Source organism: Galeopterus variegatus, unplaced genomic scaffold, assembly GCF_000696425.1.
Source record: "Galeopterus variegatus unplaced genomic scaffold, G_variegatus-3.0.2 Scaffold21, whole genome shotgun sequence".
Classification (NCBI taxonomy): Eukaryota; Metazoa; Chordata; class Mammalia; order Dermoptera; family Cynocephalidae; genus Galeopterus; species Galeopterus variegatus.
Window position 1 is genome coordinate 1,445,548 of NW_007726132.1, and position 72,089 is coordinate 1,517,636.

At 44.7% G+C, this 72,089-nt stretch overlaps 2 protein-coding genes across 2 annotated transcripts in view; both read left to right on the plus strand.

Annotated features, from left to right (window-relative positions):
* Positions 1-8,447: 8,447 nt before the first annotated feature.
* Positions 8,448-49,457, plus strand: XG (Xg blood group). Its single transcript, XM_008568103.1, has 10 exons — positions 8,448-8,773; positions 25,335-25,376; positions 29,507-29,530; positions 32,910-32,972; positions 37,410-37,472; positions 40,298-40,366; positions 42,700-42,747; positions 44,696-44,740; positions 46,223-46,258; positions 48,873-49,457. The coding sequence occupies exons 1-10, from the start codon at positions 8,713-8,715 to the stop codon at positions 49,025-49,027; spliced, it is 606 nt and encodes a 201-aa protein (XP_008566325.1). The 5' UTR covers positions 8,448-8,712; the 3' UTR covers positions 49,028-49,457.
* Positions 49,458-68,303: 18,846 nt separating this feature from the next.
* Positions 68,304-72,089, plus strand: part of GYG2 (glycogenin 2) — a 44,266-nt gene continuing 40,480 nt past the window's right edge. Inside the window, exon 1 of the mRNA XM_008568227.1 lies at positions 68,304-68,310. Coding sequence (XP_008566449.1) covers positions 68,304-68,310 — 7 coding nt within the window. The remainder of the gene's footprint in view (positions 68,311-72,089) is intronic.

Consider the following 72,089-nt stretch of genomic DNA (forward strand, 5'->3'; position numbering starts at 1 on the left):
TGGAAGTTACGACTTCAATATATGCATTTTGGGGAGTCACTGCCCATTTCCCTTCCCCAGCCCCTGGCAACCACCATCTACTTTGTGTCTCTGGATCTGTCTATTCTGGACATTTTATAGAAAGGAAGTCCTACAGTATGTGGTCTTTTCTGTCTGGCTTCCTCCACCGAGGGTGATGTTTTTGACGTCCATCCACGTTGTGGCATGTGTCAATGCTTCATACCTTTTCATCATCAGGGATCTTTAAAGAAAAAATGCTTCTAGAAAGCATAACAACTGCTTGACAATCTTACTAAGCATGTGAGATTATACTTGCAAGTTGTCTTACGACAATTTCCCTGTACACACACACATATGTATGTTAGAACTTAATCTACCTAAGTAACTTTATAAAGATGTTATATAGTAAACAAATCCAAAACACCAAACAACATAAATCCACATAACATTTCAGGTGCCAAAATGTATATGCAGAAAACTTGAAGATTTATTTCTTCTTTTGGGTCTATTTGGCATTAATCCAGCTTCTCTGGGGATTTAGAAACTGCGCCCATATTTGGGATTTTTTCTCCTTTCTCATGCATTATTCCACTTAGAGGACTTCAAAGCTTTTTTGCAAATGTTAACTTTTTATTTTTCCCTACCGCTTTGTGATTGGTAGCTTGCAAAGGGTAATCCGTAGGTATCTATGGATAAATTAGACACAGTCACAGATCTATAAGGAAAAAAAAAAAACAAAAACATAATGACCACTGTGAAAATAGGATTACTCATCAGACTCAGATATCAGGCTATATTTCTTCTCAAGGGATATTTCAAAGGGACTGTTGTGAGTTACATAAAGTGCTTCAGAATCAATGTATGTTCTTTCTCTCTCTGGCATCTATTTTTCCTGTTTCGTAGAAGGACGTCAAAATGAAACCACAAGGAAAATTTTTTTCAAATTCATGCCCGAAAGCCAGTTTTGTAGATTTCCTTCCCGGTATTGCAGACTGAGCCTTCGAGGGAGCAGATCAGTTAATTATTTCAAATAACATCACAGACACTAGTGATTACAGTATTCATCTTTTGTGATATCCTATGCTCAGACTTCCATTTTTCATCATTCTCCACCTTTGAGTGGCCTCTGGAGCACTGGGCTTTGTGTTAGCAGAATTGCTTTTAAAGAGAATTCTTGCATTTTTTATGCAGGTCAGTATGTCAGGGAGAACTGATAGGCACTTTGGAAAGGAATTCAGCTCAGCACTAACCCTATTCAGAAGGACCATTTTTCCCCCCCTAATCTAAATCCCCTTTGGAAGGAAGAAACAGAGCAATTAAAAAAAAAAAAAAAAAAAAAAAAAGTCTGTGTGTCATTCTGTACCATTATGGGATGAACTTGATACATCCTTTCTATCCTGACAATGGTAATAATCTGGTGACAGCTCTCATTTGGGGGGCTGGGATGAAGATTCTTTCTGTGCTAAAAGAAAAATACTTTTGCTTACTCTGTGCCATTTTTCTTTGTCTCCAAGAAAGGAAGCCGTGTTAGTGTCCCATTACCACTGTAATAAATGACCACAAGCTTGGTGTCTTGAAACAACATGAATTTATCCTCTCCTAGTTCTGGAGACCAGAAGACTAAGATCCAGGTGTGGCAGGGCTGTGCTCCCTCCAGAGGCTCCAGGGGAGGATCCTTCCTGCCTCTTCCAGCCCCTGGTGGCTCCAGGCGTCTCTGGGCTTGTGGCTGCATCACTCCAGTCTCTGCCTCTGTCTTCACGTGGCTTCTCCTCTGCGTTTGTGTCTCCTCTTCTGTCTCTTATAAGGACACCTGTCGTTGGATTTAGGGCCACCCTAATCCAGGATAACATCATCTTAACTAATCATATCTACAACAAACCTGTTTCCAAGTAAAGTTACTTTCCGAGACACTGGGTGTTAGGACTCCATCATACATTTTTTTTGGGTGGGGACACAGTTAAACTCATCCCAGCTGCCACGAGTTTCCTGAGAGCAGACAGCAGTCTGAGTTAGCTTTGTTTCACCTGCAGGCTCTATGCCTTAACATGAAGAACACAAGAGTGAACTCTGGTCTTTTAAATGTGAAGAATACTCGTGAAACTAGGACACAGAGGTCTCCTTTAATCACAGCAAACTCACACTGTCCCGACCATGAGCACTCTTCTTACACAATCATCTCCTTTTGGCATCTCTCTCTCTGGTAGTGGCACCCACCTGAGACCAAAGCTGAGTACCCAATGGTCATCTCACTTCCTTCACCAGCCACCATCATACAATGTCTTCCATTTAACTCCACGAATGACTTTGGGTGCCTACATTGGGCTCACCACCAATAGGACAGCAGTTTTGAAGACACAAGCCTTGGACTCAGGATGCCTGAATGTGAATCACAGCTCCACTGTCTGCCATTGACTGAAATCTATCTGGGTCTGTAGAGAAGTGCTCTGAAGGTCTGTTTAATGGTTCAATGAGGGGCACCATGCCTGGTTCTCAGTCTTCAATTCCGTTGTTTTATTTCTTGGAAGAATATTTAAAATCTGCCTTCATGACGGTTACCCTTTACCCATCTTTGCATCCATCACCTTCTACTGGATGATGGCAGCAACCTCTAGGATCTTGCATCAAATGTATCCCCGTCTGTAACTCACCTTCAGATAGGAGGTGCTCAGTTCCCTGGATTTGGGTTTCAGGCCACTCCCTTAGGTCTCAAATGACTCTCCTAGGACTCTGGCCACTGCTCTAAATCCTGAGTTACTGTTGCCTCTTGCATCTGTTTTTTGCACCAACACAGAGAGAGCAAGACCACAGGAGACAGACATTAATTCCAGTGGCTGAGCATGCTCAGTAGAGGAGTTTATCTTTGAATGACCTTCCACTGGGGGCACTAGAGAGCACCAAATATATTTTAAGTAATTCTCGGTGTATATGTTGGAAGGTGACTACTGAGCATGGTCTAAAGAGACCAACAGAGCACATGAAAGGTTAGGTTACATAACGAGTTACATAACTGGGAAACACCCTCTTAGTTAATTATTCATTAGGTAGTATGAATATGTATAGAATAGCCAAGTATAAAAATTGATTCCGGGGAGAAGGTAGAGCTGTGCTTACCCTTGAGCCTGTGAAGTATGTATTATACTTCACTTTGCCTCTGAAATATGCATCTTTCTTTCTAAATTAAACTTGCTTTCACTTTCTACTGTGACTCTGGTCTTGAATTCTTTCCTGCAGCTGAGTCAAGAACCTGGTAGAGGACAGGGTCGAGGCCCAGCATCTGACCTCCCCAGACCCTCTCCGCCAGTAACACTGTTTCATCTTCACATAAGAATCTCAGCTTAACCCTCCCCTGTTTAAAAGAGCAACACTGCTCCCCCTGCTTGCAAAACAATGATCTTTATACAGCATGCAGTACTGGCAAATGGAGCCCCAATGTGTCATTATTTTATTCTCTAGCACATCCAGCCCAGACCTGGTACTCACACTCAGGAGAGGTCCACACCTGTTGCTTTGCTTGGTCTCAATGCCTTTCCACTATGTTTCCTACGTGCCCAAGTCAAATGTTATATGGTCCTGATTTTTAGTCCCTTAATGTGGTCTGAATGTTTGTGTCTCCTCAAAATTCAAGTGTTGAAATTCTAACCCCCAAGGTGATGGTATTAGGAGGTGGGGACTTTGGGAGGTGATAAGGTCATGAGGGTGGATCCTCATGAATGGGATTAGTGACCTTTTAAAAAGACTCCAGAGAGCTCCCTTGTCCCTTCCACTATGTGAGGACATGGCAAGAAGGTGCTATCTATGAATGAGGAAGCAGGTCCTCACCAGATACCAAATCTGCCACACCTTGATATTGGACTTCCAGCCTATAAGAACTGTGAGCAATAAAGCAGAAAAAAAATTCTGTTGTTCATAAGCCATCTTGACTATGGTATTTTGTTACAGCAGCCTGAGCTGGCTAAGACAGACAAACAATTGTGCTGAGAAAGAAACTCTTATCCACTGCAAATCAATGGATTCATTTAACAGTTCTTTAGAATTAAACTTTTTTTTAAAACTTACTTCTGGATGTTTCAGGGCCTTCAACATGCCCATGTGTATTTGGAGTCTCCAGGAGAACTTTATTCCAAGTCCATTGGAGTCTTTGCTCTTAAAGCATCTTCTTGGATTTCCATTGAACATTGTGTGGACAGTGCTGGTCTAAAGCATTTGAAAGCTTCTACAAACCCCTAGGCATCTAGGGGAAAAAGGCCCCAGGTCAGTCCTTCCGAGCATTCCATCTCTGTCCCTGGGGTTGTAATGATATAGGAGGTGCTCAGCTTTCCTAGGATCAGGTTAAAGGACACACCCCTGGCTTACAAGCTATTCCCCAAGGTCCCAAGCCCCTCCTTTGGGCCTTCCCCTAGAGGAAAGTTACTGTTGCTTATTAGACCTCTTTTCAGCACCAACACCAGGAAATTGAGACCTCAGGGGACTGGCTTGTGGAAATCCAGCGTCCGTGCATGCTCAGTAGAGAAGTGTTATTATAGTCTGGTAGCTGAATGACCTTCCAGTAGAGGTGCCAGAGAGCACAGAATATTCTTGAAGATGCCTGGTACATGTGACAGGATCTGGCCAGTGAATGTGCTCCAACTGAGCAGCTGAGCATGTGCAAAACTAATGTTACATAACTGGAAACCACCCCCTTAATTGAATATTCATTATATGGAGTAACTATAAAAGCTGAATCCCAGCAAAAGGTGGGGCAAAATTGCTCACTCTCCTGGAGCCAGCCTGCACTCTGCCTGTGGAGTGTGTATTTATTTCTTTTGGAATCAAACTTACTTTCAGGGAGAAAATGCTCAGTCTCTTGAGCCAGCCTGCACTGTGTACCGAACTTTGAATATGTATTTCTTACTTTTGTATTAAACTTGGTGTGGGCCCTGCTCAGTCTCTGCAGCTAGACTGCACACTCTCTGTGAAATCTGTATCTCTTATTCATTGCATTAAACCTGTTAGCACTTTCTACTATGACTCTGCCCTTGAATTCTTTCCTGTTGCAGAGTCAAGAACTTGGTGAGGATGGGTTGGGTGCAGGCCAACTATTGGCCCCCTGGACCCTACCTCCAACATCAGTAAAAACCCCAGGAAGGCTCATGCAGCCCTGACCAGAAGTTCCCCACTCTCACTAGTCTGGAGGTGAGACAGATAAGCAGGGAACAAGTCATCCCTCATGTTAATAAATGTGCTTATTTTTTGTAGACAGAATAATGGCCCCCAAACATGTCCGTGTCCTAATTCTCTTGTTGTACAACTGGAAAATTGTGATTGGGACTCAGCTCAGTCGGTAGAGCATGAGACTCTTAATCTCAGGGTGGTGGGTTCGAGCCCCACATTGGGCGCCAGAAATGTCCCAACCTGCGGGATATTCAATGAGGACCCTGGAGGGGGGAGTGGGAATTGGATGGGACATGAGACATGAGGAATGGAGACAAGACAGTATTCTGATCAAGTCTCGTTTATTAGCCAGAAGGTCACAGCTTATATAGCCAGCAGGAGGGAATCAGCAGATAAGGAAGTATGCAGATGTTTTCTGGGAAAAAGCACAGGGCAAATGGTTCCGGGAAATGGAACATTTCTCAGCTATCTAAAGCAAAGCAGCGGTGATCTATGCCTAGGGCTGTGCAAGCAGAAAGAAGGAGAAAATGGTGGAAAGGTCACAGCATTTATATCTTTAGTGTGAGAAGGCTATTAGCAGGGCTTCATGACCCTGGGCAGGCTATGACTGGGCTCTTTGGCCCCAGACATATAACAATATCTCCAAAGATGTCTACATCCTAATCCCCATGTGGTAGACAAAATAATGTCCCTAAAGATGCCCATGTCCTAATCCCTGGAACGTGTGAATATGTGACTTTCCATGGCAAATGTGATTAAGTTAAGGATCTTGAAATAGGGTGGTTATTCTGGATTGTCAGAGTGAAACCACGTTCATCAGGAGAGTCCTTGTAAGAGAACAGAACTAGAGTTAGGGTCAGAGAAAAAGCAATATGATGATAGAAATAGAGAGAAGCAAATTCAGAGAAAGACTTCAAGATGCCGTGTTGCTTTGAAGATGGCAGAAGGGGCCACAAGCCGAGGGGTGTGGCAGCCTCTAGGAGCTGCAAAAAGCAATGGAATAGATTGTCTCCTGGAGCTTGCAGAAGCAGCCAGCCCTGCTGACACCTTGAATGTAGCCCAGTAGGACCCATGCTGGACTTCTGACCTCCAGGACTGTAGGATAAGAAATTTGTGCTTTACGTAAGCCACTCCCTTTCTGATTGTCACAACAGCAACAAGAACTATTACAAAAGTGAAACAAAGGGAGGTCATATCCTCTTTTCCCCCTGAAGTTGGCAGCTGCTGTGTCCAGCTCTCCTGGAAGGGAATCTGCTTTTCCTGTAGGTCCTATGACCCCAGGGCCTCTGAGGCTGAGCAGGTACACGACGGGACACTAAGAACATGAAGTTTTCCTGGCCTCTGCATCTACCTAAGTTAGGATACTGTCCCTTTTCTGACCCCAGAAGCACAGCTGCTTTAAACATCTCATTTATTTGGATCAGGCTGTTTTGTCAGTGAGCTGCTGAGACAGCCCGCCCCACCCCTGAGTTCTTGAACCTCAACCAATCCTTCTATCCCTTCCTGGTTGTCAGAGGAGCCCTGGTCTTAGGAGCTCAGAATCTTGGCTTCCCTCCTGCAGACCCAGGAAAGAAGAAACAGACAGAAGCTGACTTTCCATAGTTATTCTTCCACTGTTTTATGCTTTCAATAGCTCACTCTCCTACAGAACAAAATGAGATACAAATAGCACAAAATTTGGGCTGGGTTTTCGTTCCAATATATTCCAATTTGGTTTGGGATATAGATGATGCATAAAAATAGAATGGGTGGAAGTCCATAAGTGTGGGTGCAAATCCATGCTCTATTCTGGTAGCCCACAAAGCAGCAAATTGCTCTGTTAATTGTGCAACAGAATTTAAATCCACCCTCCTCCAGTCCCTCCATGGACAAACAACAGTTTAGTAGAGAAGATATAATTTCCAGTATGTGGAGAATATCACATGCTGTCAGACTGAAGTTGACTAATTTGTCTTTTCTCTATGTCATTGAGGAACGAGACAAATATTGGCTAGAAATCCATGGCTAGAAAATTGGTCCTAGTTGGTCTCTTAGTAAGCTGGGACTGCCATAACAAAGTGTCATAGAATGGGTGACTTAAATACTAGACATTTGTCTTCTCACAGTTCTGGAAGCTGGATGTCAAAGATCAAGTCATGGCAGGGTCAGTATCTGGTGAGGACTCACTTCCTGGCTTGCAAACAGCCACCTTCTCACACATGGCTGAGAAACACAGAGACAGAGAGTGCACAAATGCTCTGGTCTCTTCCTCTTTTTATAAGGATACTAATTCTGTCATGTGAGTCTCACCTTCAAGACCTTATCTAACCCTGATTACCTCACAAAGGTCCCACCTGTGAGTATCATTGCATTGGGAGTTAGGATTTCAGCATAAGGATTTGAGTGGGACACAAACATTCAGTCCCTAATGGTTAACAATGTACATGGTACCACCTGGAGTTGGCCCCCACAATGGTCCTGGGCTCCCCACTTCCTACTTCTCACCTACACCCTATTCTCCATCCTTTCCAGCCTGCTCCCTTCTTCCTACCCATCCTTTAAGATAAGTGTGGGATCAACACCCCCTACAGAAGACTTTTCTGAAACCAAGCTGAGTTTAGAACCTCCCAGGAACCCCAAGAGCTCAGAGTGCATTCCCACATCATGTAATATGACACTACCATGTCTGGTTTCAATGGTTGTGTCTTTTCTTTGTAAGCACCTTTTTATTCTGCATCACTGCACACCTGGCACCTACCCCCTATGTGGCTCAGAAACGGTGTGCATTGAATGTTTGTTGAATGAATGCACAAACTCACCCAATATGGAAAATGCTAGGAAAGCGAAAAACCTGGAATTAACAAATTTGGGGCTTCCAACCACCTCTACTGCGGCTCAGGTGAAAGAAACAGAGAGCCAGGGGTCATCCACTTTTCTTCCACAACTGTCCCTGTCCAGACTGTTTGTTCTGCCACCTACAAAAATGAGTGAGTCTTTAAAGGCACAGAGATTGTTAGCTGCAAAAGCCAAGAATTGAACTTAGGTCTCGGCACTGATCTTTGCATTATTCCTGCACTGGGTCTGACCTTAGTATTGCCGCTGTGAGCACCAGTTGTTGAGAAGGTCCGCAGGCAGGCAGTGCCCTCCCCGGATTCCTCGCTGATGCCTTTGAAATTGCTGCAGCTGCCACACCCACAGTGAGCAGAGTTGCTGAGCCAGTGTGTCGGCTTCCAGAAGCTCAGGATGCTCGTTGGCACTTGGTGACTGCCCCAGTTTCTCCCTCCTCCTCGCCAGAGCAGATTGGCTGTGACAGCTCGGGAAGACTCGCTCCGGGGACGTTCTCGAGCATGCATGCACTTGTCCTGTGGGTTCCTGGCTGTGGAGTTTGGAATCTGAGATCAGGGCTCATTTATTTTTTGGCAAAGGAATTGTAGCTCAACTCATACTTTCCACTTGAAGACATTGTTTCTCTTCCCTCTATGCTGGGAGACCAGAAGTCAACAAGAGAAGGGTGTGGCAGCTGGATCACCCGTTCTGCTTGTCTGAAGTATCTGCTGGGGTTCTGTCGTCCTGCAGAAAACAATGGAGACCCAGTGGGGACTCCCCTGTCTCATGTTCCTGTGTTTTTTGATGCACGTCCGAGGTAAGCATTTTGCTTTGAGGGAGAGCTGGGTGGGCGTGGACTTCTCTTATGTTGCTTTAAAAGACTCCTTCCAGAGGAGTTTCTAGGAAGGAAATGGCTGTCATTTGCCATAAAAGATTAGAAAAGCGACTGGAGTGATGGATGGTTGGAAGGCAAAAAGAAAGGTAAAAATAAAGCTGATTTTGGGTGTGGGAATGAGATTCGGAAAGTCAGGATACTAGCTAATAACTCTTAGGTACTGACTGTGTTTTCTGGTTTGGATGTGTGTGTGTCTCACGCATTTACAACGTGGCCTGCTTTTACTTGATGATTTAAGCACAACTGGGCATGTGGGGAATTCAATGTGGTTTGTTTCTGATTTAAAATATTTGTTCTGACCATGTTCATATGGTAAAAAGACAGTGGAAACACACTTTCAACCTGCGGGATGGTTTATCAAAGATGGAGTTTGCCCAAAGGGCAGCATTGGTTCGGATGATTAAACATTTTCATAAATGCCGTCGTTCTTTTTTGCAAATTAAAGCTATATGAAATGTTAACTCTGAGTACTTCCATATGCGCTTGCAGCCTGTCTCTCTCTGACTCCAGGATTGGGATTTTTAGTTCATTGGGAGGATCTAGTTAAGGAACCCCTAAAGTGTAGGATTTGAACAGTAATTGAATAAGTTCCTTTGGTCATTTCTACATTGCAATTAGAGAGGGTGGAAAAGGAATCTGGGGGAACATTAAGAATGGAAGTGTTGTCTGTTAGGAGTTAAAAGATTTCATTCAGATGTTTGTATGGAGGCTTTTCTTGTTTATCCTGATTGAGGGTGTGGGTGTTCTTAACGTAGGAGTTGGATGGAGCCAGGATCTTCAGCGAGATCTTTCTATTACTCCACGTTGTCTTTAGATCATACCCAAAATGTAGACCACCGTGAAATGCATTCAGTAGCTTCTACTTGTAGGGAGATGTAGGTTCCTAAGTTGATGCGAGCTCTGAAGCAGGATGTGGGAGATTTTCAGCAGCAAGTCCAGCTCTCCGGAAAAACACTTCTGAAACTTGATGCTTCTTGCTAAGTTCATTGCAGTAAGAACCGGAGGTTAATTAGACTCCCTTAGGCAATTCAACCTCTGCAGCTTACAGCATATTCGATCCTTTAGAAATAATTAGATGTCAAATTCATTCAGCTAGGCTGTTCAGTTCATTGTAAACTTACGGGAACCTTAGTTGTTCATTTAACAAACATTCTTTACGAAATAAAAGAAGAAATAAGGAGGTGGCATTAGATGTTTACGATGTGCTAAGTTCCTCTCATGACAGCAATACGTCCTACACACTGAATTAACTAGGTTGGTTCTCACTCGGCCCTGTGCTGGTGGTGCCAGGCTTGATGTCCTTTTACAGATGGGTAAACTGAGGCAGCCATGGGTTCAGTCATTTGCCCAAGGCCACACTGTTGATTGAGTGTGATGAAAATACAGAGGCAGGATTCAGACCTGGGAAGCTGGCTCCAGCATCTGAGCTGTAGTTCACTGTCCAGAATCAAAGGGTAGATGACATGATCCCATTTTGCAGAGGAGGGATTTGCTGTCTGCAGAGTTTATGGCATTGCTGGAGGTCACGTGACTCTGGTGGCTGCCATGCTCCCCTCTTTCATCTCTCTCTGGGAAGACTCCCGTGAGCACCCTGCTTTATACTGAGTCTTGTCTCCCCAAAACCAGAACGGTCCCTTCATCAAACAGCCGGCACCCCCCCCCCCCCCATACTCCCTGGGGGAGGTTTGAGGGGAAACAGGAAAGAAATTTGGATTGGGGTGCTTCTGTGTAAATAAGATGTGCGTGCACGAGCCGAGTATGTCCCAAGTCCTGGGTAATGAGTTAAATGCATAGATAACCCCCTCATATCCCCAAGCACCACCAGCCGGAGATGGAGCAAATTCACAGGATCCCCAAAACATCCTGCGAGGCTGGTGAGATGATTTCTACAAAGCAAAGTGTTGTTATGGTTAACATAATGTATATCATTATTATAAATATTAAAACAGGATTGTAATAATAAGGTTTTATTTGTAATAAATAGGGGCTTATAATTTGGTGGCTCCATATTTCCATGGTATATAATTAGTATTCACTGTCAAATCTGGAGAAGCTAGAGTGAGCATGAGGCAGAAACAGGTCTTCTAAAAGCTGATAAAACCAGAAGTGACGAATCTGAATAGGAAATCCCAGAGGGAGGTGTACAAGGTGTGGTTCATTGAGAAAAAAGAAAATCATAAGAATCCACAATATATACTGGGTCCAACATTCACTTCTGCATCTATTCTTCATGTTTACTTATCAGGCGTGACAAAAAAAATCAAAGTGCTTTTGTATAGAGCTGATTTTCTGCAGACAGATTAACAAACATAATAGAAACAATAGTACAGTGACCCCTCCTTATCTGAGGGGGGTACCTTCCTAGACCCCCCAGTGTACACCTGAAACTGCAGATAGAACAAAACCATATGTACACTGTGTTTTTTCCTGTACCTGCATACCTATGATAAAGCTTAAATGTATAAATCAGTCACGGTAAGAGATTAACAACACTAATTAATAAAAATAGAACACTTATAACAATATACTGTAATGAAAGTCATGTAAATGTGGTCTCTCTCTCTCTCTCTTTCAGTACCTTACTGTACTATATTCACCCTTCTTCCTATGGTGTAGAGAGACAGTGGGATAGTGTGAGATTTCATCGGGATACTCGGAGCAGCACACAACTTAAAATTTATGAATTGTTTATTTCTGGAATTTCCCACTGAATATTTTCATGCCATGTTGGACTGCAGGTAACTGAAATGGCAAAAAGCAAAACCCTGGATAAGCAGGAGCTACCATAAAGTTCCTTATCATTTTGAATGGTAGCACATAATGTTTCTGAGTACTTCCTGCGGAGTAAAGATAAGTCAGGTGCCGCAAATATTATTTTTATGTGAATTGGTGCATTCAGCTGTACAGACTGTTTAGTCAGCTTCTAAGAACTGGGATATGGAGAGGTTGTGATACTTGCCTAAGGCATCATGCCAGACCATGTAGGTCTACAGGACTCTATCCCATACCAGCCTCACCCCACAGGTCTCCGTTGAACTTCTCTTGATTTCACCTCCTTCTTCATGATCCCCCCACCCCAAACGTCCTTTGATGTAACAAATTTGAGGGTGTAGAAATAGAGTTATAAATGGGTCATTTAGCCAGCCCATTGTCACCTTGCCCATCAGAAATAATGCCAGCATGGGCTGGTTGTACCTGCCCAGCAATTTCATGCAGGGATTCTTAATCTTTGATGTGCAGGTGATCATCTTGGAGAAAGCTAGTATTAAAAACACTCCCTCCTCCCCAACCCCCACATACCCCACCCCTTGAGGTCCTCATTCAGTAGGTGTGAGTGGGGCATTCAGGAGCTGAGAGACTGCATTTTAAGAAGCCCATAGGGGATGCCCAAGCTGGTGCCTTTAGCTGTACCTCATACTCTGCCCATTGAGATTTCCATTTCTGGTTCTTCATTGCTGGTTTTATCAGCTTTTAGAAGACCAGTTCAGAGCTCCCTTTGAGACATGATGATTGAACACCCAGCTATCTGGTTTATGCTGGGGCTTAGTCTCACTGATCCTTGCCACAGGGGGGCAGCTACTCTGTGGTCCCCAACTGAGATTGCATCATCCTATTTCTGTGAAGATGTCATTGGTATTTTGCTGGGGATTGCACTGAAACTGTAGACCACTTTGGGTAGTATAGACATTTACACACTGTTAATTCTTCTGATCAAAGAGCATGGAGTGTCTTTCCATCTCTTTATATCCTCTTTAATCTCTTTCAGCAGTGATTTGTAGTTCCTACTGTAGAGATCTTTTATCTCTTCGGTTAAATTGATTCCTAGGTGTTTTTCTTTTTTTTCTTTTTTGGTTACTATTGTAAATGGGTGTGCTTTCTTGATTTCTTTTTCTGCTAGTCTGTTGTTGGAGTACAAAAGTACTACTTATTTTTGCCTGTTGATTTTGTATCCTGCAACTTTACTGAGATTGTTTATCTACTCTAAGAGGTTTTTTTTTTTTTTTTTTTATAGAGTCTTTAGGCTGTTCTATATATAATATCATGTCATTTGCAAACAGGGACAATTTGACTTCATCTTTTCCAATCTGGATGCCCTTTCTTTCTCTTGCCTGATTTCTCTGGCTTGTACCTCTAATACTGTGTTAAATAGGAGTGGTGAGAGTGGGCATCTTTGTGCTGTTCCTGTTCTTAAGGGAAGAGCTTTCAGCTTGTCCCCATTCAGAATAATACTGACAGTGGATTTGTCATATGTAGCTTTTATTGTGTTGAGACACTCTCCTTCTATACCTAATTTGCTGAAAGTCTTTATCATGAAGGGATGTTGAATTTTGACAATGCTTTTCTCTGTATCTGTTGAGATAATCATATAGTTATTTTCCTCAATTTTGTTGACGTGATGTATCACATTTATTGATGTGCATCTGCTGAACAATCCTTGCACCTCTGGGATGAACCCTACTTAATAGTGGTGTGCAAGTTTTTTGATGTGTAGCTGTATTATGATTGCTAATATTTTGTTGAGGATTTTTACATCTACATTCGTCACAGATACTGGCCTGTAGTTTGCTTTTTGTTGTTGTATCTTTGTCTGGTTTTGGTAGCAGGGTGATGCTAGCTTCATTGAATGAGTGTGGGAGAATGGCCTCTGTTTCAGTTTTTTGGAAAAACAAAAGACCCTGAATAGCCAAATCAACCCTGAGCAATAAAATAAAATAAATAAAGCCAGAGGCATAACATTACCTGACTTCAAATTATATTCCAAAGCTACAGTAATCAAAACAGCATGGTACTGGCATAAAAACAGACACTTAGAACAATGGAACAGAATATAGAACCCAGAAATCAACCTACTTATTTACAGCTAACGATCTTCTTCTACAAAGTCACCAAGAACATATACTGGGGAAAAGACTGCCTCTTCAATAGTGTCAAGGAAAATGGACATCCATATGTTCTTGAATAAAACTAGACCTGCCCCTCTCACTATATACCAAAATCAACTCAAAATAGATTAAAGACTTAAAATAAGACCTGAAACTATAAAACTCCTAAAAGAAAACAGAGGGAAAGCACTTCAGAATGTAGGACTTGGCAAAGACTTTGTGAATATGACACCAAAAGCATGGGAAACAAAAGGAAAAATAAAAAAATGGGATTATATCAAACTAAAAAGCTTCTGCACAGCAAAAGAAACAATCGCAGAGAGAAAAGACAAACTACAGAATAGGAGAAAATATTTGCAAGCTGTGCATCTGTCAAAGGATTGGTATCCAGAATATACAAGGAATTCAAAAAACTTAACAATAAAATAACAAGTAATCTGGCTAAAAAATGGGCAAAGGAGCTGAATAGACATTTCTCATATGAAGATGTACAAATGGCCAACAGACACATGAGAAAATGCTCAACATCACTCAGCATCAGGGAGATGCAGATCAAAATCATACCGAGATATCATCTCACCCCAGATAGACCAATTATTATCAAAAAGGCAGAGAATAATAAAAGCTGGTGAGGATGCAGAGAAAGGGGAACACTCCTACACTGTTGGTGGACTGTAAATTAGCACAGCCATTATGGAAAACAGTACAGAGGTTTCTCAAACAACTACAGGTAGAATTGCCGTATGTTCCAGCAATCCCACTACTGGGTGTATACCCCAAAGAATGAAAATCATCATGTTGAAGGGATACCTGCACTCCCATGTCTATCACAGCTCTATTTGCAATGGCCAAGAGTTAGAACCAACCTAAATGTTCATCAATGGACGACTGGATAAGGAAAATGTGGTATGTATACGCAATGGAACACTACTCTGCCAAAAAAAAAAAAAAAAAAAAAAAAATTCTGCCCTTCACAGCAACATGGATGAACTTAGAGAAAATTATATTAAGTGAAATAAACCAGGCACAGAAAGAGAAATGCTGCAATGTCCTCTAATAAGTGGGAGCTAAAAAATAAACAAAAGAAAGAAAGAAAGAAAAGGAAACAACGATCATAATGATACATTAAACTTTCAAAAGGAGAGAACAGAATTGAGGTTACCAGAGGCAAGAAAGTGGGGGAAGGTAAGGGACGAATTGGAAAAGGACCAAGAAAAATGGTTACATCGTATAATGTTGAATATACTAATTATCTGATTGAGCATCACAATTGCGCACAGGTGTTGATATTCAACTCTGTGTGTCATAGACATGTACAACCAACTATGTTTCAATAAAAAAATTAAAAAGTTAATAAAAAATGAAATTGCATCCCTCACATGCAGACTTAAAGTGACACCCCCTAGGTAGACATGCTATGGTCCAGCTATGACTTGGATCTCTGAGAGACCCTTGGCAATATCTGGAGTCTCTTTGTTGACACAACTGGGAGTGGGGTGCTACTGTCACAGAGGGGTTGGATCCCAGGGACGCTGTTCAATGTCCGGCAACAGTTCCCCACAGCAAAGACTCATCCAGTCCTAAATGTCAAGTGTCAGTAGTGCTGAGGTCAGGAACTCCTGCCTTACCGTGGAAGACCCTGTCTGTCTGTCCATCCATCTGTCTGTCCGTCCATCCATCCGTCCGTCCGTCCGTCCACCCATCCACCCATCCTTCCATCCGTCCGTCCGTCCGTCCGTCCATCCATCCATCCATCCATCCATCCCTCCATCCATCTACCTACCTACCTACCTACCTACCTGTTTATCTATCTGTCTCTATCATCCATCTACATGACCTGTTATCTATCACCTGGTGTCTATCTATATCTACCAATCCACCTGTCTATCATCTATTATTGGTCTGTCTTTCCATCCACCTATCTATCTATCTATAAAAGTGGTTTACCACACAGGGATAATCTTACCTGTCAAGGAACATTTTTCAATGTTTGGAAACGAGTTTGGTTGTCACAGGTGAGTGGAGGTTGCTGCTGGCATTTAGTGGGTGGCGACTAGGGATGCTGTTCAAATCCTGTGATGCGCAGGACAGCCCCCATGGCAGAGAATAGTCCAGTCCCAAGTGTCATTAGTGCTGTGGTGAAGAACGTGCTAGCAGGTAACTTCTAACCCAGGGAGAGGGGACAAGTTGAGAATGTCACACTCCTGCACAGGAAAGGAGGCAGGAGCTGTCTAGGACATATCTGAATGGATCTCTTATTGTTAGAACACAGTTGTAGGATCCTGTACCATAGGGAGGCCCTTGAACGGGGACACAGCACTCAACAGTCAGCTCGCTGAAGAGTGAGAGGCCAGGACAAGGCCAATCAGAAAAAGTCTATGACTTCTTGTCACCTGGTGTGGAGACATTTGGTACATATTGGAGGCAGCAACCAGACAAGCACAGAGACCAGGTAATGCCTCCTCTTCCTGGGATCCCAACTACTCTTTCCTTCGAGTGGCCAGTTTTATCCCCGTGTTTCTGCTCTCAGATTGGCAGACAGGGGGTAGAAACCTGGGGCACCGTCTGCAGAGGGGACTCCCCACGACACCTCTCATCTCCTGAGGTTTTCACTGCTGGTTCAGAGGCCACAAGCACTTCAACCTGCCAGAGACATTTCCAGCTCAAATGGCCACAATCCTGAGGCTGAGATACCCTGCTGTGGAGTGTGAATTCTAGCATCTGGAGAAAGGGGATAGACCATGTGTAAAAACCAGGATTTGTCATCTCAGCTACAAAGACGTGTGCATTGTTACATGGCAAAATCTTATACAGAAAGTTAAAAGCATAGTTTGTTTCTACAGATTGATAGATACTCGTAGATAGACTCCAAAATGCAGCAGTGCTGCTTTCTGCACAGTGGAGTGGGGGTCATTTTTATTTTCTTCTTCCTTTGTTTATTAATATGTATATCCAAAGAAATAGAACCAATAGAATATATCTGTATCTATCTATCCTTGCATAACTATATCTATATCTAAATCCATCTCTCTCTCTGTATTATCCTATCATCTACCTCTCTAGATCGATCATTCTGTCTATACTATCATTTATCCACGTGTATCTATCCATGTATATCCATGCATCTCTATCATCTCTACCTTCCTATTTCTCTAACTCCATCATCTATCTACCTTAATTCTATACCTATCAATCATCTATCTACTTTTCTATTACCCATCTATCTAATCTATCAAGAGTGATACTTATTGTAAAAAATTGGCTCATACAACATGGGAACTGGCAAGTCTAAAATTTGTAGGGCAGGGGCCGGCCCGTGGCTCACTTGGGAGAGTGTGGTGCTGACAACACCAAGGCCCCGGGTTCGGATCCCATATAGTGATGGCCGGTTAGCTCGCTGGCTGAGCGTGGTGCTGACAATACCAAGTCAAGGGTTAAGATCCCCTTACCGGTCATCTTTTAAAAATAAAATAAAATAAAATAAAATTTGTAGGGCAGGACAGGGTGTGAAGTTAGGCATGATCCTTATGTTGCAGTCTTGAGGCCCAATTTATTCTCCTCTGGGACACCTTGGTCTTTTTTTCTTAAGGCCTTCAACTGATAGGACACAGCCCACCCACATTATCGAGGACCCTAGCCTTACCTTAAAGTCAACTGAATGTTGGTGTTAATCACATTTGAAAAATACCTTCTTAGCATCATTGGGATGAGTGTTAACTGAACAACTGGGCACCAAAGTCTGGCCAAGTGCACACACGGAATTCCCATTATGGTCTGTTTTTATTTTTCTGCAGTCACTGCCTGTATTAGTCTGTTTTGACAGAATACCTGAAACTGGGTGATTTATAAAAAAAAATGAAGCTTATTGCTTACAGTTTCTGAGGCTAGGAAGTCCAAAGTTCATCTGGTGGTGGCGACAGTGACCCGGGGGTCTCACATTGCAAAATGGTGGAAGCAGAGAGGGCCACTGACTCTTGTTTTAAAGCCCTCAGAACCACGCCCCTGACCACCATTTTTAATGCAGTCACTACTGCAGGGTCCTACAATCCAATCACCTCTTCAAGGCTCCACCTTACAATTACCGTAATAGGATTATGCACCCTCTTAACAGTCACTGTGGGGGCTAAGTTTCTAATACATAAAACTTGGTGAACACAGTTCAAGCTCCAATGAGTTCTGGGGGAACATAATTCAATCCACTACACTGCCCAAGGGCCTAACTTGGTAGATCATTAGAGAGAGGCTGGGGGCCTGCAATGTCTTTCTGCCTTGAAGCATTACCCAGGCCCACACATCTATGTCCTCAGAAATATTTATGTGTTTGATGCTGTTGCACTATGTGATGCTATTAAAATCTTTATGCTGCTCCCATTTTCCTGTTCCCAAGCTGCAGCCTTGGGGGTGGGTGTGGGTGACTGCCTGTAGAGTGAGCACAGCCACTGTAGAAATCACTGAACGCTTCAGAGCCAAGATTGACAGGCACCGAGCATTTGGCTCTTCCCGCAAAGTGAATTCGGCTGAGAGAGTTCAGGTGACTTTTCCTGATGACCCCCAAGGAAATCATTCTCAAAATTAAAAAACAAAAAAGCAAGATAGTGTATTTCACCCAAACAACATTCTTTTAAAATTAGATAAATGCCTCCTGAGGTCTCTAAAATATATTTCCTTCCAATTATTTTCTGTGTCTTACCTTTGTCATAGCAATAAAACACCATCTAGACAAAGTGCTGATACTCCAGGTGAGGTGGGTGGGGATCTCAGTGGGCGTCAGGATTGCTGGGGAATGGGGTGAAAATGCAGAGTCCCACCCTTTCCCCCCAACTTCCTCAAGGTGATCCTGGTGCTGGAAGCTCCAGCAGCCCTCCAGCAGTTCTCCTGTGCCTTGAAAGCTCGGGATCCCCTGGTGTAGGGCTGTGCCTTCCCACCTCTGCACTGCATGTCAGAATCACCTGGGGGGTGCCCGAAGCCCCCACCCAGAGCTGCTAGTTTTTAGGTCTCCAGGTGGAGATAGCAACATAACTCACTATCTTCAGGGATCTTGCAGGACTTTTGGGAAGTGGACATCAGGACTGTCCCAGGACTGTCAAACCTTCACATGAAGGGTGGTTTCCTCTGCAAGTCAGCAAAAGCCCCCACCCCACACAAGACATTGTCAGGGCATGGGAAACCCGGAGCAGAACCAATTCCTCTAGTGTTTCCCGGAGTCACTCACAGGGTCTCTCTGAAGCTGCACCAGCAGACAGCGACGTGGGAGATTTGTAGCTGCTCATTCCGGGTCCATCCAAGATCGCTCCCTCCCCTCCTGCCCATGAGAACAGGCAGCCAGAAGCTCTTTGCTTGTAGGAAGACCCCCACCCCCATAACCGAGGCTCTTGCTCTCCTTGGGGTGATGATTTCTGGAACCTCAAAAGGGCAGTTTTGGGAATCTGGAGGGTGTAACATCACCCTAAGGATAAAGGATGTTATTGCTGTTCACATCGTGACCTTCTCAAAGTGGGGTCCCCAAGTCAGCCGTGTCTGCATCCTCCCAGGAGCTGGTGAAAAATTCAAAGTCCTAGCCCCACCCAGACTTGTTTGTCCAAGGCCTGTGTGCAGCCAGATTCTGGAATGATTTTCACGCCCTTCAGGGCCAGAGAGGCACTGAGTGGGGACTCCTGAGGCTGACAGAAGAGTGCTCCTGTGGACCCAGCCCTCCGTGAACGGCTGTCTTCAAAAGACGCTGCCCAAGGGTCTTTCCTTTTCACCCCAAGGCACAGGGCTGGGGTGGCTGCCTGGATGGCATGGCCACTGGGCAGCAGCGTGGGTTTCTAGAGGTGACACAGCTGGGATAGGGTAGGCTCTCCAGATTACCATGTCCAGATTCTTTGCACTCCACCAGGTGTCCATCAGCAGCTCCGTTGTAGTGGATCATGTCTCAGAGGGTTAAGTGTATTATGGGTGAAACTGTGTCCTCCCCTGAAATTCATTTGGTGAAGTCCTAACTCTTAGTATCTCAGGTGTGACTGTATTTGGAAGTGGGATCTTTAAAGAGGTGATTAAGGCAAAACGAGGTCATTACAGGAGGCCCTAATCCAACAGGACTGGTGTCCTTATAAGAGGAGGAGATTAGGACACAGACATGCACAGAGGGACGACCATGTGGGGACACAGGGAGAAGACGTGTCTACAAGCCAAGGAGAGAGGCCTCAGGAGGAACCAGCCCTGCCACACCTTGATCTCAGACTTCCAGTTTCCAGGACGGGGAGAGAACAGATGTCTAAGTCACCCAGTCTGTGTTTCTGTTTTATGGAAGCCCCAGAAAACAAAGACCAAGTTTGTGTCCTGCAAAATGAGAGTTCATAGATCCGAAGCCTCGACATCCCCTGGAGCTGGTGAGAAATGCCATGTCTTGGGCCCACCTAGACCTGCTGAAGCATAGTGTGGTGTCACCCACGTCCTGGGGATCCATGTGCAGGTGTCACTTTGGACAGGCTGTTCTAGGAGATGCCGTCTGCTGTTGTGTCATTGGATAGTTTATGACATTTTTCTCAGGTCACAGAGTCCCCGGATACACATGTTGAGGTGTGGAGGGTGAGAATCCAGCTCTCTGTAGTAATATTTGCAATCCTGCTGAAAACAAAAACCTCATGCAAAATTAGAGAGCAGGATGGATTCAGTCGCTCAGCTGTTCCAGGGGAGGAAGCGGAACTCCGCAGGTGATGAACCTAAACTCACCCGGGACAGGTCCTCGGTGTATGTGGGCAGGCTTCCTCTCGCTTTCTGTTTTAAACTAAACTACTTATCTAGCCATATGCTTTATTTTCTACCCTCTGTAAATCACACCATCCTGGGAAAGAGTCGCTATTGTACGTTTTCTGAACGTATTTTCTAAAACTGTTGAACCAGAGTGAAAAACAAGCGTTCGCCTTGCCTGAAGGAAATCTGGATTTTCTCCCTTTGGAGTCCCCGTGCCAGCTATGGGAACTCCCAGCGCTGTCCCCTCAGCGAGATTCTTCAAGGGCAGGAAGGTCACATAGATTTAAAACTCACAAAGTGGCTCAATCAGCAGCCATTGACCCCAGACAGATAGGTTTAAAGGAACCCACGCTTCACAGGAAACGGCTCAATTCCTATGCAAAGAACTGGAAAACGCTTGCTTGGAAGGATGGATGTTTTTCAAGGGGATGCCAATAAAAAGACATTGGTTTGAAGAGTAAAGTAGTAAAAGTCTGCATTTACCAGCGTGGTCGCACGTCACAGGACAGGTGCAGAAGACCCGGATTTGATTCAGCACTGTATAAACTCTGCTGGCAATAGCTGTGTTCGGTGTCAGGGCTTTAGACAGTCCCCGTGTTTTTCTTTTTTTCTGTGTCTTCCTGGAGCTGATTTTCTCCTTTAGATGAAGCAAATAAGTCGGTGGGAAGCAGAAGCTTGAGGGTGGGTTTGTTTCTCTCTTCCGTGTGTAGCCATTGCCAGATGGCAGGTGACCTTTACCCACCCGCAACCACCCGGGCATTGCGTTTTTATCACGAATACTCCCCCCTTATCGACAGTTTCGCTCTCAGATATTTGCTTATCCGAGGAATAGGACAATAAGATATTTTGAGAAAGACACGACTTTCACATACCTTTTATTGCAGTGTATTTTTATAGTTTTCTGTTTTATCATTCATTACTATTAATCTCTTACTGTGCTAATGCATAAGTTAAACTTTATCGTAGGCATGCACATATAGGAAAAAACATATATGTGGTCCGGAACTACATGAGGTTTCAAGGTATGCATTTCTCTGCAGATAAGGGGGGACTACTTAGTCTAACAAAAAGTGTTCCTTGCTTTGCAAAATTGCTGTTAGTCAATTTAACTTGTGGGCCTGAACAAACATAAAATTGTCAGGGGAAAAAAATTCCAATAGGAAACCTCTGAGAATCTCCCAGGGATGAAATTCAAACTGGGGAGGTGTCTGGTTAGCACACCCTACAGAAGAATGTCTCCATGAGCCACTCCAGATGGTTTTCTCTGAAGACCCCCGATGACAACCTTTTCAGGGATCTCATGAAAGGGAGAGCAGTTTTAAACCCAGAGCAAGCGGTTTTAAACCCACCTGCCCACAATGCCAGCAACAGAGAACCAGCAAGGCAATCCCCGAACAAAACAGAGCGAGGTTGCTTTCTGCTTGGGGGTTTAGGGAGCCCAGAACACAAGGGCTTGATTAAACCTCGCTGAGCTTGCTAAGCAAATCAGAAACAGATCTCGTGTTCCAATGTCCTGTCTTACATTCTCAGCAGAAAATAAGCCCCATAAAAGTGATGAGCTTGCTCTGAGATTGAGACCTCAGAATCGGCATCGTCCACCTCGGTGAACTCCAACCCAGGGCTACCCACTGCATGGTCTTCATGGCAGCCTCTCTGGAGAGGAGAGGGCGCCAGTGAAGTGAATCCCTGCCTGTCATTCAGATCTGGAAACTGTTCTGGTTCCTGGGCCGCCTGACGCTGGCCGGAGTCCGCCTGGTTTATGTAACAAGGTCTGGGCGAGACCGACACCACCCTGTGTGTGTGAGTCACGCTCACAGCAACTTCTGCCTGCAGTGCAATTCCTAAAACCAAACAAAACCTAAAACCGCCAGGCTCGACTTTCTCTACGCACACCCCTACCTCCTGCCACCCCCATGGTCTTCTGGACCATCTCAAAGCTGAAGGAAGGAATCTGCTGAAAAGGGACACAGAACGACTTGGAATGGGGAAGCCCTTAGGTATGTCCAAATACTTGGAGCTGTCCGTGCCTCCCCACCCACATATCCACAAGAGATATTCCAGCACCACCCCTCCAGCTGAGGCTGGCCACCAGGGATCCCACAGGGAGATGGATAGCCTGGAGTTTTTTCTGATAACACCCAGGTCATGCCCACATATGGTGCAAAGGAGAGGCCAGGAGGGGACATAACACACAGGACTTTGGTTATCTGGGACAATGTCTGGGAGTAGCTGGGATGAGGGCACAGATCAGAGATTGTGACGTAGTTGTTTACAGGATGACTGGAATTGCTGGGATGTGCCAAGGTGTAACATGGTGAAAGTTATTTGCACAGTGTAAAGGGTGACTGGAATCCAAATTCCCGAGGTGTGTGCATCGCTGAGGTGCTTGGCTTGGGGGCCCTGGAAGGAACATGCCTTAGGAATCCAGGAGGCTGATGTCACCCCCTGTTCCCCCAGCCCTGTCTGGGCAGCCTGGGCAAGGTTACCGAGAAAGCCAGAGGGTGCAAAGAGGGGCTGGGTGATCCTCCAAAAAGACAAGCCACAGGGGACCTGGCAACAAAGACAAGCATCCAGAAAGGACATGGGGCCCCAGGAGTTTGAGAGAAATGGCTGTCTGGGTGTCCTGCAAATGTACCACTACCTGCCAGTGTCCAGTCTGCGCTCCGGGGCAGCTGCAGGTGCAGCCTGAGCTCAGAGTCCCCCTGCCCTCTGCATCTCTGGCTTTGTCCTTACTCGGGGGGCTCCTGTCTGGGGGATGTGCCCTCTCCTCCGGACAGACCCTCACTTCCTCTGCAAGGAGCCTCGGCGCCTTCACACGTGGCCATGGTAGGGTCTGTGGGACCCCATGCCCTCAAACAAAAACAAGCACAGACAGACCAGGGGAGGGCACTGGGTGCCTACGGCTGGCCTGGTTCCCCCCGGGGCCCTGCCTCCTTACAGGGCTTGGTGGCTGTGCATGAGGCTGTCCAAGGGGCCAAGGGCAAATTCTCTCTCTGCACCAGCCTTGTCCTGAACCTCCTAGAACCTCAGCTTCCTCATTTGGGAAATATGCATGTTTGTAATGCCGATGTCCTGGGGTGGGCAGAAGGAAGGATGGATTCTGGAGTGCCCGGAAATGCTCTAAGGCACTGGTATGTACAACCCTAAGCTATGAGAGGGATAGTCAAGGAAGGCAGCTAATGCGTTTAGAAAGGTGATTCCTTCAAAGTTCCCCGGCCATGCAAAGGAACGAGGCTTGGACACACGCTACGGTGTGGATGAACCTTGAACACATCACGCTCAGCGACAGACAGCAGACATACGAGACCAATTGCATGAAATGTCCAGGACAGGCAAATCCACAGAGGCAGAAAGCGGGCTAGTGGTTGCCAGGGGTTGGGGAGGGACTGCTAATGAGAACGGGATCTCCTTTTGGGGAGATGAGAATGTTCTGGAACTAGATAGAGGTGGTGGTTGCAGAATATTGTGAATGCACTGAATGCCCTTGAATTGTTCACAAAAACGGGTGAGTTGTAGAGGATGTGAATTAGATCTCGATAAAGCTGGGAAAAGAAAGTTATCAAAAGTTGAGACTCAAACTGATCAGGATCTCAAAGGTTTCCTGAGCTGGCTTTTCTCATTTTAGAGGCAGCAAATGGAAAAGAAAAAAGCAACATATGGGAAGGACGGCTTTAGCTGGCAGGAAAGGAGCTTGGTGTAACTTTTTTCCAACTTTGCTTTCAAATATTTTTATTGAGATAAAATTTACAAGACGTAAAATTTACCATTCTAATCATTTTAAAGTGAACAATTTAGTAATTTTTTTTCTTTATAGTTATTTTACAGTGTTGTGCAAACATCCCTCTACCTAATTCCAGAGCAATCTCATCACCTCCAGCAGCAACCCCCACCCGTCAAGCAGTCTGTTTGTCCATAGACGCCTTTTAGCGTTGTCGTTAAGGAAGCCAAAAGCTAGTTTCAGGTTCTGTCTAGACTTCCCTTTATTATTTTTAGTACATCAGAAACTCATGAGCACACAGATATTTTGAGCCTCTGAACACTGGGAGGAGGGCCTGGTTTGGAATGTTCTTGAATGTCTTTTGGGGAAGTTGAGGCACAGGAGTGAACCTCCCCTCAGCCCTGGCTTCTGACCCTAACCCCAGAGCGAGGGGCAGCATGTGGTTACATGTGCATTCAAGATTCCTTCTGTCTTCGCAAATAAAGGAAAATATCCCAGAATTCTAGCCACAGGGTCTTAAACCTACACATGGGGTAGCATGTCTCCCGATGAGCAATCCAGCTCCCCTGAGACAGCTCACCTGTCCTGTCCTCCAGGAAGACCTCCAGGGGTGCTCACACAACCGCCCACTGCCCCTTGCACCTGCCTTGGGGGGTGTTCACCCACCTCTCCGCCCTCAAGAACTGGGGAGGACTGTCCTTTATCATGGCCTGCCTGCATGCAACAGCGTGTCTAGCACATGGTAGCCATCCATACACGTTTGCAGAATGCACAGATTCACAAATTTCCCAAAACGTATACATGTTCCGCTTGGTAGCTAGAGGCAGCTGAGAGATTCTAGAAGACCTGTCCTTCTCTTCTCTAAGAGAGCAATGCAGTCTTTCTTACGATGTCTCTTTGGTAAGGGTAACTAGTGTGCTGTGAAAGATAAGATATTGGTTTGGGGTTGGACTGATCAAATATTTGGAGAGACCAGGAGAGAGAGTTTGACTCTGCAGGACATTGAACGTTCCACATAGCTCATGGTGGGGTTGGTCTCTGAGCCCAGTGGAATCCCAGGCTTTAAGGAAACAACACGCAGATGGGAACAAGTGGGACCCTGACCTTTCCGTCATGATGTGACTTATGCCCTGTTTGCTCCCAATAGGTCAAGGAGACTTTGACTTAGCCGACGCCCTCGACGACCCAGGTAAGTGACAATATTTCGATGTGAGCTTTGCCTTTTCAGCTGGTGTCTGAAAGAGTCAGTTTCACAGTTGCTTTCGGGTTGGGTTGGACCAGTATTTGAGATTCCTTGGTATGGAGATCTCTGGTCTCCATACAAGATTGCAGGCAGCTGAGACTAATCCTTAAGCACCCTCTAAAAGTCCCATTGCCAAGGTCCCCTTCATTGGGTAGTTCAGACTCATTTCTTGTTAGGTCCGTGCTACCCAAACCACTGGTTTGGGGATACCCTGGTAGTATGTGCTTTCCTTAAATTTTAGTTCCTGTCCCTTGTTGTCCCACACCCTGACTTCCGTCAACAAAATCAAACTCACTTCTAGAGCCTTCTGCCTCCCCTTTTTCAGATTGGGATCTCTAGCCACCTGCCCTCACACAGCTGCTAGCTTTCTCCCTAAAGGGCACTAACTGCCTGAAACATGCCCACATCTGTGTTTTTCACCACCCTTGAGTTCAGCTGGGACCTTTCCAGTTGACCAGAAAGCTGAAAATAGACCTTGAGATTGTCTGGCTTAAGGCCTATAGTCTAGTTGGGATTCGGGTGTATTCAGAACTGTATGGATGACAGAAAGGAAAGGGTTTGGTTTGGATGCAGGCTCAGTGGGACCAGGGATTCCTTTTGAAAGAAAACCAAACACTCATGTACCCATAGGAAGAATTATGGGGTTTTGGCATTTATGGACAACTGGTCACCCAATGCAGTTAAACAAGGGTGGTGGTTAGAGAAAGAGAGAATACAGATCAGATATGATCCTTAAAAAGCTACAATAAAATGGTACAAAATCATCTCTCTCCCAATTGTCCTCCAGTGAGACTAACTGAGGATTTTGCAAATAATCATCATGACAGAGCAGATACAAAACTATTGTTGGTACAATAGAAAAATCTAATGACTTATCCGAACATTGACATGCCATTTCTTCCATCAGATTGGCAAAGGTGGAAGGCTAAATCCTCCCCCTTCTAGGTGGGTTGTGAGCTGACGTTGAAGGATAATATATGGTGGTGACCACTTTGGAGGCGTTGAGAGTTTTCCTCCAAAATTTAGTCCAAGTGTGCATCACTAGGAGTTGGGTTGAATGAAGAAAGAAGCGTGGTTGCAATGGAATGTCATGAGCGGTGAAAGAGGGGTGGGTCTGTAGGCTCAGATGCAGAATAACCTAAGATACATCACCGATGAAGAGAAGCATTGAAATCTGACCCATACATTCCACTCCTGGGTAGATACCCAAGAAAGCAGGAAGCAAGGACTCCAACAGATATTCGTGTACCCATGTTCTTAGCAGCACTGTTCACAGTGACCAAAAGTTGGACACAACCCAAATGCCCATTGACTAGAGAATGGAGCAACACAATGTTTTCCTTCACCCAATGGAATAGTATGCAGCCATGAAAAGGAATGAATCCCTGACATCTGCTACGATGTGGATGCACTTTGTGTGTGTGTGTGTGTTTTTAAAATTTATTTTATTTATTGAGTCAAAATCAATTATACATATTTTGGGGGTTGAACAATGAGCTATGTTGATCAAATCAATATTACTAGCATATGTATTGTTACAAATCACAATCATTCTTTACGTGCCTTGTCCAACCTCTTCCCTTCCCCCATTCCGTCCCCCTCCCCCCTCTAATTGCCCTAGATTTCTTCTCTCCTTCTGAAAGGATAATGGTTACTCTGTTGATTTGTTGCCTAGATGATCTGTCCAATGCTGACACATGTGATCAGGTCCCCCAATATTATCATAGAGCAGCTGCTTCTTCTGTCACTCTGAAATGGGCTTTGTGGAAAGAGACATCCTCTTCTTTTTTTTGGTCTCTGCTGGTGACTTTCCTTGTGTCAATGCACTCCAGTGGCTGGTGGACCATCTGCATGGTGGTTGTGGTGTCTAGTTGCTTTCGGGGCAGCCATGGTTATTGTGGTGGCTGTGGTGGGCCACCCACGTGGAGGTGCTGTATAGTATGCTACTTGGCACTGGCAGTGTGCCTACTTCTGTGGTGTGTCTGGTCCCCTTCTCCATGCCCCAGGTCCCAGGGCAGGCCCCGAGGTGCTGGTGCAGTGTGCCTGGTTGGGAGGGGGGTCCAGTCCCCTTCTCCATGACTTGGGGGGGCTGGTGTGGTGTGTCTGGTTGTAGAAGAGAGGTCCGGTCCCTGTCTCCATGCCTTGGGTCCCTGGGTGGGCCCCAAGGGGCTGGTGTGGTGTGTCTGGTTGTAGGAGAGAGGTCCTGTCCCCTTCTCCATGCCCTGGGTCCCAGGGCAGGCCCTGAAGCACTGACATGGTGTGCCTGGTTGTGGGAGGGCGGTCCAGTCCCCTTCTCCATACCCCGGGTCCCCGGGTAGGCCCTGAGGAAGTGGCATGGTGTGCCTGGTCGTTGGAGGAGGGTCCAGTCCCTGGCTCCATACCTCAGGTCACTGGGCAGGACCCCAGGTGCTGGCTAGGTGTGCCTGGTTGTTGGAGGAGGGTCCGGTCCCCTTCTCCAATGTGGATGGACTTTGAAAACATGATGCTCCGTGAAAGAAGTCAGACACATAAGGCCACAACGTGTATGATTCCATTTATATAAAATGTCCAGAACAGGCAAATCCATAGAGACAGAAAGCAGGTTAGTGGTTGTCAGGGGCTGGGGAGAGGACAAATGAGGCGTGACTGCTACTGGGTATTGAGGTGATGAGAATGTTCTGGAACTGGATAGTGGTGGTTATATAAAATTGTGAATGCACTAAATGCCACTGTATTGTTCACTTAAAATACTAGTGTGTGCTGTGTGAATTTCACCTGGGTAAAAAAAAAAAAAATCACTGAAAGGCATTTCCTTTCCACCCAGCTACTGAGGCCTTTTCATTGCTCACCTAGATGACCACAAATGTCTGAAAATGAACCTTCATGGCTGTGTTATTTTCCTAAGAGCCCCCCATGGGTGGGCAGACATGCACTCATTTACCCACAGCCCTTCCCTGTGGGAAGGAATCCAGGACACATGGGAACCACGGTCACCTGCACCCCCTTCCTTGTCCTCCTGCCACCCTGTCTGCCCACCCATACCCCACACCAAGTTCGCTGAGCAGGGTGGCCACGCTCTGCACCCTGAGTACCCCCCACCTGATATCCACACCCATGAACGCTGTCCTAGTCAATTTCTGTTGCTTATAATGTAAATACCTGGAACCGGGTGACCTGTAAAGAAAACAGAAAGTATTGCTTGCAGTTCAGAGGCTCGGAAGTTTAAAGTCCAGGCAACACTTCTGGTGACGGTCTTGGTGGTGGCATCAGTGACAGGAGGGTATCACCTTGTGAAATGGTGGAGTAGAAAGAGAGAGAGTAACCTCTTCCTTCAGTCTCTTCTTTTAAAGCCCTCAGAACCGCACCCCTGACCACCATTATTAATCCATTCACTACTGCACGGTCCTACAATCCAATCACCTCTTCAAGGCTCCACCTTTCAATGACCATAATAGGATTTCCCACCCTCTTAATAGTCACAATGGGGGCCAAGTTTCTGATACATAAAACTTGGGGGACACAATTCAAGCTTCACGGAGTTTGGGGTGGGTCTAAGTCAATCCACTCCAAATGCTGACCTCATAGTGTCATGACTGCTTGTGTGACTGTGGATGTCCCCATTTGCACACTCTCTGACACTGGTGGGCATTCAATAAATGTTTGCTGAATTAATAAAATGAATTAATGAGAGAAAGTGAGGGGAGGCATCATTCCAGAAGCAGGGAACCTCTGTCTGTCTTTCCTTTTGCTTCTTCTACCACCATGGACCGCAGCTCTGCAGACACGAGGCTCACCTCGCTAATGCACGTGGCGACAGGTGCATGCCCAGCTGGGCTGGATGCTCTTGGCTATGTTGACCTACCTGTGGATACCCACACATGCCCAAGGCAGACTGCTGAGCACAGGTTTAGAGGGTGCTTCCTTTTTGTTTTTCCCCAAATACTAAATGCAATTTGTGTTCATATCACTTATTTATTTATTTATTTGTGCTTTGTCATTTTCTTTTTATTTTTCACTGGGCCTTTCTTGGTGCTGCTGATACATCTTGGATACTTACTGAATTTATTTTCTCCCTCTTTTTTTTTTTTTTTTCACAGAACCCACCAAGAAGCCAAACTCAGGTGAGTGACTCTGGCTGAGCACAACAGAAACAACAGCCTTGAACCAATGTTTTTGAAGGGATGGATGAGGATGTTTTACAGGGTTGTGGAGTGCACCAACAAGGTGCAAGAAATGAACCACTGAGCAGATGTTAAAAGCAAACTGTAGTCATTACAGAAATGTGAATGCAAACCACAGTGAGATAATGCTTCACACCCACTAAGATGGTGTATTAGTCCATTTCTGTTGCTTATAATATAATACATGGGACTGGGTAACTTGTAAGAAAATGGAATTTATTGCTTACAGTTTTGGAGGCTGGGAAGTCCACAGTCTGGGGAACACATTCGGTGAGGGTCTTCTTTGGTGGTGGCTTTACATCAATGCAGGGGTCTCACATGGCAGAAATGGTGGAGCAGAGAGAGAGAGTAACTTGTCATGTGCTCTCCTTCTAAAGCCCTCAAAACGACACCCCTGACCACCATTATTAACCCATTCACTACTGCATCGTCCTACAATCCAATCACCTCTTCAAGGCCCCACCGTTCAACCACCATAATAGGACTTCCCACCCTCTTAACAGTCACAGTGGGGGCTAAGCTTTAGTGTATGGACTTTGGGGGACACATTTCGATCAACACACAGCAGACAGCTAAAATCCAAAAATGAAAAATAGGTGGTGGGAGGGTGTGGGGGAATTGGAACCCTTCTACACTGCTGTGGGGGCAGAGCATGGTGCAGCTACTGTAGAAAAATGGTGTGGCAGTTCCTCAGAAAGTTAAACACAGGACCCAGCAATTCCACTTCGAGGTCTGTGCCCCAAAGAATTGGAAACAGGTGTCCAAAGAAAAACGTTTACATGAATGTTCACAGCAGCACCATTCATAATAGACAAAATGTGGAAACAACCCATGTCCATCAACTAAGTGCATAAACAAAATGTGGTCTACCCATATGGTAGGATATTATTTAGCCTTGAAAAATGAAGGACTGACACCTGCTGCCAAGTGGATGGACCTCAAAGACGTTGTGCTGAGTGAGAGAAGAAAGTTACAAAAGTCCACAGAGTGTATGTTTTCATTTATAGAAAAGATCCAGAATAGGCAAATCCATGGGGACAGAAAGTGAAGGTCTCCTTTTGGGGTGAAGAAAATGTTCTAGAACTAGAGGTGGTCTTTTTTCAGTATTGTGCGTGCAGAAAATGCCCTGAATTGTTCACTTTAAAAGAGTTAATTTTATGTTATGTGAATTTCACCTCAATTAATTTTTTTTTTAATTTTTAAAGATAGCCTTTGTTCCTCCTCTGCCCCCCAACAATGCTTCAGTCCACACCTGGGGGTGATGGCGGACTTCGTATGAATAATGTTCTGCTGTGTTATAGCCTCTATGTGTGTCCCTATAGCCACGTGGTTCTCTCCCAGTGGAGAGGACAGGACTAAATTGTCAGGTCATGTCACTACAGAAAATGAAGGAAAGAGACCAACTCGACATAGTCAAGCTTAGGACAATTGGTTTTTCTCGTGAATAATGCATAATTAAACTTCAACCTCATGTAATCCTTAAAAACAAACTCCAGGTGGCTTATAAACCAAAATGTGAACAGGAACGCTTTAATGTATTTTGGAAATATAGAAGAAAAGGTTATAAAGACTATGTTAAATAAAATGTAAAAAGCACAGTGTCTTTAAAATGGGTAAGTCAGAATATGCCTAAGTTTTTAAAATAGTAATAATTACTCTTGACTGCAGATACTCCAAAATTAAAAAGATACGTTGCTGGTTGAGAGAGGCTACTTGCCCCATATATAACCAGTAGGGGTTTAGTATATAAAATATATAGATAGCTCCTACCAAAAACCAAACAAAAAAAACCCGACAAACAAGGGTTAAAAGAAGGAGAGTCTGTCTGTGAAGCATCTCAAAAGAGACATGTATTACAAAAAATATGGTGAAGGTCACATGCATTTAAACCATTGTTTAAACAATTGGTCTTAATAATAAAGGCCATGTATAAGTCACATCATACCCCGTAAATATATACAATTATTATTTGTCAATGAAAAGTAAAATTAAAAACCAAAAGGCCCATTAAAGTTCTGGCAATGACGATCTGAAAAAGCCAAAGATCTCACAAATTGCTGGTGGCATTATAACATGGTTCAGAGACTTGAAGAGGGGTGGCTAGTTAGCTCAGTTAGTTAGAGCCCAGGCTTATCACACCAAGGTCACGGGTTCAGATCCCCTGACTGCCCAGCTGCAAAAAAAAAAAAAAAAAAAAAAAAAAAAAAAAAAAAAGAGCCCAGGCTTATCACACCAAGGTCACGGGTTCAGATCCCCTGACTGCCCAGCTGCAAAAAAAAAAAAAAAAAAAAAGAAAAGAAAAGAAAAGACTGAGACATTTGGGGACATTTGAATATGATAACATAACATATCCCCTGCAATTCTGCTTTCAGGGTAGACAGCGGTGAAAACTCACCCACATGGTCACAAGCAGAAAAGCATGCCAGTGAAAGCTGATTGTAGCATTGTTTGCAAAAGAAAAAAGGATGTTAAATGTTCAATGAGATCATTGTGGGAAACTTAGGTGATGGAGGTGTTGAGAAGATAGTTATGGCACCAGTATAAATGCATCTCAAAGATATAATAAACAGTTTTAAAAAAAGAAACAGGTAGAATCAGGGTTATCTATTTAAACACGCAACATAGGCAACTGTATATTGATGATGGATATGTACGTGTGTGGTAGATGTTTTAAAAATCATTTAGAGAGGCACCTGCCCACTCTAGAATAGGATTTGAGTCCTTTTCTCTGGAAAAGAGGTTGGTGAGTCTGCATCTACTATTTGGAAAAGAAAAAAAATAGTCGCAAATAGCATGAAATACAATTTCTTCTTGGTTGTATGTTTTCTCTGATTTTATTTTTAACTGAGAGCATATCATTTGTTTAAGCTAATAGTGCTTAAAAGGCTAGGAAGCTAATGAGCTTGGAAGTGAGAGCACTTTCACATTGATAGCAGGGTTTTTGGTATGACCATCAGAACACCCATCAGGACTGCGGGTAAATTTATTCTTCAGCCGTTCTTAAATTTCCCTTTGGGGTACTTGCCACTATAATTGCAGGCAACAGCACCGTTTTTTTTTTTTTTTTTTTTTTTTTTTAATAAAGAAAATTAGCTTTTAGGAACAAGAGTGAAACTTTAAAAAAAAATAGGTTTTGAGGTTTCACGTCTAGTGGCTAAGTAATTTTTTAGCCAGACAATGATAGTCTGTGAACACACTGTGAGCGGACGTGTGAAGAAAACATAAAATTAATCATCATATTGATGTGCTTGTTTTATAGGCTGCTCCAGAGAGAAGGATGTTTTTCTTGTCTAAAAGCGCAATGTCCTTTTCTCTGCAGATATCTACCCAAAGCCGAAGCCACCTTATCACCCACAGCCTGGAAATCCAGACAACAGTGGAAGTAAGGCTTCTGACCTTTCAGATTCCTTTCAAATTCGGTTTGAGGCAGTTTGCCTTTTATTTACTCGCCGTGCTAGCTTGGCTGCTTTTGAAATACGTATATAATACCCCCCTGGCCAGGCATTGAGTTCCATTCCTAACGAGCAGGTAGCAAGGAGGTTGGATCGATACCAACAATTTCATTCTCTCTTTGCTGTGACACCTGAAAACTATGTACTGAAAGGACAATTCCCACTGTTGTCACAGAAAACAAATAAGACTGGAAGACAAGATTGTTTTCTAATGTGTTTTCAGTGTTCCAAATAAGGTTGGTTTTCCCATTCAAAAACACCCACCTGAGTTGTGTGTTTTATATCATTTAGTCTTAGTTTCTCCACTTTTCCAAAACATCGGCAGACGCTTCTTTCATGGCCACTGAGGAACAGGCAACTCAACAGTCACAACAACAAAGAACACTGGCTGTTCAACAACCCTGAAAACTTAAAATTTAGCCAGAGCAGCATGACTCCAGCTAAGTTGTGAGACTTCTGGAAGCTTCCTGGAAGCTAGTTCTGGCTTTGAACAGCTCAACAGTGTGCTCAGTCTGTCCCAACATGCCACTTTCACACGAACAGAAATTCATTTTCTCATACAAGAAGTCGTTAAAAATAAGACTAAGACCCAACAAAGATGATACCAAATTGAAAAGCAACACGTCACGTTAACCGTGTTAGTTAATTTTTCCTGGATTTTTTCCTTTGTGTTATTAACATCTCCAATCCTGTCAACTTCTCTCACATACTGTCCTGGTCTTTTAAAAATTATTGTCCCATAGAGCTTGGATGTTCTGCAAAACACTAGTGGAAATTCTTCATGGAAAGTGATTCCTGCTCAAATCTATCTGGGGAACTCTGGGTTAAACCAATTGCTCTGGACTTCCCTGTGTGGACTGCCAGAGCTTTAAATGCTAACCATCCTTTAACGTGAGTCATCCTGAGTTTGGGCACTTAGCACTTCCCAAACCTGAGTGACTCATGACCCCGAGGGACAGGGGAGGCTCAAGCTTGGGAGGTGACCCTCTGTGACTCAGAGCTGGATCTTCTGATTCACGCCACAGTTAGGAAGAATGTTGCTTTCTGGTTTTGGTTTCAGGCTGTGCCTAAATCCAGCTGTGGGATTCCTTTAGAATGTCAGTACTGAATTATTCATTTGCATGGGACGTGAGACCCTAGAGTATTTGATGCAGAAAAGAAGCAAATTCAGCATACACACCCAGAGAAGAGGAAAAATAAAGTCAGACAGAACTTAATTACAGCCATCCCCTTATCTGCAGGGGATAGGTCCTAAGAACCCCCATGGAATCCTGAAACCATGGAGAGTACCAAACCCTATATATACACATATATTGTGTTTTTTTCCTATACATATACACCTATGAGAAAGCTTAATTTATAAATTAGGTATAAAAAGAGATTAACAGCAATAACTAATAATAAAACAGCAATTATAACAATACACCATAAGAAAATTAAGGTAAGGTTTCCTTGAACACAAATGCTGAGATACCAGGACAGTTGATTTGATGACCCAGACCACTACCAAGTGATTAATGGGCAGGCAGTGTATACAGCACAGATCTGCTGAATGAAGGAATGATTCACATCGGGGGCAGATGGAGAGAGATGGTGCAAGGTTTCAACATGCTAAACTTATGAATTATTTATTTCTAGAATTTTCAGTATAATAGTTTTTTGAATTGCAGTTGGCCACCAGTAACTACAGTAAAACCTCAGATAAGGAGGTCTACTGTATGAATACTGTGATGTAGGAACAGAACTGCACGCTAAACTGTGTGCTTGACCCAGGCTAGACCAAACCAGCTCAGGCTAGCCCAAACTCCACTATACGTACCTTGAGAAGGAAGAAAAGTCCTGGAAGGCAGCGTGAAAACTCCCTTCAAGTCAGGGTGTTCTGGAACATTCTGTTGGACAATGAAGGCGATTGCTGATGGGCTACATAGAGAAAGGCCCTGCAGGTGGAATGTTCTAGGACTTTCCACGTTCTCTATCTGCCCTCAGTGACTGGCGTCTTCAAAGCCCCAGAGGTGTCCCTCCCTTAGAATTAGATTCAGGGGAACCTCAGATTCTTTTCTGCCTGTGTCGTCTTGGATTCAGTTCATTTTTCATGGCTTCTCCTGGGGGTCCTGTTATACTTTTCAGCCCTCCTGTTAACTTTCCTCTTCCTATCTGTGCCTGTCCCCCTGGAGAGACCCCAGTATTAGTCTGATTCTCTCATCTGACCCCAGCACTTGCATCCATGCTGTTTTGAAAGTAATAAGGAGAGGATTCTGCTTAATGAAAGCTGTCATGGGCTGAATTGTGTCCCCCAGAATTCACTGGTTGAAGTTCTAACTCTCAGGAACTCAGACTGTGGCAGTGTTTGGAAACAGGGTCTTTAAAGAGGTGATTAAGGTAAAATGAGGTCACTAGGGTGGGTCTTAATCCAACAGGACTGCTGTCCTCATAAGAAGAGGAGATTAGGACACAGACACACACAGTGGGACAACCATGTGAGGACACAGGGAGAAGACAGGGTCTACAAGCCAAAGAGAGAGGACTCAGGAGGAACCAGCCCTGCCACACCTTGATCTCAGACTTTCAGCCACACCTTTATCTCAGGCTTCCAACCTCCAGGACTATGAGAGAATAAATGTCTGCTCTTTAAGCCACCCAGGCTGTGGTATTAATATGTCATTGACCAGATGGGCTCAACAAACCTAGCTGTACAGGAGGCAGGAAAATCAAGGCATTTAGTTTTCAGCTTACAAAGTAGAGCAAAGTGGTTATAAAGGGGCTGGTAGTGTCCGCTCCAGTGTCTACTGTACTGTGTCTCTCTGGGGTTTGCAATAAACCTTTCTAACCTTCCTGCTGATCCCACAGAAACAACAGGTACTTCTCGAAAAACTCCCACACTTTGAATTTCATGATTGTTATGGGCCGAATTGTGTCCCCTGCAAATTCGTATGCTCAAACACTCAGCCCCAGTACCTCAGACTGCGATGGTATTTGGAGATGAGGTCTTTAAAGAGATGATTAAGGTAAAATGAGGTCACTAGGGTGGAACTTAATCCAATAGGACTGGTGTCCTTATAAAAACAAATTAGGACACAGACATGCACTGAGGGATGACCATGCGAAGTCATAGGGAGAAGTCGGCATCTACAGGCCAGGGAGAGAGACCTCTCAGGAGAAACCCAGGAATCTGGGCAAATAGAGGTGCTGGCTGTGGGTGAAGAAGAGAGAGCTCACAGGGGACGAAGGTTTGGGCAAGCAGTGAGTGACGTCGAAGTGAGGCACCCAGAGCCACCCTGAGCCAAGTCATATATGCAGCACATGAGCTCTGGGTCTGTGCGTCCTGCCTCATGAACCAAAGCTCACAAGTGTCCTGTCTGGATTTCTTTGTCTGGTCCCCGAGGCTCTGCCATCTCCCACACTTGTATCATCTTAATGACATCAGAGGAGAGTCTCTTTTAAGAAGTGAGAAGCACATGTGCTCAGCATGGACTTCTAGTGTCCTGAGATGTCTGTCTTGGAGAAGGACTTTGAGCACAGAGTCCTTGCATTTTGCCCCAAATTAATGTCATTTCTCTCTTAATCAAACACAGAGAGCACCTTCCAGATGCCGTGAGTGGCAGGTCATGGAAACATAAATCCAGTTTCCAGTCCTGCTGCACAAAGCAACAGAGATACAGACCAGATGTTGCACAAAAAGCTTGCATTGATTGATTTATTTCAGCTGTTTAAATAGGGTCAAAGGACACTTAAGCTAAGAGAAGAGGAATGAGTTGATACTTTGCCAAGCAACAAATGGGTTTTTCAAATATGTACGGAGTGTGTAAAGTGACAGATAGGCAGTGGAAAGGAAATACTGGCAGAAGTATATCATGTGCAAAGGTCCTGGGGCGGGAAGCTCATGGTAAGTTTGAAGGGTGGGCAAAGGGCATTGCAGGAAACCTTTTTTTTTTTTAAAATTTAAATGAAAGAATACTTGCAACCAAGGTGGACTATATAACAAACTATAAAAGATATGATTTCTTTTTGTAATATTGGTGACTGACTTTTGTAAACAGTTCTGGCATTTGTAATATCCCTAAACATTGAAACATCCACAGCACAGTATCTACCCTATTAATTTCAGGGATCCATGGACTTCTTGCCATAAGAACCAGGGAAGTACCTTCTGGGAATGAACATGATTTTTTTTTTAAACTTTATTCTTTCAGGCATTAATGCAAATGTTGGTTGCACAATTAACAGGCTCTACAAAAACTATGAGCATCAGACATAAATATACCATAATATCTTTTTAAAAATTTTTGTGTGTATTTCGGTATTCTTATGTAGAGATCGTTCATGCATGAAAGATGTCATTATTATGACACCAAGTTATTTTCCAACAGATATCTACCCAAGGCCAAAACCCCACCCTCACCCGCAGCCTGGAAATCCTGGCAATAGTGGAGGTAAACGTAATGAACGTTAAGATCTATTTCAGCAGTGTTTGCATGCAACTTTTATATTTAATGACGTAAAACTCTAACTTTGATGGTGAAATGCCAATTGCTTTTGAAAGGCACAGAGGTGATTTTGCAAGTTCTGCTACCAACCAGCTCCTGAGGTTTCAGTATGTTGATGGCAAATATATTTTATTTATTTTATTTTATTTTTTTTCGGCATAATTGACTGAAAGTACAATTCACTTGAGGACGTTTCACGTTATGATGGAGGAAGACACTCATTTCTTTGTGCTTTGTTGGTTTTCGTTTTGAGTGTCCTGTTGATTTTTGATTTCATTTTCAAGAGCTATTTGGGGTCACTGTGCCTGTGTTCGTAAAGCATCTCCTGTCTCAGTGTTGGAAATCGAGTCTCACCATGGATCGATGAGCAGACCATTCAGGAAAGGGATGGCGGTCCTTTAAGGTGGAAGAGACTCTATGACTCTACTGCTGGGCAAATGTGTGAGGACATTTGCAGGGATGCTAGTGAAAGCTAAAATACACCTGGTGTCCTTCCTATCTGCTTTGGCAGTCAGGATTTGCCCTGACTCCAATTCTCTCTGTCTCTGGATGTTGCTTGGATGCTGTTGCTTTTCTAGGGTCCGATGCACTCATCACAATACTCAACTAACCAACCTTCGGATGTGCCCAGATGCCATTTCCTTCAGGTCTTGTAACTAATGATTTGTGCTCTTTCTTCAGAAAACATGCTGCCCCCTTTTCCCACCTCCCCACCTCTTGCAAATCTCCGTCTCCAAGAATGGACCTCCTTATGCAAAACTTAGGTCCCTGTCCACCCACCTGTCTCCAGCCACCCGTCCTCTACGTTCCTCTGCTCTGTCTGAAACATTTGATATTTTCATATACACACTGCCACACAATGCTGTCAGCTTATTTCTTTAATGATAGTGAGAATTTCACCCAGGCGTGGAGGTTTGTCCGCCATTAAATGCTACGTCGCCATTTCCAGAAGCTATACCAGGAGCCGGGTGGGTAAAGATCTGTCCCATGATTAGTGCCAGAGTCCAAACGGGCAAACAGTTCATTCAGCAATGTAGGACTAGCCCTTAAATCTCTTTGTCAGGGTACAGAACTTCAAATCCATTTGCCCTCCACCCCTGAAGGCTCGTTGTCTTCTGATCCCCAGCATGCATCCAGCAAAACATGAATTAAGGGTGTTTATCTGGGATGCTTCCCACTCAAAGATGTTTTAGTTCAGCAGGTGCAATAGATCTCTTGAACTCCACAGAGCCTTGCATTTAATCTACTAGGTACTACTATGTCTTTGGCCTCACAGGTTTGTTCTACTGCAGGACACGTGTGTCCCCAGAGCTCTGGAGAGGCTTTGCTGAGGCTTTGGCATGATCCACACCAAAGCAAAGCAGAACAACCATGCTCTGCCTTTTGCATTTCACAGTTTAAATACACCCCACCAGCATGTTTTTTCATCCTGGACTGACAGTGGTACATGTCTTCAAGGTTTCTTAGAGACATACAAAGACCAAATTATCTTCATTAGACCAAGCTTGGAGATAAAAGAGTCTGAGACTGAATAATCAGATTCACAAACCATGAGAAGGTCACCTTGTATTTCATTAGGGCCCCAGTAGCTCAGACTATGACACATGCCATGAGAAGGCAGGGGGGCAGGTGAATTCCCCAGAAAGAACTTTGTCAGGGGACCAAAGGATATCTTAGGAAATGAGGCTTGGAAATCAGCGTTGGCAGGTTATTGAGAAAGCTCTGGCCAAGCAGGTGGGACGATGCCCTTGCAGGAGCATGTCTGGCTCTTGAGGAGGAAAGACGGTCTCACACCTCAAACAGAATAGAGCAGGAATGAAGGGACTGATGTGTATAACTCTCTGAGGGTTGGTAGTGCCTGTGGAGGACTTTTAAACTCTGAACTCTCTAGGACTTGCCTTCCTGAGTCCTGGCACTGGGGTGCCGAGAGAGACGGGGACTGGGGCTGTGGCAGACAGGGACTCGAAAGGAAAGAAGGAGAAGGGGTTGTGGGCATCCAGGGAGCTGAGATCGTGGCCAGGGAATTAGCCAAGGCTGGGGGCAGGAGGGTGCATATGTTGAAGGAGAAACTTCAGAAGGAGGTGCTGGTTGATGCAGCAGAAGAGGTGTCAGGACAGGACGTCTCTCCTTCCGGGCTCTCCTTCCAGCCTCCCACAGGGATGTGGGTTTTATTTTGCATATGAAGAGGGTCCAGGGCAGATGACTGGCCAGGGAGGAAGGCAGGGCCAGACGGGGCTGTGGTGGGAGGTGATGTTGGCTCTGTCCAGGGTGCAGGTGGTTATAACAAGGGGTTGAGCAGGAAGAAAGGCCAGGACGGAGTAGAGAGCATGGGACACGCAAAGGCCCATGAGCTGGGAGCAGCCGGGGCCTTCCAGGAATAGAGTAAAGGCAGGGGATTGAGAGAGGGGGCACTTTGAGGGAGAGGGGTCCAGGCCCCATGTCGACACCAGATCTTGAGCTTTATCTCAGCCCTGAGGAAGGCTTTGGGCAGGAGATACCTTGGGGAGATGTGCAGACACCCACAACATGAGGTCCCCTTGCAGGCTGATCTGTTCTCAAAACACACGTCCCCGGGGCAGCACGGACAGCCCACCCTTTCTGCCTCCAGGACACCTGGAATTTGGTTCCTGGTGTCCGTGAACACCCTGGAATGAGCCAGCTGGGGCAGAACACTCTTCTATGTAAACTGCCTGCGGTCCCTAACAAGGACATGGGTTAGAAGCAGGTCTTTGGGGAGGACATGACAGAATGGGGTGTGCTCCGCTCTGCAGGTTACTATAACGATGTGGACCGTGATGATGGACGCTACCCGCCCAGGCCCAAGCCCAGGCCACCTGCAGGTATGTGTGGGGCTGCTCTGGCCATGTGGCTTTGCCCAGAGGGGGTGGTCTGGGCATAGTCGGCAGAGGGCAGAAGGTGGGATGATGCTGGTGACGGCAGAGAAGTTCCCATGGCTGCATCTGGGGTGTGTGGTCTGTGGACCTGTCCATGTCATGAGGTTAGGGACGAAACAGAAGCTGGAAATGGGACAGATGAACCTAAAGATTCCATTAAAAAATTTGTGGCCATTTCCCTATAAACTTACATAGGTGTGAGGGTGTGTTATGCATGTGTATAGACATGTCTTTATATATGTGCATCTTTTCAATCTTTATGTGTGTGTATACATTTATATATATATATAAGTATACTTTTATATACTCTTATGTATATAAACATCTTTATATACGTGTATTGACATGTCTTCATATATTTATACATACTTATAAATCTTTAAGTGTCTGTAGATACCTTTATATATATGTCTCTATATATCTATGTGTATATATTTTTATATATTCTTTGGTATATAAACATATTTATGTATGCATGTTTATAGACAAGTCTGTATATATGCACACTTATAAATCTTTATATGTGTGTGTATATATACACCTTTATACGAGGGTTCTTTATAACGTTCGTGGAAAGATCTATATTATCTTTTAATTTTATTTTTCCACAGACTTTTTGAAGTACCTTTGTGTACATACATATTTATATCACTATATATACATATTTATATATGTGTATATATTTGTGCATATATATATATCTTTATATATGTACATACCAGTCTTTTTTTTTCTTTCTTTGTGACTGGTAAGGGGATCGGAACCCTTGGCTTGGTGTCACCCGCACCACGCTCAGCCAGTGAGCGCACTGGCCATCCCTATATAGGATCCGAACCTGTGGCCTCGGCACTCCCAGCACCACTGCGCTCCCAGTGCCGCGCTCTCTGGAGTGAGCCAGGGGTTGGGCCCTATCAGTCTTTATATATATACATATAACCTTTATTTATGTGCATATATATTTTATATGTGTGTGCATGCATACCTTTATATATACAGGAATATATACCTTTATATATGCATGTATATATCATTATATTTATAAGGATCCTTGTGCTTTTTATATATGTATATAAATAATTTTATATATATTTTATGTATTTGTGTTATAAATACAAGCATACTTCCAAAAGTTCATGAAAAAACTGAATTAAAAGAAAATGCAAATTCTTCCGTGAACTATTTAAAGATTTTGTACACCTTTATATATACAGTATATAAAGTACATACCTTTATATATGAATATCTTTATATGTCTATGTCTACCTTTATATATGTATGTATATATTAACATATGTGTATATAAATGTCTTTTGTATACATTGCTATGTGTATATATTTCATGTGTGTATATACATACCATTTATACACACACATATATTAAACCTTTATATATGTACATGTATTTCTTCATATATGTGTATATTTATATGTTTTTATATATACATAACATATATACTTTTAGGTGTGTGTGTGTATATATACAGATTAAGATATGTATGCATATCTTTATACACACAGATTACATATAAAACTTTATGTATAACTTTTGGGATAAAGTTTCCATTATAATTGGAGCTTGAATGCCTACAAAGAATCTTTCATATACAAATAAATATACAGACAATAGGAGACAGAGAGACATGCAGTGCTGAAGTGTGTAGCATTCATAGCTTTATTTTCAAGCACGAGAGGTTTCTAGTCTGTATATTTCTATTTTATTTTCAAAGAGGTACAGGACTTGTCCCTGATACCTTGCAAAAGTGGACAAGCAGGTTGTGTCAGGAAATCTTTTCCATGATGCTTACATGCAATAAATAAATCTCTTTGTCTTGGAATTTATTGCAATAGTGATCAGAAAAAAAAATAGTTCTTAATAAAGGGGAATTAAGAGCATTTATGTTTGGATTCATCTGTGGGGTCGTCCCTGTTATCCAGGCAATTGTGGATTGGAGTGGCTGATCCCACTAAAGTTCCCCTGTAGGAGGCATGGGAGCATGTGTTTGGAGACCTTGGGGTAAATGTTTCTTCTGTGAGGACAAAGAACTTTTGATAGAGAGAGCTCAGGTTTGGTGCGAGTTTCCCCATGCAGAAGATGTAATATTGGAGGGCCACCCTCAGTGGTGTTCTGGTGGCCATAGGGTGGGGGGTCTCTTGAGGGTGACTGGTTCGTACGGCTTTGGTGCCATGACCAGAGAGCCAGACACGCAGACAGTCGCCTGCTGGAAACCCCACGTTCAGCTGTCTGGATGTTTCCCAACTCCACTTTTTCTCTCCAACAGGAGGAGGCGGCGGCTACCCTAATTACGATGGCTACGGAAACAGTCATGGTATTTCCAGACCTGGGTGCAGGGTGGTGGCCATAGAGGTGGGAGAGGGTAGCATTTTTATGACTCCCAGCTGCATTCCACCCTATGCCTTCTAGCTGGGGGTCTTGGGTGAGTGGAGCTCTCTTGCTGGTGCCCGGTCTTCTGATCTCTCTCCATTCTGGGTTGTCCTGTTTCTGTTCTCTAGGAACCCAGGTGCAGTGACACACACACACATGCACACATGCATGCACACACGCACACACACACACACACATGCATGTGCATTCACGTGCACGCCTTTGTTTAGGTGGAAGCAACAGAGCAAAGGACCACAAGACTACTTAGAGATTTATTTATTAGATATCCCACATCCCCACAGCATGAGAATGATGCATGCATGGTTACTCCATGCATGGTTGTCTGAAAATTCACCTTCGGTGAAAGGTGCGGAGCCTTTCTGGAGCGTGTTCTCTCGTTCTTTGCCATAGTCATAAGTTAGCAGGAAACGAATCATCCCGTGGCTCCTGGGAGCCCTGGCTAGTTTCCTGCTTTCCCAGGAAATCAGGGAGGGGTTCCCATCACGTCGTCTGGCTCCCCACGTGGATTAAAGTTCACCAGTCAGGAGGCCGTTTCATCCCTCAGGCCTCAGGCCTCAGTACCAGAGCCAGGTACAAACAGCAGCTGGGCAAGGCCCATCTGGAGCTCATGAGCTACATCCCAGCTTTGGGTTTGGGGGCACAGGTTTTAATTTCCAGTCTGCCTGTGCAGAAGACCACCCCCTCCTATCCCTGTCTGGACCTCCCAGCTCTCTGGCCCTGAATGCGACAAGGGTATGCATCTGCCTTTGGATTAGCACTGAGGTGTTTGGGTTTTGGCCAGGGCAGTTGGGGGAGACACCCAGCTTCTCCCTGAAGGTGGTAAAACGTGTTCAGCGTGTTCCTGCCTCATGCAGAGTGCCGAGGGAAAGCATGAACCCTAAGTCTGTCCTCCTGCCTGATTATGGGGTGAAAATGTTTCAATCATCTTTTCTAAATGCTGGAGGGTTGAATACCCACTGTATGAGTCTGCTCAGGGCTGACATAACAAAGTCCCACACCCTGGGCAGCTTAAACAAGAGACATTTATTCTCTCCCAGTCCTGGAGGCTGGAAGTCTGAGATCCAGGCGTGGCAGGGCTGGTTTCTCCTGAGTCCTCTCTCCTCGGCTTGTAGACGGCGTCTTCTCCCTGAATCCTCACATGGTCGTCCCTCTGTGCATGTCTGTGTCCTAATCTCCTCTTATAAGGACACGAGTCCTATTTGATTAGGGCCCACCCTAATGACCTCATTTTACCTTAATCACCTCTTTAAAGACCTTGTTTCCAAATACCATCACATTCTGAGGTCCTGGGGGCTAGAGTTTCAACCTATGATTTTGGGGAGGGGGAGCATGATTCAGCCCCTGCCACTCACCATCCTTTTCGACGAGGCACTTATTAAATTATTCCTCGTATTTAAATAATACCCACACAAATTGTTCCACTTCAAAATCAGTGCCAAGCATTTTATTTTTTTAACTTCAAGACTGTCTTTGGAAATTGCTCTCAAGACATAAGAAGGAGCAGAGAAATCTCTTTTGCTGTTCGTGTGCTATGGCTGCTGTGTATTGCCTGTGTTTTCATACCATTGTTTTTTCTACCCACATTGGATGTGGTTTGCATTTGACTCCAAAGAAAATGCGTTTGCTTGTCAAAGTTGGGATCACAGCTTTTGGGGGTTGTGCCTCAGTTGCCAGCCTGCTCAGGGTCTCTGTGGGGTCAGACGCGACCTCGCTCAACAGTTCCCCTTTCCACACACCTGGAGAGCCTAGCTGGTGTCTCCACCACCTTTCATGGCATCCTCCTTCAGATTTGCCTGCTTGCTTCCTTCTGTGAGATCACACAGACTTCCAGAGGGTTATCCTGCATTTCATGGCTCTTTTCTACTCTGCAGGTAGAGGGGGCTATAGACCCGACTCTCGCTATGGAAATACTTATGGTAAAGGAATTCCGTCCTACAGGGTGTGTGAGGAGACACTCTCCATCCACGGGGAACTAATACCCAGCTGGGCACCAGTGGGGAGCTGGTGCTATTGTCTCCTGAATGGCAACTGATTGGCCTCTAACGCATGTGCTGACAGAGAGGTCTTGCATGCCTTCCTGCCTTATTTTCTTGAAGGGAATAATAGTCCACTTACGGGTGTCACTGTGTGCGCACAGGTGTGTGACTGTGCATGTGTGTGCATGCATGTATGCCTGTGTGTTTGTACACAGGAGTGCCAGTGAATATTGTGTGTGGACACATCTATGCATGTGTTCGTGTGTGTGCATGCACACATGTATGCAAATTTTGTGTGACTGTGTGTATGTAGATTGTGTGTTTGTGTGCACATGCATATGGGTTGCTTGTGTATGTGTGCATGTGTATGTTTGCATGTGTGCACTTGTGTTACATTTGTGTGTGCCTGTGTGTGCATGCATGTGTTTGTGCACATGGATTCTGTGTGCGTGCTCACATGCATGTTGTTTATATCTACACATATGTTTGTGTGTGCACCCATGTATATTCATGTGCGTGAGTTATGCACGTGTGCACAGGTATGCTTGTGTTACATTTATATGTGCAGGTTGTACATGTATGTGCATTAAATATGTACTTATTGGTGTATGCATGCACCTGTGTTTATGTGAATATGTGCATGTGTGTGGACATGTGCATGTGGGTGTGTGCTTGTGTTGCATGATTGCACATGGATTTCATGTATTCATGAACATATGCAAGTGTGCACATAAACATGCACATGTGTGCATGTGTGCTCAATGATGTGTGCACATTTATAAGTGTTTGCACTCTCTGATGTGCATGCATACATGCATGCATGTGCTTGTGTGTACATGCTCGTGTGTGCATGTATGAGTTCTGTACATGCATGCATTTGTGCATGAGCACACACGTGTGCATGTGTTTCATGTGTGTGGATATGTACATATGTGAATGTGTGCAAATGTGTTGAGAGTAAATCTTTTCTGCCTGCATGTTGCATGTACATGTGCATGTTGCACACATGTTTTTGTGTTGCATGTGTGTATATACATTCATGGGTGAGCACACACATGTGCATGTTTGTGTGGTGTGTGTGTGTGTGCATATGTGCTCATGTATTTGCATGCATGTGTTGCACATGTATGTGTATGTGTGAATATTCCCCCACTCTGAACTCAAAAGCTGCATTCCTGTCTCCCCTCACTATCCCATATTCAACTAAGCACCATTGGAAAAGGCATGTGCATTCACATCCCCCCTTTCTCATGCTCACAGTCTGCCCTGTTCCCCCACTAGAATGCAAATTCTGTGCAAACAGGGACTTCCATGTGCTGTGCTCTCTGTCCCATCCCCAGCCTCTCCACAGTGCATGGCAATAGGAGGCACTGTATGAGATCTTCTGAATAAGCACACGAATGTGTCCTCTTCCCTTCACAGGTGGAGGTGGCCATTTAACCTATGACAACTCTCACGGTAAGCGTTGGACTAAGCCAGCCCCGAGCTTTCGAGAAGAGCACATGCTTGCTCATCACTGTTGGGAGGGTCAGCATGGGCTTCTGTTATTATTCCAACCTAACGGCATTCATGCAGCACTTGCTGCATTTTTGTGTGTGCAAAGAAACTTCTGGGCAAAAAAGCCTGACCTTCAGGAGAGCATGAATTGCATGGGAGTTCAGAGAAAGAGGAGGCAAAGGTTGGTCTTCAAGCTGGAAGATGCCTCTTAGTTTTCACTGCAAGGTTCTAAAGGATGGCTAGAGTTATATGACCTGTCGAGGTACCACGTTGACCCCCTTTTCTTTGATGAGTACTAAACTTGAAACCCAAGAAGGAGAGAAGAAAGAAGTTATGGCCGTCCTGCCCTGAAAAAGCCCCAAAGTGCACCGTCAGCCCCATTGCAGGTCAAAGAATGGAGCAGTTGGAGCCCAGCAGGCTGACTTTACATCATGCTGGGAGAATGGGTCCCAGTCTCTTAGGAATTTGGGCTGTCCCCTGCTCAAGTTTACACTGAGCTTGAGAGTAAGCCTGCTCCTGCAACCACAAGGCTTTTGTGAGTTGTCAATTTTGGGGGAGAAGAATGTGACTGAAGTTGCTTCTCATCCCAATATATACACACACAGTATCCACACTACTACTTGTTGGGCATGTGGGCGTATTTAGGAAAACCATGGATGCTTTTCTTCTCTTGGCCACAAGGTGGGGATGGGGGGGGGTGAAAAGAAAGATGCCCAAGAGATTGCAGTCAGGCCTGGCACATGGCTTTGTAGGACAAAACTGCTTCTTCTTGCAGCAATCAGAAAAAAAGAAAGACTGATCCTAGAAGAGTGTGGGGTAGGGGTAGGTAAAGCTTCCTAGAGGAAGCAATACCCAAGTCAATGCCCCAAATATGTGGGAGAGGTGTCCAGGAGAAGCACGAAGGGTCAAGAATGATAGTGTGTCAGGTGGAGCTGGGTATACACCTGGGAACACCAGAAGTGTGTGTGGTCAGGTAAACAGATGTGGAGTGTGCACTTTATAAAAACATCAAAAGAAAGATCCTGCCCCCATTTATACATATCCATAGAATGGATCAGAGGGAGCCCACGAAGGGTTAGGGAGACCAGCTTCAGGACCAGTTCAGTTCCCTACACTGGAAATGATGGGTTGAATTAGAGTCCAGGCAGTAATGGTGGGGAGAATAGGTCAGCTTGGAGAACCATTGGGTAGTTAGAAATGATTGCACTTGATTGACTTGCATGAGATGGCAGAGATGAAAGTGGTATGCATAAGCTAGCTATGCTGCGTAACAAAAGATTCCAAAACTTAGTGCTTTAAAACAACAGCCATTTATTACGATCACAGTTGAGTCAGCAATTTGAGCTCAACTTATCTGGGTGATGCTTCTGCTCTACCCTGGACTCCCTCCCTTGTCTGTGGTCAGCTGCAGGCTTGGTCGGCCACTTTGGTGATCTTGGCTGCATCTCCTCAGGTATTTGGGGTCGTAGGTGGAACAGCTCATTTCAGTCTTATGTGGATTCTCCCATCCCCCAAGGAGACCAGGCCAGGAGTGATCCCATGGGGGCTGGACAGGGTGCCAAGAGACAGAAGAGAAACGTGGCTGGGCTGAGAAGCAGCAAAGCTTCACTTCTGCTGCGTTCTGTGGGGCTCGACCCAGTCCGAAGACATGCCATGGGCAAGGGTGGTTGTTTCAAAAATCCATTGTCTATCTACCTACCTACCTACCTATCTGTCATCCATATCTACTTCCCTCTTTCATTTATCTATTTGTATCATTTATATCTATCATCTATCTAATCTGTCTGTATCTCTGTCTAACTATGCATCCAACCACACACAAGGGTACTTAAAAAGGTTGATGAAGAGATTTATATTATCCTTTTTTTTTTGTCCTTTTTGAGACCGGCCGCACCGCGCTCAGCCAGTGAGCGCTGTGAGCACACCGGTCATCCCTATATAGGATCCGAACCCACGGCAGGAGTGCTGCTGCGTTCCCAGCGCCGCACTCTCCCTAGTGCCCCACGGGCTCGGCCCAAATTTGACTAATTTTTAAAGATTCATATTAAATCACACATAGATGTCTTGTGAAGTAGAATGAAAGCTTTGTCCAATTTCACGCACCGGTCATCCCTATATGGGATCCGAACCCGCGGCGGGAGCGCTGTCCTCTCCCGAGTGCGCCACGGGCTTGGCCCTGTATTATCGTTTAATTCTATTTTTCCGTGAACTTTTGAACTATTTTTCCATGAGCTTCTATATATATATACTTTATTTTATATATATATGATACATTTTTTTTTTTGTATAAGAAAACATTCTATATCTAAAAAGGTACAAATCAATTGAATTCAACCCACAAACATTAAAACACAAGGGCCTCCTATGTGCACAGACTTGCCTTGGATGTCTTGGGGAGCGGGGGTAAGATGTGTCTCACACGCTTGGCTCCTTGTGGAAGCAGAATCATTTCCTAAGAGCTCTTCCCCACCATGGATTCGAGGAAATAGACGTTTTTAAAGTTATTTAAGAATAGACGTTTTCCCTGCTGCACATGTTTTTCTCAGGCGATCTTGCTTTTTCTCGACTCCTGCAGGAAACAAGGTAGCCGGAATCGTGTCTCCCATCGTGTCTGTGGTGGTAGCTTTGCTGGTGGGGGCAGCGGCCAGCTATTACAGATCAAACAGGAGGAGAAATTGTTTCAGGACCAATGGCAAGTGTCCCTTTAAGCATCGTTTTGCTAAAGAATAAATAAATAAATAAGTACTTTCTGGTGTCTTTCCCTAGCAATGTTATTTCTGGTTAAGTCCGATATAGATATCTTGGAAAATTAAGTGATTTTAAATTGAGGTGTAACATGGACACAGGAGACTGAGAGAAACCATCAGATGAGTTTTTAATGGAGAATGCTTACCCTTGTATGTATATTTTTAACCGTTTTTCTGATCTGCAAGATTTGGTTGGACTGCCAAGGATCTTAAATTGCTAACAGAGACTGGAAAATTATAAGCGTGACGGTTGCATTTGGCTAGCCTAATATGGCTTTGTTTTGTCTTGTGCTTAGTGGAATTTTAGTCAAAGCTGAGTCAGGAAAAATATCTGGGTTGAACCTGAAATTTTTGTGCACCACCCCCTGCCAAAAAAACCCCAAACCAACTGCAGAGCACTAAATAAACCTTTCTGTTGAATTCAGAGGCTGTACCCAGACCCTGGGGGGGAACAGGGGTCTGCTGTGGATTTCTGTGTCAATCTTGGGTCCAGATTTTCAGGTTTGAAAAACCACTCAGGCTAGCTCTATGGAGCAGGAATGCTCTGAAGACATCTCCAAAACCACATTCAGAGGGGGAGGGATGCTTTGTCCAGGAACAGAGATCCAATTGTCATCTCAGGGTCTCTTGAGGTTTGGTTGCCCACATCAGAATCTGTCTGGGGTTTGCTCTGGGGCCTCTTCCTCCCGACAGCTCCCTTGTGTGCCTGTGGAGAACCAGAAAGAGAACCTTTTCCAATGTTTTTATCTTTAGGATTTGTGTTTACTAAAAAAATCCTAAAACCTGCCCGCGGGCTCCCTCTGCTGGTTTGTGGGTGGTGCTGATCCACCTCCCTTTGGGGTGAGATTTTGTCTGAGAACACCCCACCCTGAAAGTTTTGGGGGGAAAACTGAGTCTACGAAAAACAGCCTTACTTCCCTGGCAACGTGAGGTATCATTCAAGTGACACCATGCACTAATTTCAGTGGCATTTTTGGCAGTGTTTTCTAAACATTTGTTCTTTGATGGCTGAAACTATGTAAACAGAGTGAAACACTGGTGCCCCCCACCACAGAATGTAAGGGTGGTGTAAGGGTGCCAACAAACTCAGGAATCAAGATGAATAATATTTTAGTGCAATATTTTAAGGAGAAAGATCGGCCAACCACAGCCTGCAGGCTCAATGCTGTTCATGTAAATAAAGTTTTATTGAAACAGGGGCCGGTTGAGTTTCTGAAACAAGTGGAGACTCTTAGAATGTGAAACATGCCCTCTTTGTTTATTTGAGGTGGAATCGCTTTTTTGTTAAAGTAGTGAAATGGCTTGAAGCTCTTTCCTGCCTTTTGGCTACCAGATAAATATTCCATCTACTTCCTCAATTACCCATCAGTGATACTGTCATCGAGTGTACCAAGCACTGAAATTTACTTTTCTTCCATTAAAGTTCCTGAACTTAGAACAGGTGAGGCTTCAGACAAGTCAGTTCACCATTAGGGGGATCCCTACAAGATGAACAGAGACCTTTGAGTGGATCCTGGGTCTATGTTGCTTTGCTGGTTGCAAAACCTGCACGCGAGAAATATGTGCATGGCAGCTCTGTGTTTGCGTTTGGTACCTAGATGAGAGTCAGGGCTCCTGTGAGGTCAAGTCTAAGATGCCAGTGTTGCCCAGCTGTCTGCCTGCCCTGAGCTGTGTCAGGAATGTTATATTTTCTCCTGTAGGATGGTGTGTATGGTACACTAGTCACATCCATGGAGAGATATGTGACGTGGTACACAGCCTGAGGAACTGTATGCATCCAGAGGTCCCGCCCTGAAGATTGTCTACCTTGTAGGAAGACAATTATGGGGACCGAACTAGAGATGGCAGCAGGTGTCAATCCCTTAAAGTGGACTTCTGAGCACCATGCTGTGTTTTTATGTTGTAAAATGGAGCTAATAAAAGCACCCAGTTCAGAGGCTATTAAGTCCAATGAGACCATATCCATATTAGTTTTATTGTTTATTGGTTTTTTGTTAGTTTGTTTTTGGTAGCTGGATGGTTCAGGGATCCGAACCCTTGGCCTTGGTGTTATAACACGGTGCTCTAACCAAGTGAGCCAATCTGCCAGCCCCACAAATTTGTTTTAACCAAAAAGAGAGTTACTCAATCCATTTAAGATGGCTCAAACCCTTAACAAATACTAAACCATAAAAAACAGGGCTTTAAAAACTAATATTTTTCCCAAATGTGACTTCTTAAAATGGTATTTAATAGTTTTTTCCCCAACAATGATATTTTGCTTTCCATCTTTCCTTCCAGAACCACAGAACGTCTGAAGATGTCAAGGTCTCCCAATCACTTTGAGGAAAACTCCACCAAGATAAGAACCCCATGTATCGCCCCTGTGGAAAGTGTATTTTATTCATTGCATAGACCGCTTACCTAAAGTGTCTGCTCTTCTGCTGGAACCACATGAACTGCCTCACAAGGAATTCCCGGTTGGGATGTGGTGATAATGATACTTTAAACAGCTAGACCTTGTGTTGTAAAAAAAAAAAAAAAAAAAAGGGCTTGATGGATTAGATAGGTCGTTCATTTGCACAGAGAGACCCCAGCTCTGTTCTGTTTTCTGCAACTACCTCGGTGCTATACACAGATGTTTAACCTTGTTGATGGTGCCCTAAAGCACAATGGTGGCAAAACAGCACAGTCTCTTGATGGTGGGAGGACGGAATGTGATCAGCTTCCGAGAGATGAAGAATACTGTTCAGGCTTCGAAGAAGCTATGGTTTGAAGCTCGACCTCTGCTAAATTCCTCAGTGATGTCGGACGTGATGAAGCCCTCACTGTTGTGAATGCTGTGGGTATGAAACATTCCCAGCACCAACCATGGAGATGATTATCCTTTAAGCTTCAATGATTATTCCCTGCAGAAAATAAGGCTGGATTTCGACATTTTAAAGTGCAAACTTGTTGATGTTACCGTGATCTAGGGGAAATTGATCTTGGGATATTTTTTTTCCCCAAGGAAATGCTTACAGTTTTGATATGTCTTGAAGAGTATGAGACAGAAATAGTGATTTTCAGATGTTGAGCTTTTTCTTAGTATTTTTAGTCTTTGATACTCTATAAGTACCAGCTCCTAAGGTGACAAAATAGATTTCCTTGGCTGATACTTTTTTTTATTCACTGGACTAGAACATCTTAAATCCTCAGATAGCTAAAAAGTATACGAGCTATTTGCTTCTATTTTAGTAGTACTTTTGGGAAGAAGAAAAAGTTGGTTTGAGCATATTTGTATAGTTGGTTAAAACTTAGGTTGATACAGGTTTTGGACTGTGCCCTAAACACAGCACCAATGATTAAGACATTATTGCAATCTGAAACTCATATTGAGGACCCACAAATATCCCAAACATGCATGCTTTGTGTTCACCATTACGAATTGGCTGGTAGGTCTCCAAAGAGAATTGAAAGCAGAAATTACTTAAAAGAGCTCCCCAATTTTAGAAAGAACTTAATACTTATGAACAGGATTAGTCGTCCCAGAATTGCACATCTGACAGCACGGATTTACATATGATGTAAGCAATTTTAAGACAGCCTGGACTTCCTATTTTAAGGTGTGTGTCCTATGAGGGTTCTCAGTTCTTGTAGAGGTGGAGACTGTTACCCGATTACGTTTTCTATATATGAGTTTCAGTGTGAGTTTAATGTAATTCTTGTTAAAAAGTGTCTATGTACACACACACACACACACCCATACATGCACACATGCACACATATCTACATGGAATCTAAATGTTTTTCATGCTAAGTGCATCTGTTCTGTGTAACTGTCATATACCAGTTTTAATCGTTGAAAATAAATGTAAAAGAAAAAAATCAGCTTTGGTTGTTGTGCCATCCTTTCTATATTTCACATATAAAACTAATGAAACACCAGTAAAAGTGGTCCAGAAATCATGAAGCTACATAGCTTTGCATAATATGCAATAAATCCCTTTTTAAGCTCAAGATAGATTGTGCATGTAGGAAATAAATATAGTTACAGAATTATGAGATAAATCACACCTGGGTGACAAGAGCAAAGTATGATTAATGTCCAACCTACTTAAAATAGAAATACTTGAGTAATAATCACTTGGGAACCTCACTTTCCATAGTCACCAGGGCCACTCGTAGGACACTCTTCACATGCTGAAAAGAGGAGAGAAGTCACGGTAAAGTGCGATTCTCAAGCATTTTAGAGAAGGAAATGATAACATTGAATGTACAGTATAAAGGGCAGCACTAGCTTTCTCTTGGTGGGAAGTGGAACGCACCTGGCGGTCAATGGATTGATATCTCCACGTAGGGATGGACAGAAGCCACGGCTCCAATTTCAGGCAGGTGGAGAGGGGGACAGCAAGAAGGTGGGCTGTATTTTCATTTTCACCTTCCTGTGCACACTTAACATCACAGCTATTTCTGCCCAAGTATCAGCCACTATTTGCTGGCTGTTCCAGGTGTGGCAGAGGAGAATGTGTGGTCATCCGATGCCCTTTGACTCCTGAAATTGGAAGATCGAATTACACACACACACACACACACACACACACACACACACACACACCCCTATATCTACCTACATACATACAAACACGCACACCTATACTTACATCCATACATATACACATACACAATACACACATACACATACACAGGCACATACACACATACATGCACATGCACACACACATACATATGCATAGACACATACACATATATACATGCACACATACACATGTATACAATACGCATACATACACACACCTATATCTACATATATGCATATGCACACACTTATATTTGCATCCATGCATACACACACAAACATACACAACACATGCACATACACACATATTTGCATGCATGCGAACATGCACACACATGCACACACATACACACCTGCACACACATACACAACACACATATACACACATAATAAACATATGCGTGCACATACATAATACACTTGCATGCACACACATGCACACATACACATACATGCACTCATATACACATACACACACCTATATTTACATCCATGCATATACACACAGACATACACAACACACACATGCACATTTGCATGCATACATACCTCCACATTCATGTACACACACATAATTGCAAGCACACAAACACATGCACACACATAAGCACACACACACCTGCACACATACACACATGCACGATACACATACACACACATACATAATACACATACATACACATACACACATGCATAATACACACACACACTGTAAGAGTATTAATGCTTTGTCATGGATTGAATTGTGTCCATGCTAAACCCATATATTGAAGTCTTAACCTCCAGTGCCTCAGGGTGTGACTTTATTTGGAAATGGAGTTACTGGAGATGCAATTAGCTAAGTTAGGGTGAGATCATGCTGGAGTAGGGTGGCCCCTAATCCAATATGCCTGATGTCCTCATAAAAAGGGATAATTGGACACAGACACACTTAGAGGGACAATGCCATGGAAAGAGTGGAGCGATGCTCCCACAAGCTAAGGAGCTACTCAAAGCCAAAACAGAGCTCCTCTGGAGCCTTCAGAGGGAGCTCGGCCTTGCCCACACCATGATTTCAAGCTGCTTCTGGCTTCCTTCCAGAACTGGGAGACAGGAAATAAATTTCTGTTGTTCAAGCCATGTAGTTTGTGATACTTTGCTACAGGAGCCCTAGGAAACTAATACATATACTAATACATGCTAGGTGCATAGTATTTTTCTAATTTAAAAGAAATAATGAGGAATTCATTTAGCTCGCCTACAGAGGCAGTAGGTGAGATCAGTCATGGTTCAACTCTGGGTTCCAATGTGCAGTTCGTGGGTTCACATCCTGGCTTCTTCATTTTGAGTTGTGCAACCTTAGGCAAGTTATACAACCTCTCTGGGCTTCAGTTTTCACACCCGAAAAAAAAAAAAAAGGGTATCCTAAGAGGATCTGCCTCTTGAAGCCACCATAAGGATATATGAGTTAATGTGTGGAAAACATTCCAACTAGTGCCTGGTAGATATTAAGGGCTGTGTAGGGGTTGGGGAAATAAGATAAAACAAGCTTTTCTCTTAACTTCAAGGAAACCAAGCTCATTACAATATATAGGGAATTTCTTAGAATTAGCTCAGATGTTGAGGCTGTAAAATCAAACCTGTAGAAAGTAACCGAAAACGTTGGGTGTCAGAGGACGCAAGTTGTTCGTGCAAATCCCTTTTTTCTGTCTTGATAGTTTTAATAGTGCTGACCGTTTGTGGTGGAGCTGGGCTTATGGTAGCTAGACTACATTTCCCAGCATCCTCTGTGGGTAGGTGTGGGCATGTGACTGAGCTCTGGCCAATGGCGAGCCACCTCCATTTCTGAAGATGTATGACTTTTTATTATTAAAAAATAATGAGATTTCATCACGAGGAACAGCACCCTGAGTATGTCTTGCTTTGGGGGAAGAAATGGTCAGTCAGGACCCAGTTGTTGTGATGTAGGAATCCTTTTTCTGTGGTCCTAATCCCCACAAGTCCCAAGATCCTGTCTCCCCTCCATCTGCCTCACCATCCTGCTCTTTTTGGGGGTTGTCATGTTATCTGGTTAATTCCCGGGGCCCTCTGAGAGCCTCTGCACATCCCTACCCCTGCCACACACTTTTTTCCCCCTGAACATCAGGGCCATTAAACACACTTTTTGGAAATTTTAAATTTAAATTCTTCCCAATCAATTTTATTTTTCCTTTCTGATGCATGCATTTTCTTAACTTATCAAAGTTTTCTCATTGAGTCCTTAAACATCATGAGCTTTGTCCTTTTTAGGATAGGTGCTAAAAACCAATAGTTCCCTCTGATTTTTCTGGAAGAAATTTTGTTGGTATTCCGTAGCCATCCAGCTCTTCACATGCATGAATAATTTTTACAGCTGCTTTGGAAAGATTTTCCTCTTTCTTTCCAGGGTAAATTTAAATTTAATATTCAGTGATTCTTCATTACATGCATTCCTGGGGGTGTGCTTTAATAATTTTGTTATGTTTCTGCTGATGTTTTGGAATCTGAGGTTCAAATTGTGCTTTTTTTTTTTTTTCTGACTGTGGTGAAGCTTTTTCACTTTGGAGACTTTTCAGATGATCTGCATGGGCACCTGTTATTTTATCCTCTTTCTGATAATTTAGTGTAGATTTGCTTGCTTTTTCTTTCAGAGATTTTAAAGACTCATTTATGTCAGCCCATCAGTCGGTTTCTTCAAGACTGCTTTTGATTCATTTTCTGGGAGGCCTTTACCTCTGATGTGTTTATCTCCAGTTCCAAGTTCTCACCATCCACGTCAATTTCTCCAAGAACAGCAGCTCGATCTCTGCCTTCTGTGTTTTCTAACATTTTTTGTTGAACAAATTCACTGTCTCTTTGCATCCTTTGCCTTCTTGTGAAAACAGCTTTATGCATTCCTGAAAATGCGAATTTTCATCTGAACCGTCTTTTATGGCTGTCTTAAGTAAGAGAACCATCCTTAAATCTTGCAGGTCTTTCTGTTTTATCCACTGACAAATGTCGTTTTCTAATATGGCAAATGTACTTCAGATATCAAATGTATTCTAAAAATAGCAATAACTGTATTCTCAAGCATGCACACATGTCCTTCTGCTCATTTGAACATTTCTTCTTTAGGATTCAAATTCTAAAATCACCAGCAGTGAAACATGCTAAAGTCTTCTCTCCAAAAGCGAATTCCTGCTCTGAATCCATCAGCATTTTCAGTACATGCTAGTCTATTTTCACACAGCTCCTGGATTTTTTTTTCTTTTTCTTTCTCTCTTTTTTTTAAATTAAGCTCATTCAGGTAGTTGGAAACATCAGTTAAGCAAGCCATTTTTGCAGCTAATCGCTAACCTTAAAAATTTGGCATCTTGGGCATTGTTTTCAGTTCTTCTGTTTGCTTGTAAGCTTGTGAGGAGATGCCGGTTTTGAAAAGCCATCCTGCTTTGGCAAGAATCGCAGAAGGCTGGATTCAGACCTAGAGCTGATTTTCTATGCCATCTGACATATCTAAAATACGTCTTCTAAGAGTACTGTGCAAAAGTGGTAACTTTTGTCTGCTTGGCCTCACCTGTCCGTACTATGTTGTTAACAGTTTTCCTGCAGATGGATAAACAGGAATTCCGCAGCCATGTGAGGCATTTGGGTCCAGGTGATAATTGTTTCTTAAAGCCACCAATGTCACTGGGCTTAAGCTTTACATTTTGCCTTTGGGGACCTATTAAAGAGTTCAGATTATTAATATTATTACTATTATTATTTTCTGTACAGAAGGCATGTTTTGTGGTAAGGGCCATGGATTTTATTTCATTTGATAATTTTCCCTTGCAAATGAGACCACCAGGCTGCAGAGAAAAGAATTACTGGGGTGCACAAGTCTAAATTGAGGTTAGCTCGTTAGTTAATGAAGAGCCCTGTGTAATCTGGTGATTTTAATTACTCTAAAGTTTTTTTTCTTCTTTTCTTTTCTCTTTTATTTTTATTGAAATATAATTGATTATACATGTTTATGGGGTGCAGAGTTGACTATTAATATCTGTGTACAATACGTGATGATCAAATCAGGATAGTTGGCGTATTCATCATTAGAAAACATACTTATGCTTTGTGTCCATTTATTTCATGTAAGAGAAATATACATGTGTAAAGAATATTCTGTACAAATAGAAATATATTGTACTTAAGGGCAGTTAGGCCTTACAGCTTCAGAAATTTGTTTCTTTTTTCTTTTCTTTCTTTTTTTTCAGTATATAGTGATTCCTCAGTATTCCTGGGGGATTGGGTCCAGGACCCCCCAAGAATACCAAAATCTGCAGATGCTCAAGTCTTTTATATCAAATGTTGTAGCGTTTGCATATAACCTACGCACATAGTCTGGTATCCTTTAAATCACCTCTAGATTACTTATGATAACTAATTCAATGTAAAACTGTGTAAATAGTTGTTATACCACATTGCTCAGGGGATAAAGACAAAGGGAAAAAAGTCTGTACATGTTCAGTACCGACATGATTTTTTTTCCCAAATATTTTTTGATCCAGGATTGGTTGAATCCATGGATTTGGTGGGCCCCCTGCGTTATTCTTAGGTATTTATTCCTTAAATAAATAAATAAATAAAATACACTGCACAACAATTTTACAAATTCAAGTATTCACTACACAGAAGAGGTAATACTGGATATTAACTTTCACTAAACTTAATACTTAAAATACTGAAAAATTTACAAAAGCCGAAGAACACTAAAATTCATATATCCCCAGGAAACTCTCAAGATAAGATTTTCTAACACTGCAAAGACCTACCATCTTTTAAAAATAAATCAATTTAGTTAAATTGTGTTTGTTTTATTTATTTTTAGAAGTAAACCTTTCACTTTTGGAAAACAAAGAAGAATTTTTTTTTTAATTCAGCCAATGATAAATCAATAAATAAGAGTAGGAATTTAGAAAGCTAACAAAGGGCCGGCCCGGTGGCGCACTGCTACAGTGCGCCACTTGGGAGCGCAGCGGCACTCCCGCCGAGGGTTCGGATCCCACATACAGACCGGTTCCCACTCACTGGCTGAGCGAGGGGCGGGCGCAACACCGAGGGTTGCAATCCCGTTGCCGGTCCCGGTCTGGCACGCGCGCGACACTGAGGGTTGCAGTCCGTTGCCAGACACGAAAAAAGACAAAAAGGAAAAAAAAAAAAAGAAAGCTAACAAAATACATGATGTTCTAATTAAACATAATGCCAGCAAGAATAATAGCCATAACAATGAGATTTACTTATCCCTTCTATTTTAGTAGTCAGATATGAAAAAAAACAAACTTTTAAATTAATTTAAATATTGTACACATAAAAACAGATAATATGTTTATGTGATTGGAGAAGTGTAGAATATTACAGCTGCTACCACCCACCTTCTTAAAGATCAAAACAGTAACTACAGAATTCAGGTGTACAAAGAGCGTCTCAAATAGTGAGCCGTTATTAGTCCAGCCATCATCAATTTGTGATCAGCTGTAAAATCAGCTTTGCATTGTCTGTCACAGTAAAAAACTTAGCCATCAATATCTTGCAGGGCACTATATCCCATCAGATGCACAGCAGGACTTTGGGACACCCAGCGGGAACCTCTGAATTGTGTGTTCAGACCCATGTCCCTCTCGGCTAAACATTTTTTTTTTTTAAACATAAATGTGAGTCTTGGTGTAGTTCCTCGATGCTGATTTTGCTTTCTTTAGAAATATAAAGACCACCACCACAACCTCTGTGAGCCAGACTATGAATTTAGCACAAAAACTTCAGAAAGGAGGCTGTACCTTTTGAAGAAAGGTGCTGGGGATCCCATGGTATAGACGGAGGAAAAGGGTCAGGTGAGGCAGAGAAGCAGGTGTCCAGGGGCAGCCCTCGTCCTTTGAACACTCAGGCCAGACTCGTAGGAGAATGGAATTCACCTGTCCAGTCTCCCCGCGCCCCCGGAGACATTTTCACACCATGTCCTATTTCTGTTCCTGAAGTTGCAGCCCTGGGGTGACTTCGGTGGCTTCCTCCTAAGCCACATCTTCCCCCGCACTTCCAAATATAAATGCGACTCATTCTCCGGGTTCCAGTTGATGACTGTCACACCTGTGCATTGCAGCTGTCTGTCTGCCCCTCCTCTCTGTCTGGCCCCTGCTAAAATGGCATCCAGCAAACACCACTGCTTGTCTATGAATAGCTGGGGATGCACGCAGGGTACATGGAAAGACAATGTCCCAATTTCCCCCACTCAGATGCAGAAGCAGCACATGAACCTGACAAAGCATAAAACATGCTACCCCACGGCAGCTCCACCAGGGCTCACGGGGGGCTGAGAGTAAAATCTGGCACGTTCCACCCTTGGATTTAGAGCAAAGGGGACCTGCAGGGAGATGGGGCCATTTCAATCAAAGCCCCCAGCCCCACTCCATCACCGATGTCCCGACCGTCACCCTTTTTCTATACCTGATATCAACTTCCAACTTATTATAGAACATTGCTTCTCACTGGGTCTTTTCTGGCTCCGCCGTCCACCACAAAATCCAAACTCTACAAACGCACAAATTTGTCCCCAACTCCCAGAACCATAACAGGCAGGTAGAAGGTGCTCAAAAATTTATTAAATTAACAAATGAATGAAGTTATTGACCATGGCAGGCCATAACCTTAATAATATTGCAGAGGACGTATTTCATCTTGACATTTGAGCAAAAGACTTTTGTGATGAGATTGGTGGGGATATTAAATGTGTGTTTTTTTTAATTATGTAATGAAATGTGTCAGTCCTTGGAGGACCTCTTTAACTTGATGAATTGATAATCTCCAAATGACCTGTGCATAGTGTTGCAAAATTGTAAGCGGTAAATAACTGTCTAAAGTTGAAGATAAGTCAGTGGATTTTAACAATTTAAAGTAGAAAAATTCAATGATAGTTTTTCAGATTTCACACTGCCTCGTCTTTCAGAAACTACTGACGCTCAAGGATCGGCACCAAAGAAAAAGGTCCGCAATTATTTGAGAAGGCTATAAAAATACTCTTCCCTTTTTCAGCTACAAAATCTTTGTGGGGTCAGATTTTCTTCATATACTTCAACCTACACAACAAATTACCGTGCAATAAATGTAAAGTAGATATATAAAAAAGTCACTCAACTTCTATTAAGTCAGATTTTTTTAAAAAATTGCAAATGTGTAAAACACTCTATCTCCACCCCCCCAATTTTTGTTTGGGAAAATATATTCTTTTTTTCATAAAGTTATGTTATTTATGTAAACTGTGATGAATTTATTATTGTTATCTTTAGATTTGTTAAATAAACAAATAGTTAAAAACTTTTTTCAGTTTTAATTTCTAATACAGAAAATATAAGTATTTATAACTCACATAAACAAAAGCTATTTTTTTTTTGTTGTTTTTTTGTTTTTGGTCCTCGATTGTTTTTAAGAATGTGAAGGAATCCTGTGACCAAAATGTTTGACAACTTTAGCTAGTTTGCATAAATGAGAGTATTTTTATGCTAAAGTAACAGAAAGCCCAGCTTGTAATGGCTGAACCAATAAAGACAACATCTGATAACACAATGTACCTAAGCCTGGGGACTCTGAGGTGGGGCAATTTGAGGGATTAATAGTTTGTCCTCCAGTGCTAAGTAAGTTCTCTGTGTCTCATGGCCCTGCCTTTTATAGGGCATCAGCCAGTTTTACTCACAGCAAAAGATGCCTGCTGTGGCTCCAGCCATCGCAGCCTCATCCACCAATATCCAGAGGCCCAATTAAGACTATTTATTCCTGAATTTCCTCTACTAGGAGTAAAGACATTGTTATAGAGGCCACCAGCCAAGTTCACCTTCCTCATTAACACACAATGGGCAGACGGTCCCTAACTAAAACCAACCAGGTGACAAAGCATGAATAAGCCCTGGAGAAAAATCCCAGCTCTGTCAACAATGAGAAGAGGACAGTGCTGGTCAAATAGGTAACCAGTAGCACGTGCCATATAATATCCTTTGCTTATGTTTGTATCAAGTTGTTTGCAATTGTAGTTCTTTACACGTTATTATGCTAATTTTTTTTTCCTTTTTGTCTTCTTTCGTGACCGGCAACGGATCGCAACCCTCAGTGTCACACCCGTACCGGACCGGGACCGGCAACGGGATCGCAACCCTCGGTGCTGCGCCCGCACCTTGCTCAGCCAGTGAGCGGCCGGTCTGTATGTGGGATCCGAACCCTCGGCGGGAGTGCCGCCACACTCCCAAGCGGCGCACTGTAGCAGTGCGCCACCGGGCCGGCCCTATTATGCTAATTTTTATCAACATATAAAATACTGACTTATAGGTGCAATTATAATATGCAGGTACATGTGTGTACGTTGCAAATACTTTCATTCTTTTGCTTGTCTTTCCAGTTAATTCACAGGGCCTTTGCCACACACACACACATGTTATGCAATCAAATATATTGGCATCTTGTGGCTTCCGGGTTTGAAATCTTTTGTTTCCCAACATGCAGTTACTGCAAAAAAAGGTCCTGTAACTCTCATTTCTGGTGTACGAATATCTTGATATTTTCTTCCAAATGGCTCACTAAGAAAATGCATGCTCACTTTTACAACTGGCAAACACCTTTTCTCAGGAGCACAGAGGAGAGAAAGACTTTGGCTGAATGCACCCACGGACTTCCCTGTGGTTTCCTGGAGATGAACGCAAACACTGTGGGGAGCCCAGCAATGCCCAGCAAGGTGCCTCCTCTGGATTTGAAAATGGACCTACCCTTTCACCCAGGGGTCATGAGGATTGCTTTGTGGCTCACTGCCTTATGCCCTGATTTCAGAGCACAGATTCAGAGTAGAAAGATAGGGAAATGAGCGTGTGGGGAGAGCACAAGTCGACCTCTACAGAAATTTGTGCTGGGAGACAGGCAGACACAGCGTCCTGCACACCCTGAACATTCTCCTTAGACATCTCTGCAGTTTCCCCAACCTCCCTCTCTCTGGTCGCCTCAACCCCTTTCTGTCTCTGCCAAATCCATTTTCCACCCTCTCCAACCATCCCGCTGTCCCCTCCAGACCATACCCAAAACCAGAAGTTCTTTTCAAATTCAGCTGTGTGTCAAGAGCTTCTGGAGAGCGGTTTAACACCAGCAGCTGGCCCCCAGACTCGGATTTCTGATTCTGGAAGTCTAGGTCTACAAGGACCTGAGAATGTGCATTACTCAGAGTTTCCCAGGAGACGCTGATTCAGGGCTGAGCCTGCACATCACACTTACATATCAAAAGAAGAGGGAGGGTTCCCAATCTAACGTAGCAGGGGGCTCTGTCTTGGAGACCCCTGTTACAACAGAAAGGGGGAACTACTGGCATCTAGTGGGTGGAACCCAGGGATGTGACTGGACATCCTCCAGTGCACAGGACAGCTCCCATAATAACTATCTATCCCCAGATATCCATAATGGTAAGCCTGAGAAAGCTTGGCATACATAAAAGAAAAACACTTATTAGTGTGATTTAAATTTTCCCACATCTTCACTAAAGGACAGGAAAGCTCTGGGCAGTTTGTTTTCTTAATCTAGAGCATGCATTAAAAACATCACAGGGGAGTAGAAGCTTAAGTTTTTGCTCCTTTGGGGACACTTGGAGGTGTCCAGAGACTTTTTTGATTGTCACCCTGGATGGAAGGGTGCTACTGGCATCTGGTGTGTGGTCTCAACACCCTCCATTGCTCAGGACAGCCCCCATAGCAAAGCCATAAGCCCTCAAAGACTGAGACCGCAGAATGGAGCCTGGTTGATTGACTTTTGCTCCTGGTCGAGAGCCCAGGGTCAGATAAGGGAGGCAGGAGCTTGGAGGCTTTTGTCCTGCTTGGGAAGGGAGATGTGTTAGCCAGGCAGCAGTGAGAGCTGCCCAGAGCCCTGCAGGCAGCCCTCGGCCTGTGAAGCCCAGCCGACGAGCTCCTCGATAGAGAGACTCCATGGCAAGGGTGCTGGATTGTGTTCATTGGATGTTGTCTTTCATTTTTCCGTGCAAAGACCCCTGAAGCAAAACTCCAATATGCTGTGGGGCGGCTGTGGGAGTTGAAATATGCCCATTTCTTTTCTCAGGGGCTGGAAGAGGGTCCTGCTTAGTTCAGCCCCAAGTGGCCTTCCCCCCAGAAGGTGCTCTCCGGCTCCAGAGCCGTGCTTCTCGATGGGGGTGATTTTGTCCCCAGGGGCCATTGGGCAATGTCTGGAAATCTGCTCGTCACAAGGGGGATGGGGGTGGTTGTTGTCCCCGGCATCTGGTAAGTGGAGTCTGGGGACGCTGCTCAACACCCTGCAGTGCACAGACAGCCCTGGCACAGAGAGTATCTATAGTCTGCCTGTCTGTCATCTGTCTTTTATCTACCTGTGTATTGCCTATTTACCTATTCTCTGTCATCTATCTATCTATATACTTATCTGTCTTTCTAATCTGTCTGTCAATAATTTTTCGGAGAGTGATTCACAGCCCAGGTATGATTCTGCCCCCCTCCAGGAGGTGTCTGGCAGTGTCACTAATGAGAAGGGCGCTCCTGGCATCTGGTGGGGACACTGCTCAAGATCCTACAGTGCACAGCACAGCCCCAGCAGCGAGAATGATCCATAGTTCGTCCATCCGTCTTTCTTTCTATCTTTCTTACCTACCATCTACCTATATACTATCTATCCATCTATCTGTCTATCTATCTATCATCTGTCTTTCCATCAGTAAGTTCTCTGTGATACTGGTTCACAACCCAGGGGTGATTTTGCCTCCAGGAGACACTTGGCAATGTCTGTGGACATTTTTCTTTGTGCTCCTGGCATCTGGTGGGAGGATCCCAGGGATGCTGCTTGACACTCTACAGTGTACAGGACAGTCCCCACCACAGAGAACCAACCAACCCCGAATTTCACTAGTGCTGTGATGGAAAAACTGCTAGGGGGTAACTTTTAACCCATGGAAAGGGGACAAGTTGGGAAACTCACCCACCTCTACAGTAAAGGAGGCAGGAGCTGTCTGGGCCATTGATAAATAGATCTTTTTTCAGAACACCCAAGACCCTTTCCTCGTAGGAGGGACCTCCCATACCCAGCACAGAAGCACAGCACTCCACAGTTTGCTTGTTGGAGTGGCGAGAGTCCAGGACCGGGACACAAGGCTCAAGTTGGCACATCCCGCAGCACGTGAGTATGGGCACATCTGGTGAATATTGAAGCCAACACACGAGCACAGGAACTAGGGAAGGTCTCCCCTTCCTTGGATGAGGACTGAGCTTCATGTGACATTTCTCCTTTTCCAACCTGGCATCCAGATGATAGAAAACAGGGGTACCACCTGCACAGGGGGCTCCCCCAGGACACTTTTCAGCTCCCAAGGATTCCAGTGATGGTTCAGAGGCTGGAAGGTTTTAAACAAGCCCCAGGAATGACTCAGATACATGCACGTAGCCCAGGGGAGGCCAGAGATGGCCCCACCATTTATTAACAGCTCTGGGCTCATCCATGAAGTGGAGCTAAAAATGCTGTCAATATCTGTCCCTGAGGCCCACCTGAGCCAAGGTAGGGACAGCCTTGGCTTATCTGGCTGACTCCTCTCCCCCTCTACAACTTTCCATGGCTCATGTGTTCCCTGCCAAGTGAGCTGCACTAGTTCCCATGCTGCATCCTCTCCTGTGTCTCAAATATGTGTGTGTCCCAGCTTTCAAGGCCAGAAGCCCTGGGTGCCTGGAGTGCCCTTTCCTCCTCCCCTTTGCCTGTAGATTTCACTGTACTCATGATGCATCTGGAGGTTTCAAATCGGTGGCCCCCAAGGACCACTCTAGAAGTTCAGACCTGCTTGGCCTGTCTGGTGATGGACTGTTGACTTGACCAACTCAACCACGTTAGACAATCAGGACAGTCCAGGTAATAACTAGGGGCTTCTCAGGACAAATTGTAAGGGTGCCACATGCCTCTTGTGACCACTGATCTAGACCCAGCATCTCCACAGGTATCATTCCCAGGCCCCTTTTCTCTTCTCTTTGGTGATTTTTCTATGTGTGCAGGAGGCTTGTGGGAGCTCCAGTGTGGTTGGAGGGACCTGGGCACAAAAGGCCCAGAAATAGCTGGTTTTCACGTGAATTCATTCTGTACACATTCACTCAGGCATGCATTCACACAATCGTTCATTCATGGGCTCATTCACTTGGGCCTGCATTCACTGTTCATGCGTGTGATTCATTTACTCATTCATGCATAATTCATTCTTTAGGAATTCATTCACTCACTCGTTCTCACAGGCGTGCATGTAGTATCACATCTGTGAGTGTGTGCATCTCATCCACTCGTGCACACATTGATTCACTGGTTCATTCTTCCACCCGTTCACTCTTCCATACCTTTCGTTCATTCATTCACTCACACACACATTCCTTCCTCATGAATGCACGCATCATTCATTCCATCCTGCATGCAAAAATGTACTCATTCACTCATGCATTCACTCCCTCGTCCCACGCGTGGATTCACTCATTCAATCCTGCGTGAATTCACTCATTCACGCATGCACACATTTATTCACTCATTCATTCTTCCACCTGTCCACCTGTTCATGCCTTCTGTTCATTCATTCCTCACACACACATTCCTTCCTTATGAATGCATGCATTCACTCATTCAATCCTTCCTGCATGAGTTCAGTCATTCATTCACACATTCACTGGCTCATCCACGCATGGATCCACTCATTCATTCAAATGTTCATTTGGTAGCCCATGCGTGGATCCACTCATTCAGTCCTGCATGCACAGATTCACTCATTCACTCATGTGTTCACTCACTAGTCCACACGTGGATTCACTCATTCAATCCTGCATGCACAGGTTCACTCATTCACTCATGTGTTCACTCACTCGTCCACGCGTGGATCCACTCATTCAGTCCTGCGTGCACGGATCCACTCCTGCATGCACGGATTCAGTCCTGCGTGCACGGACTCAGTCCTTCACTCACTTCTTCACAGAGTCTTGCCTTCCTTTGCTCACGCGTACATTCGCTGTCCATTCCCCGCCCCTGCTCCATTTCTGTCCATTTATGCATGCGTTCACTCATTCATGCATGCCACTCCTGCAGCTGCTCGAGCAGGCATTGCCTCTCTCACCGGGGCATGCACTGACTCACTGGATCACTCATTCATTCACTCCCCCCTCCCTCATTCATTCATTCACTCACTCACGCATTCACGGGTCACATGCATTCACTCCTCCATGAAACGCACAGGCCTGCTTCCCTCACCTGCTCTCAGGTATTCCCTCCTGCGGTGATTGCTTCCGTAGCCATTCAGTCGTGCACACACGCACGTGCTCCTCTGGCCTTCTCTCCCCGGTACATTCAATAGCATCGTGGACCGAGGCCTGCCTTCCCGGCTGGGAACTTTCCAGATTGGCCTCCACCAGGGCGGGGCTCTGGCCATGCGCCCCGGCCCCTGAAGCCACGGCAAACATTTACTTTGGAGATGGCTGATTAAAGGTTAGATGTCCAAACCCAGAAGCCGGGGACTGCTGGATCCTGCGGGAAGCGGGGTGTGGGGGGCGGGGGCGCGTAAGGCAGCCCGGGCCCCTTCTTTGGTCTGTTTCCCGGGCAGCAGGAGCTGGGCACCAGGCGGCGCGCGGGCTCGCATGCGGGGGCTGCAGTATTCTGTTCACTCCTCGCACGCTTTGTTATCATTGGTGGGGCCGGGTTTCCGGCGAGAGGCCGATCCCGGGACTCGGGGCGCGCGGCCTCCCACAGGGCCGAGGCTGCCGGTGCGCGGAAGAGGTGCGCGGGGTGCAGGGGGACGGAGGGTCTGATGAGGGGTCGACGCGGGCCGGGGCAGAAGCTGCTGCAGCGCGAGAAGGTGCCGGAGACACGGGGGTGCGCGGCGCTGTGGGAGGGGCGCCGGCCCGAGGCTGAGGCTTCCGGGACGCGGAGAAGGGGCGGGGGGCGCAGTGGTGCCGGGAGCTTGGAGGAGGCCTTGGCCCCGGGAGCGCCGGGAGACTGAGGCAGTAAGAGCCCGGAGGAGGGGTGTGGGGGTCTGGGGCATCGGTCTGGGTCAGAGGCTGCCAGAGCGCAGAGGAGATGCTGGGGGTCGTAGGGCAGAATCCACCCGAGGGCACAAAAAGTCAGTACCACGGGGACTCGGGGCGCTGCGGTGGGCCAGGGTGGAGATAGGGGTGACCTGGGGGCGCCGGCCCAGGCTGGGAGGCAGAGGATGCTCGTGCATCGCAGGAGGTGCGAGGCGCGGCGGGGCTGTAGATGACTCTTCAGCGGGCCGGGGGTCGTGGGGACCCTGGCCGGGGGTCGAGAGCAAGGCCGAGCCAGGAGGAGGTGCGGGACACGTGGGGACCCAGGCGGGGGGCGTGCAGACGCTGTCACCAAGTACACGAGGGCCTCAAGGGTTATCTGAACGCAACAGGGTCACAGATGACTTTGGGGAGGGCCGGGGGGCCAAGGGGCGCCCGGCCCAGGGCAGTGGAGGACGTGCAGGGCGCAGAGGTCGGTAGAGGGACGAGGGAGGCCTGCGGGGTCTTCAGCGGAGGGTGTCGGGAACGCCGCGCTGTCGCCCACAGGCGGGCCTGGAATTCCACGCGGGTCCCCTGGAGACGGCGCCTCTGCTCTGTCGCTGCGTGGCCTGGAGAGTCTGTCCGCAGCGCCCAGGCGCACGCCGGCCCCTCTGCGCCCACCGCGCGCGGCACCTCAGACCATGCCGGGTGAGTAGCGCAGTGTTCCTTGGCTTCAGCCTCCCTGTCCCTGTTGGCACGTGCGACATGGGTCTGCGCTGGGGAGACCCCTGCTTTGAGTGCACGATTGTCCCACACCCTGAGCCCAGGCGCCTCCGATGCTGTTGGAGATGCGGGTGTGTCTCAGCATATGGCAAGGGGGTGACTTATCACATGTTAAGGGGCCTTGAGATTTCACAGTTTTCCTTCTGTGAAAGGTAGCCCTGGAAGCTTAAACGGGCTAGTTTCTTGGGAATAGCGTTGAAATGGCTCGAGTTGCTCCCTGCCTGGAAGGCTGGTGGGAAAATGCCGGTGCCCCTAATACGCCCTTAAAACTCTGAGGAGACAGTGCCTTGGGGTCCTCAGAGTTTAGACCATGGGCTTAATGTCTTTTTCCGATAAAGATCCGGGGTTAGTCACCCCAGCAGGCAGCAGGCCTGGAATGGAGAACTGGAAGGGACTTAAGTAAGGCCTGACCCCAGATGTGGACAGTCGACTTAAGAGGCATAGAAATGCAAGGATGGATTATAACCCCAATTGGTAAGAAAGATGCCACTCCCTTTCTTTCTTTCTTTCTTTCTTTCTTTCTTTCTTTCTTTTTTTTTATTAAGACACCTCCTTCACCTACCAGACCAGACTTGATGATTCATGAGTGCATTTGAAAACAAACCCATGACACAGATTATTTTTTATTCCGAGGAGGGATTTGGTAAATCACTGAGCTGCTTTCTATCCTGTTTTCTGTCGGGTCAGGGGTAGAAAAGGGTCATTTTTACATGGTGTTCTGTAAGATTCTGTTCTAAGAAGCAGCAGAAAAGAGGTTCTGTTTCAGGGACGGGTTTGGAGCTCTCCAAAGTGAAAACCACACGTTCCCCAAGGCTGCGAGGGCCCGTACAATGGCAGCATTCACCGATGGACATCGGGACCCATCGTGATCAGCACTGGAATGTGCTAGACCTAGTGTGGGGGTTCAGCTCTTTGCAGGAAACAAAACCCAGCTCAGAGTAGAAGGGAAGAGGAGAAAGCTGCGGATGCTATTTCTGAAGACGGTTTAAACAGGCAGGGGACAGAAATAAACACTTCTCACAGGTTCCTTTATAGAACTCTCAGCCACTGCGATCTCCAGGCTGGAGTTGGTTTGGTGAGACCTGAGGCTGGAATAGAGTGACAGGTGTATTTTTTGTTCTCACATTGGGCACTGACGCCAAACCCATTCTTTCAATGCATTGGGTAGCACTGGGTGATTATGAATATAGTGCTTTGCTGCGGCACCAAAAGTTGACAATTGGTAGTTTCATAAAGGCGAGGTGGTGTGGAATGTGAACATCTATTAATCAATTTTTCACCCTTTCTTACATTAAAATCCGCTGGTCTGTCTTTGCACTTTAGATGGATTTTGCAGCATCCTTCCTGAGCCCATGGTGGCTGAGCTTCACAGGTGCATGTTTTTTATCCAGAGTGAGAGTTGGAGCCTTAGGACCCTGGTCTCCAGAGAGGGGGCTCTTCCAACTGCTGTGGCTGTCTTGAAATGGTGTTAATATGATCAATATTCTGCCCATCCTAAACCAATGAGAGAGATGAGGGGCCCAGTGGTTCTATAAAACTCTCTCTGAAGGCAGCCCTGTCTGTCTCCTCCCCACGATTCAGAGAGCCTCTGGGAAAAGGGCCTGCTCTCAGTACCTTGGCTGTTTATGCTTCCGTGGGCCACTTTTACTCTCTCCACACCTCCACCATCCAGGTCCCCAAAGACTTCCTAGGTGATGTGTGTCGTTCCAGGGACCACGGCAATTCTGTCCTCTCCCAGGACCTCTCGGCTCCTGTCTGCCTTAGATGTGTCACAAGAAAGCAGCAGATGTGTCCAAACCAAGTGAATCAGAAACATCAAGCAATTGAAAATAGAATTTTTCTGGTGCCTGGCTTTATGACTTTTCGATGGGAGCTTATTTTACCAACAATGAATGAACATAAGTCCATCTAATTAGGTGTCATTTTTCATTGTTACGATGTGGGGGGGGGGCTTCTGGCTGAGGAGAGGATAAATGAGTAGAAAAGGATCGAGTGAGATAGTTTTCATGTCTCGATGTTATTACCTTGCAATTAGAAATAATTTAATACTCTTTATACGAATGTCCAACCAAAAAAAAAAAAAAATCAGCTCTTTCCATAGCTTTGTTGGGACCTTTTTTTTTTTTTTTATTTGAGAAAGATCCAGATTGCTTAAATGTAAAATAAATAGACAATTACAATGATGGAAATACAGTTTGGCAGGAAAAGATGGTTTCCCAGCTTATAAAGGACGGTTGGATGTGGAGTTAAACCTTAAGGAGTTACCAGGTGATTGCTATGCTTCCTTTGGCTCAGGTCCCTAAGTTTAAAAGCCCATTGTATGAGTCTGCGTGTGCTGCCATAACAAAGCACCACAGACTGGGTGGCTTACACAACAGACAGCTATTCTCTCACTGTCCTGGATGCTGGAAGTCTGAGATCAAGACGTGGCAGGGCTGGTTCCTCCTGAGGCCTCTCTCATCTTGTAGACAGCGTCTTGTCCCTGTGTCCTCACATGGTCATCCCTCTGTGCATGTCTGTGTCCTGATCGCCTCTTCTTGTAAGGACATCAGTCCTGTTGGATCAGGGCTCACCCTAGTGACCTCATTTTATCTTAATCACCTCTGTAAAGATCCTGTCTCCAAATACAGTCGCATTCTGAGGTCCTGGAGGTCAGGAATTCGACATAGTGATTTTGGGGCTCACATTCACCCCATGACACCCATTGATTGTAACAGTTCTATTGATGTCCTCACGATTAGCTATAAAAGTGTGCATTCAGTCATGAGTGCTGGATCACTTGGCCATTTCTCTTATGCTTTCCCCAGTACCTGACTTTACACAAACTCAGCTGTGTCTTCCTCCTGTCTGGAGGGCCAGAGAGACCTTTCTCCAATGCAGTGGGACGTTCTTTCACCACTTGGAGCCCTTGCAGAGCTCCTTGTAACCTTTGGGATAAAAGAAAAGTTCTGAGTGTTACCTTAAACCAGCTTCTCTGACCTTACCTGATTTAATCACTCCTTGTTCTCAGGCTCCAGCCACACTGGGAGAACACTTTAGTTCTCCTCAAAGTCTGTGCATCCTCTGATCTGCACCTCTCACCTCAGCTCAAGAATTTTTCCTTGCTGGATTCAGTCTTTCCCTGCTTTTTGTTATTTTTAGTTTAGTTTATTGCTTAAGGCAGGACAGAATAGCTATTCCGAGGGCATTTGCAGGCTTTGTTGTTAGAGGTGACCTCAGACAATTAATCAATCACTGCAGCCCCAGCTTTCTTGTCTATGAAGTGCATTTCTGGGCTGGGGTGGAAATTAAAGATGGAGCTTTTGTGCACTGTGTCTAGACATCCTGGATTCAAAAATGGACATATTGATTCTTGTTTGTTGATCGATTGGTGGATTGATAAGTTTTTCCTGGCCTTTTGGCCCTCAGCTTAGATGGCACATCTTTGGGAAACTCTGCTGACCGTGGTATTTTGTTTTCAAGAGCAATTGCTACATGGTATTGACACTGTTCATTGCTTACTGCTGCCACCGTTCCCCACTGGACTGCAGGTGTCTGGAGACAGAGATTGTACCTTGTCAACCGTTGGACCCAACATTTAGTATGGAGCCTCATGCATGGGAGGTGCCTGGAAAATGAATTCACAAGGAACAAGAAATGGAGAGCAGGTCCTTGGGTGCACACAGACCGTCTTCTGTCCCTTCACCATGTCATTTCTTCCACAC

Bases quoted from the DNA above. Each gene is read 5' to 3' on its own strand.
- XG (XM_008568103.1), top strand. From the start codon at position 8,713: ATGGAGACCCAGTGGGGACTCCCCTGTCTCATGTTCCTGTGTTTTTTG. The intron at 37,473-40,297 runs GTAAACGTAATG...TCCGCTCTGCAG, and splicing joins AAATCCTGGCAATAGTGGAG to GTTACTATAACGATGTGGAC. The intron at 42,748-44,695 runs GTATTTCCAGAC...TCTACTCTGCAG, and splicing joins TGGCTACGGAAACAGTCATG to GTAGAGGGGGCTATAGACCC.